Here is a 72089-nt window from a genome sequence, read left to right as displayed (position 1 = left end):
GAGGCTTGGCACAGACATTTTTCTGTTCTTTCTAACCATCTGTTGGGGCAAGCATTGAATGCACAGGCACAGTCAACTGTGGCAAGGCCTCAATCATCAAAGCCACTTCTGATTGACATGAGTGAGATGTTGAGTACAATTAAAGCTATAATGGGTGGAAAAGCTGCTAGGCCAGATGGCGTACCAGGTGATCTCTTTTTATCTGATATTGCAGGCTCGTCTGTCTATTTTAATAAACTGTCGAACTGTATTTTGGAAATGGCTAGTATTCCTTCTAGTTGAAAGGCTGCTGAAATCATCACCATCTACAAAAAGGGCTCGTGGGACTCTCCCCTAAATTACAGGGCAATCAACATTATTGATGTAGCCCAAAAGGTTTTGACCAGGCAGATATTGGGGAAAGTGGAGTGCTGGGTTGAGGACAACCAGGCACTTTACTATTTGCAAGTAGGGTTTACAAGAAGAATAAGTTCGACTGACCAGAATTTTAGGTTTTTATCCATCTACTGAAGACAGTTGTTCTTCAAAAGTCACATCTGTACTTCGTCATTGTGGATTTAAAGTCTGCATTTGAATTAGTCCCCAGAGGCAAGCTCTGGGAAGTGCTGAAGTAAAATGGAATCCAACTTGACATTCTGGACAGTCTGTTCCGCTTCCCCCAGGATACTTTTGCCCAAGTACGATGGTGCCAGGGAGGCGAGCTGACCGAACAGATAGGTGCCCAGAAAGGGGTCCACAAGGGGTGCATTCCTGCACCAACCTTACTCTTATACCATAATGATGTTGTTACTTATCTAGAGCATGGTGCAAGTAATGCCACCCTTTCGGCTGGCTACAAGATCCTCCTTTTATGTCTTGTTGGCTACACTCTTCTGGTGTCGAAGACTCCTAGTGGCCTGCAATAGTTGGTAGATAGGTTTGTGGAATTCTGCTCAGAACGAGGGCTGGTGATGAATCACTCCAAAACAAAGTTCATGACCATCAGCCCACATACATCGTTTAGGGGTACAATAAATCTAGAGGGTAACCCCTTAGACAAGGTCACCGAGTTCTACTACTTGGGTGTAAGCTAACTATGTCATGGCTTCCACATATCCATAAGAGTAGTCAGAATTTGACCCAACACTTGGCTGCCATTTTAAGACTTTATAAGTCTTCTCGAGTTAGGTGCATCGCACCCGCATTAAAGGTCTACAGGGTATGGCAGAGGGTAGTGCATTCTATGGGGCCAAAGTATGGAAAAATGTGGGTTTGGCCCCACTTGGAGTGGCTGACAATACCTTCTCGAGAAGCTTAGCAAGCGTACCCAAAAACGCTCAGCTAATACCTTTATGCCACATGGGTATTGATCCATTGATTTACAAGGCCTGAATCAGGCCGCTATTATACTGGCAGATGCTGAAATATACCACAGCCTTAGAGAATTTCTATAAAGCCCTACAAAAAGTAATTGCACTCGATAAAACAGGCAGGATCAAGTGGATAAGCTATGTTAGGTATTCTCTAATCCAGCTTGGTGTAGGTGGTTTTTGGTCTATTTCTCCCCTATGGCCAGCCTCAAGGATGCCTTTTGGGAACACACGCATGGTAATGAACTGAGGAGCGTATCACAGGGGTCTTAACACGTAATTTCTTAGATTTCCAGCCTCACTCTGCATTCGAACCCTTTCTTGATTACATTCATCCAGCAGCAGCAAGGCATGTGTTTCTCAAATTACGATATGGCTCACTAACCCTCTTGTCTTCGTTAACCAGACGGAACCCTCAAACTGTCCCGAGCACTATATGTCCAGGCTGATGAAACTCTGGTTCATTTTATTTTCTTCTGCCCTGGTTATGCCTGCCCCTGAAAATCTTGGATTATTCCTATTTGCAAACTTCTTGGCTGCAGACAGCTCCTTGCAGCCCTCAGGCTCCTTAGCACAAGCATCTGCAGTCAGTTCTTTGCGCAGTTTCCAAATGTTACACTGGAGCTGGGGTATCAGAGGTAAAGCATTGGTGTAAGCTTCCTCCAGTGGCGTGGCTAGACCATTGGCCGCCCGTGGCGGTCCCTGCGGCGGCGGCCCCACGGGCGGTGGCCGCACGCAAGGGGGGATGCTGGTGATTCCAGCCCCCCTTACTATGCCACTGGCTTCCTCCAGTGGCGTGGCTAGACCATTGGCCGCCCGTGGGGGTCCCTGCGGCGGCGGCCCTACGGGCGGTGGCCGCACGCAAGAGGGATGCTGGTGATTCCAGCCCCCCTTACTATGCCACTGGCTTCCTCCAGTGGCATGGCTAGACCATTGGCCGCCCGTGGGGGTCCCTGCGGCGGCGGCCCTATGGGTGGTGGCCGCACGCAAGGGGGGATGCTGGCCCCCCTTGATATGCCACTGGCTTCCTCAGTGCTTGGCAAGCCCTGGGTTTGGCAATTCTTTCAGTTACCATTAGATGCTCTTCTGGTCTCTCTGGATGGGCTCTCGTGGCGCCCCCTCTGTCCGATCCTAATGGTATCATCTTCTTAGCCCTGGTTATTGCTGGCCTTGCACTATTACTGCTGCTATAGTTTGTCACACACTTTCAGTGATCGCAGACACTTCTGCCCTAACTCTAGCTTTTAGCGTTTTCTGTATGGATATTGTTGGTCTTATGTTTTCTTGTAATTATTATCCGCAACTGCATTGGCCTTGACTAATAAAGCGGAGGTTATTTGGGTGAGCGCGAGATGTTTAGACTATCTCATGCACCGATAGGAGCACATAGCAGACCCGGAATTAGGCTCTTGTCCGCCTGTGTTTTGCTTCGTCTCATCTTATTTCTGAGCTCCGCTCTCGTAGATTATTTAACCCTAATATCTTTGCCTGATGTTTGTTTAACTACAATAGAACCTTCGCCCGTTTTTCGCTATTTTTAACATGATTTAATGTTTTTAGCTGTAATGTGCTTTTTCATTTGAATTGGTACCCCATGTATCACGTTTTTAGGCCACTAGCACTTTACTGCCTACGGGGCTATGTTGCACATGCTCATCTGAGCTTCTTTTTGCTCTTTTCAATGTATTATAATTTTTATGCAACTTGTGCCACCGCTAATGTGTAATAGCAAGACGCATCTTTGTTGTCAAACTGTGTATCTGTTTTTTACGTTGTGTACTTTTATGGCCCTTTGGCCGAACAAAATGTATTGATTAATTGAGTAAGATGACTTAATTAAGCAATTGGGAGTACAAATATCTTATTGAGACAGGTACTGTTACATGCCGTGCACATCCAGACATGTACAGTGCCTTTGCAGGGAGAAAGGAATAGTGGCTTCTATTCTAGTCCCCCCTAGAGCCCTCCTAAAAGATAGCGGTAGGGTGGAACATAACACATTCAATAGTGCTCCCCACGGTACCCACTCTTAGCATGGCACCTTGCATCATGTCGCTTTAGTCCCTGCAGGTCGATGCCTGCTGTTGCCAGCTGCAGGCTCACACCTCCTCCACATGATGTGTCGTCCTCATGGTTCGCCGAGTGTGAATGCATTGACTCTCTCCTGGCACAGCTGGCGCCTTTGCATTCCCTGGCGCATATGCACATGCTTTAGATGGAGAGAGGTGTGTCCAGGGGGCACATGGAAGTGAATGCTGCGCTCCATTAGATCAGGTTATGGTCAGGTGAATCCTCAATGTGCGATCTTCCTTTGGCCAAACAGAACTCTCAAGGGGAGATTTATAAAAAAAATCACGCAGCGCAGCCCCCCCCCCCTGCGAGGCTGCGCTGCGTTGCGCGACAGAGAGGGAGCAGGAGAGCATTGATGTGGCTGTCTCCTCCCCTTTCCCTTGCGCCGGCGCAGATTACAGCTGCTGTGCGCCACGCACACACCATAGCACCATAGCGCTAGGTTGTGTGCACTAGTCTAGCAGATGTTTTGCACAGGAAAGGTACCCTTCCTGTACAAAATACGATGCCCAGAGAAGATGCAAAGTTATTCCCGTTATGTGTGCGTGCTGCACAGTGCAGTATGCACGCAAAGTTGGAACAGGAAGGAGAAATGAAAGCATTTCTCCTTCCTTGCGCGTACTTGAAAAGGGCACAATTTTCTCATGCTAAACCCAATCTACTTTATTTAGTAAATTGGGTTTACCATGAAAAACCATTTGTGGTTGCATGGGAATGCCCATGCTCCACCCTTGGCACGTCCTCATGGCGCAAAGTACTGCGAAGCTTCGCATTTCTTTTCCGTTATTTCCAGTGCTAAACTAAGATTTTGCCCCGTGTTTGCATCACAAAAGTGATGCAAATCGGTGCAAAATATTTTTTTCCCTATTTACTTTCCAGCGCTAAACAGCGGTGGAAAGTAAACAGGGAAAAAAGTTTTTGCGCCGATTTGCATCACTTTTGTGACGCAAACACGGCGCAAAATCTTAGTAAATCGCCTCCCCAGTTTCTGTTCTTGGACCTGGCAAAGTGATTTGGCAGTCAGCGAACCCAACAGTGGAGCACAAAAGAGGTTTTAGATATACATTGATAAGGGACCGAAGAATCTAGTAGTAAAGAAATCTTGGCACCCTGGGCGGTGACTGTGCCTCACACTTATACCAACTTTGCACACAGAGCTTGAGGATTTCACGAATACAACTCTAGGAACTGTGCTCAGACAGTTCTCAAAATATGTGTATTCCTCCCAGACTGCTTCAGACATACTCTTTGGCATTCAGTGTCAGCAGGAAGGTGGGGTGGATTGGGAGTTTTGTGTCAGAAGACACCTGAAACAAAGGCAAAAAAAGAGAGAAACCCCCCTTTAATTTGTTGTGGATAAAACTTTAAGGGAAGAATGAAGCAGGGAGGGTGAAAGGCTTTTCCATAGACTAATAAGGGACAATTTGGGGCATATTTACAAGCCCCTTGCGCCACGGAGCGTAACTTTTTTTGATGCTCTGTTGGCGCAGTGTGCTGGTCCATATTTACAAGGCACGCAAAGCCACCCTGCGCGGCTTTTCATGGCCTTGTATATATGGCCCCCTTACACGCATTACTTTGTGTGAAAGGGGCGATCCATGGATGTTGCTGTGGGTGTTTCCATGTAACACCCAAGGATTCTGACGCATTTCCAGATTGACAAGGTTAATAAACCTGGGAATGCGCCAGATTCTAACGCTTTCCCAGGGGAGGCGGAAAAGTGGCACAACGAGGAGAAGTACCTTTACTTCTCCTTGTCTTTTCCTTTTTCTACGTGTGCTGCATTTTGCAGCACACATAGAAGGAGTAAAATGCCATATATTATTGTCTTTGTGCAGGAAGGTTTCCCTTTCTGCACAAAAACAATCATCCCTGTAACGCAGGCACCCTTGCACCATGGTGCAACGGTGCCTGCGTTGGTGCTAGGCAGCCTATTGTGCGCCAGCGCAGAAGAAAGCACAGGGATGCGCCGTACTATTGTAAATACGATGGATCCCTGCACTTTCCTAAGGACGCAGCTCGACGCAGCAAGACGGCTTGCAGCACCGTGCTGCATCATTATCTTGTACATACGCCCCCTGTCTCTTACCCTCTGTGCCCTGAGTACCACAAAGAGCCTCATGAATGCTTTGGACAAGGCTTGCAATTCACGTCGGGGGCTTTCTCCAAACTTCATCTTCTGTACCTCCCTTGTCAGGAAATCAAAAAGGATTCTGAGTGAACTGAAGTACATGTGCTCCACATACGATCTACTGCACATGTATAAACTACATACCTGGGTGTAATTCATAATTCGCATGAAGAGACTGAAAGGCCCGGTTGATAGGAGTGACAAACCAATTTAAAATAAAGAGGAGAGGCCAGCAGGTATTTCTTCCTGGCAGGCCACAGGTAAAACCACTGTAATTTGTCACTGCCACTAATGTTCGTCCTCTGGAGCCCAGTGAGAGGAGACTAGTCACCCTCAGTAAAGAAGGGTGCATGTGGTGTGCCCTACAGACCCCAGAGCTCAGTCCTGGACTGTATCTGTCGCCGAGAGCAGAGGAATGAGATACATACCTACTCTGCACAGAGCAATGGAACGCGAAATATACTTTGATACATTTAAGCCACTGACTAAAAAATGAATCCGGAACTTGAGATTTAACACTAAAAACCTTACTGGCATCAACTAAAAATTAAAACTCTGCTGAAAAGTAAATCCTCACCAGTTACACTTGAACGCTGGCATATGGTACAGTGAAACACACCCAGAAAAAAACCCACAAAATAAACTGGCATGTAGTTTAGGACAGTGGGAGGAGGATTGACACCATGGAGGATGCGGGGTGACCCAACAGAGAGTGGAGGAGGGCGGCGTGAAGGCGAGGAGCTGCAGAGGCATGCACTGCCTAAGAGTGTATGTTGAAAAGTAAACTAAAAAAAGTACATGAAGTCGCCTGCTGCCAGTGGAAGGACACTGGCCACAGGAAGTAGTACTTGGGCCATTGTCTATGGAAGGGACGAAGACTGAAGCCCAGGAGGAAGCCGGAGGCGAGGAGGAGGTTCCAACAAACAGGAAGCAAGGAAACGAGAGTAACATGGTAGCCAACCAATGGTAAGTAAAGTTATGTAATGAGGGGGGGCTCTAAACCCACTTTTAATATTTTTTTTCACAAGAGATTTCACAAGGTCTGTGCAGGCAAAACCTACATTATGTATATAAAGAATATCTTCCCCTTTTCAAAAATATTGTTATGAACCGGTATTCTAATATTTTTTTATATCATAATTGTGTCCCTAAATGCTACCCATATATGCATTTCTTAATCCACTTGACTGACTTCAGGTATGTAGCACACTACCCCTCTCATCTACAGATATGCTGCTTTGTCATGATGTCTCCTTTCTCTTTGTGATAGCACCTGAGACCTTCATAGCTGCACTATAAGTTTGAAGTTCCTCAAGAGTAGAGGTAACTTGAAGTAGGTCTTTGGATATGTAGAAGCACAGTGGGCATATTTCTGGCTGATTATTTACTATGCACCGACAAAGGTTTGCTGTAGCCCTAGACAATCACTCAACTGATGGTACCAAGGTTTGTACATGGGTGTCTATATGGCGTTGTTGTCTTCTTTGGAACTTAAGGGCATATGCACAAGGAAGTAGCGGAGAGCGGCGTTAGCCTTCATGGCTTAACGCCGCGCTCCGCCACTTCTGAAACGCAAGGCTGCACCGTATTTACAACAATACAGTGCAGCCCTGCGTTTCACCCTGTGCTGGCGCTAATTACAGCAGCCTAGCGCCAACACAGGCACCCTTGCACTATAGTTGTGGGAATGATTGTTTATGTGCAGGAAGGTGTCCCCTCCAGCACATAAACAATCAATAATGCCTTTTGTAACTTCTACAAGTGTTTCAGAAAGTAGCACACACAGAAGTTGCAACTCGTCATTTTTTAAAATGATTGTTTAGGTGCAGGAATGGACACCTTCCTGTACAAAAACAATCAATGGCGTTTTGCTGTTTCTATGTGTGCTGGACAACGCAGCACACACAGAAGCAGCAAAAACGAGGAGAAATGAAGCATTTCTCTCCGTTTCACCAGGGAAAGACCAGTTCTTCCCTGGTCCTAATTTTGGTGCTGCCCCATATTTATGCCACCCTTGTAAAGATGGGGCAGCGTCAAAATCCATGGGTGTTTCGGCGGGACGCCCACCGCAACACTCATTGCCCATTGCATTCATGCTAAGTATAGCTTGAAAAGGTGCCTTATTTGCAAAGCAGCTTTAAGGTAAGTTAAGTGGCTTAATGCTGCTTTGTAAATAAGGTGAAGCCTGTATCGCAACTACAACGTAAAAAAAAGTGATGTTATGGTGGCGATAGGGGCTTGTAAATATACCCCTTAATTTGTTCATGCTGAAAAAATGGCTGTAGCTGCCTGTGATATCTCACTAACTGTACATGTGATAAAGTCAAAGCTATCACTGATGAGTGCACAACTCTTTTGTTGCCCTCGTCTGTCTTTGTTGTACATTTTTTTCAATTTGTTCAAATTGGGATGCAGTTGCTATTCCACCTTCTGATTGTTGTAGCATCAGAGTAGTTGCCAAAGTAGATTTTCTGCTTCTTCCGAAAGTAGTACATTGCTGTCAGACAGTCGTAATAGGAGTAAGATTTGCTTGAGCCACTTAGATATTGATGACAATGATGTTGTATCTGTGGATGTGGTGGGTGATGTAACCATTGCAGCTAAACATATAGTAGTATAGTCCAAATTACTTAGCCCTGCCATATCTTCTACCTCTACTTCCATGTCTATATCTGCTGTCATGAGGCGAAGTTAAAGTGCGTTTACCTACAAGTAATCACCATCCTGGTCAGTCCTGCTGGTCTCAGGCTCTTTAGTAATTTAAAACGAACTGAAACACGAGTCCTTGCCAGGCTCTAAATTTGCATCCTTTACTTTTAAAAAAAAAATATTTTTTTCTTGATTTTAAAAGGTCAGGCATTAGACGGTACAAAAACACATAAGGACGCTTTTATCACTATATTAACCAGCAATAGTACGCCCATTTAAGACATCATTTTGCATTAAACATTAGTAATAAATGAAAAACCCAAGTTGCACGCCAGATCATTGTTCCATTTGTCCATAAGTTCAGTCCAGGCATCCATATCACAAAAGTCCTCTTCCAATGCGAACGCCGGGCTTTTCCATCATTATCGCGTCGATGGGTGGACTATTGGAACAACATACGATCCATAATGTCCAAAAAACCAAATCAGAACTTATAGCAAAAAAAAATATATATATATACCTCACCCCCCTCCTCAAACCCTCCCCGTGCTCAGATCCTATCCTATTTCAGTGTATCCTAACTCCTGTCATGTTCCAGTGTATGCACTGCGGCGGTAATGTACACCATTTCATTCTGGCCCGCCAGTGGTTATTGCCAGTACACCAATGCATGATACAGAGTCGGCGGCTTGTGCTACCGGCGCGAGCTTACTCAGTGTAACTCAGTCCCTAAGGTGGGGTGCGGTCATCAGTCATCAACATTCAGCACAGCAAAAACATTCAACAGTGCATGCCACTCCATTGAAATAGGTGTACGTCTTAGCCCCCTGTATTCCTCCCTGCTTAACTCTGTTCCCTCTGCTCCCCCCCATCGAAGTACCTTGGCATGCCTGTCCATTGGGGATGGGGGTCTGGTTGACTTCCAGCGGGTGGTCACCGTACATTTGGCCAGAAGAAGCGCAAGATGAACAAAACGTGAGGAGGGTTTCCTTTCTTGGTGCGGGGGCCCAATCCCAGGATGCAATATTCTAAGGAGTCATATGGGCGGACGGGACCACCGCCTCGAGACTGACACAAACCTTTTCCCTGTAATGACCCAGTTTGGGACATGACCATAGCATGTGTAGTAAGCCCGTCTGTGACGCTCGGCATCGCGGGCATTCATCCGTCGTGCCCGGAAACATAGCTTGTAGGCGCCGCGGGGTCAGGTACGCTCTATGGAGCAAAATTAGCTGTATGAATTTAAATTTAGGGTTCCTCAATACCTTTTTAGGGAATTCCAGGATCCTGCACCATTCTTTGTCCGAAAAGGGGCGACCGACATCCCCCTCCCATTAGTTTCGTGTTGTCAGTAAAGAGAGCTTTTTCTCGCTCCTGATCCCGTGGGTCAGCCACTTTACTAGCCGGGCACCATTGCCCATCATGTACTGCATTGTGAGCAGTGCGTTCGTGGGCGGCTCAGCCCCGTGGGTCTCCATGTGGTGCAAATGTAGTGGGTTACGTGAGTGTGCAGGAGAAACAATGTGGCAGACGTGCCATGCGTCTGCATGAATTCCGCATGTGACATTAAAATGCCATCCTGGAAAAAATCCCCCATCATTGTAACACTGGACTCTGACCATGCCTGAATCGCGCGGTTGGAGAGCGTGCCCGATCTAGTAGGTACACCAAGTAAAGGTATAGTAGGGGCGTACGGTGTTGTTTTGCTAATATGTCTCAGAGCGCTGCGCCAGGAACCGACCGCCAACCGAAGCAAGTGCGGTAAAGCTGGTGATATGGGAGCATGGGGCAATAGAAGCCTGTGAATAAGTCCTTTATTTTTGTCCCTGTCCGTCAATTTCAGCTCGTGTAGGTTCCGCCCCGCTAACCAGCATGCAAGCCACTGTAGGTGACATGCATAGCTATATGCCAATTCGCATCCTTTACTTTACAGGCAAAACACTGATCAATTCCTCAGCAGGTACTATGAAAACCCTTAAGGTAGTACTCATTGTGAAGTGAGTTGTCTCTAGGAGTCTGGTTGAGTTCAAGTTGTGGGTGAGTATGGATCACAGGGCACAATCAAGAGCTCTGGACTGTCAGAAACTGCTGGTGCTTCATTTGAGGCAACCAATCGTCCACACAAGATTAATTTTTCTGTACTTGCACTGTTTCCACAAATCAAGATATGGATACCAACTTAGGGCCTTATTAGAATGTCGGATGGACTGCCACCCACAGGCCGTCGATGGCTGTCCATCCGACATCCAAGGCATCGGTCCGACCGCCGGATTACGATGTAATCGGAGGAACCGACCGCTGCCTCCGACAGAATCAAGGATCCCGTCAGGGTGTCGGTCGGAGGCCTAATCCCTACAATTGAGCAGTGCCTACAGTGGCAGTGCCATTGGAATTCAGATGTCCCTTTCCGATAGCCTTTCAATGTCGGCCTTTCTGACATGAAAAGGCTGTCGTAAAGTGACTTTGGGGGCCCCTACCTGGGCCCCCGTCCCCTCTAAGCCTCTACTGTGTATCCTGGGGGGGCACATGTGGTGCTCTCCAAAACATCTATGCACCGTGTGCCAGGCACCACATGGTTACTGGCACACTGTGCATAGATATTTAGAAACATACCCTTAACCATTGCGGCTTGTGTTGCGCCCCGTTTCCGGGCCGCAGCACATGCCACAATGGCAAATGCTATGTTTCCAACCATCGTGCGGGCGTTCACATCATGATATTGGGAGTGAAACCGCTGACTAGTTGTCGGGCTGTTCCATTCCCGAAACGATGTCAGTCGGACCCTCATCTGACCGGCATCGTAATAAAGCCCTTAATTTTTATCCTTTAGTTTCAAATGCAGCTGTGCCCATGGAGGTAAGAGTGGTGGGGTGTTGTGACAGGGTGGGGGATTTTGACAGATGATCACAAGGGAAAATTCAATAATTAATAAATTTTCCCTCGTGGCTGTCTGTCAAAATCCCCCCAACCGGTCCCACCGCACCACCGCTCTTACCTGCACGGGCTGCGGCTGTTCAAATGTCTTCACAGTTAGTATTTTAAAAGTTTCTGTTTTGCTTTTCTATAGTTTCGTAATCTCCTAATACTATTTAATTTTCTAATAAGTTGCGGATCCCCTGAGTAAGTGACACAGATCCCCGGGGTCCGCAGAGCACTGGTTAAGAATTACTGCTCTCTGCTGTCTTAAAAAGCAGTCAACTTTTGAACAATAAAGTAAACCAGAAAAGCCCTGCTAACAAATTTCTTGTTGTTGTTCGTTTCATTGGACACAGTGTGTAAATATAATGCACACCTACCGCCACATCATAGGCTACTCTGCCCCTTGTGACTCATCTTGTTTCTCTCAATCCCCACAGAACACAATTTGTGGGTTCCCGGAATGTTTTTTTTGTTTCCTAGCGCTGTTTGCACTTATGCTTTGTTGTGAAATACCATGCTTGGCTTCACACCTGATGACCCACTAGGAATCATGCTGTACAGGTTAAAACAGGTAGGAAAGTCACAAACAAACCACTAGTGTGTCATTTCAATATCACTTAATCTTGGACAGTTTGTGTGAGCTTAGGTCGGTGTCTCTGGTTTCAAAGTGTTAGTCATCACACCGCAGTAGGAGTCATGCTTTGCAGGTTACAAGAGTCCGGACATCCAAAAGGAAACCAAAAGTGAGTCATTCAAAACCCACATCCACCTCTGTCTCGGTGTGTGAACTTAAGTTCAACTCGTAGCATGGCTACTCTTACCCTTCTTACCACTCTCCTCTCCTGCAGCCATCTCTATGTCTTAATGCTGCACACATGGGGAGAGGAGTTGGGCTAACGGCCAGGGGGCTCGACCTCGGACCTGGGTGTTACAGTTAGCGCTCTAGCGTTTCCGCTAGAGCGCTGTCAAACGCGCGCAGGCTGCGCTCAAGTCAAGGACGTGGGCGCGTAGCTATATATAATAAACGGGCGGACGAACGGCAGTTCGCGCCCAACTAGCAGACTGTGTGTGTGGTCCATCATTGCACTGCAAGCGAGCGAGGCCTCCCCTGGGCTCCCCAGGCTAGCAAGTGAACACCCTGGGCATTCCCCTTCCCAGGCAGAGGGCAGGGGTTAAATCACTACACTGGCGACGAGGGGTGACCTCTGAACCCCCTGAAATCCCTTGAAATTCCTGCTGCTAGGCAGACCAGCGTTACAACAAACAATTGATGGACGGAATGCTGACAATGCAGACATTCTCCCCCAGTCAAGAGATCTGGGTTAAATCCATCATTCTTTTGCCCACTACACCACCCCAGTTTAGACATGGCCATATGCAAATCAGTCTTGACCCTGTGCCTCATGGGAACAGTCCAGCCCGAACTGCCAAGCCATGTCTTCACTGGACCGGAATCAAGCACGGGTCCCACGTCACTCACTACGCCACTGGAGTCAAGCTATCCTGGCTGATGACGGCTGATAGCCAGAAACCGGTCCTAGGATGCTTGATTCCGGTCCAGGGAAGACATGGCTTGGCAGTTCGGGCTGGACTGTTCCCATGAGGCACAGGGTCAAGACTGATTTGCTTATGGCCATGTCTAAACTGGGGTGGTGTAGTGGGCAAAAGAACGATGGATTTGGCCCAGATCTCTTGACTGGGGGAGAATGTCTGCATTGTCAGCATTCCGTCCATCATTTGTTTGTTGTAACGCTTTTCGCCCTAAGTGGAATGGGTATTCCCAGACGTGGGACCCGTGCTCACTACGCCACTGGAGTCAAGCTATCCTGGCTGATGACGGCTGATAGCCAGAAACCGGTCCTAGGATGCTTGATTCCGGTCCAGGGAAGACATGGCTTGGCAGTTCGGGCTGGACTGTTCCCATGAGGCACAGGGTCAAGACTGATTTGCATATGGCCATGTCTGAACTGGGGTAGCGTAGTGGGCAAAAGAACGATGGATTTAACCCAGATCTCTTGACTGGGGGAGAATGTCTGCATTGTCAGCATTCCGTCCATCAATTGTTTGTTGTAACGCTTTTCGCCCTAAGTGGGATGGGTATTCCCAGACGTGGGACCCGTGCTCACTACGCCACTGGAGTCAAGCTATCCTGGCTGATGACGGCTGATAGCCAGAAACCGGTCCTAGGATGCTTGATTGCGGTCCAGGGAAGACATGGCTTGGCAGTTCGGGCTGGACTGTTCCCATGAGGCACAGGGTCAAGACTGATTTGCATATGGCCATGTCTAAACTGGGGTGGTGTAGTGGGCAAAAGAACGATGGATTTGGCCCAGATCTCTTGACTGGGGGAGAATGTCTGCATTGTCAGCATTCCGTCCATCAATTGTTTGTTGTAACGCTAGGCAGACCAGCTACAGAGGTCTCGCCTGACGGTGCAGCGCGCTACACCTGACCACGTGCAGCGACCGACCCACCACGTGAGTGAACGACGACTCCTGGTCACACACCAGGGACTTTGACGCCACGATGGGAGATGATGAGACGCCCGGCCCTGCAGGGACACTGCCCCATCACCGTGCGTCCGGAGTGCTACCTCCGTTTAGCGAGGTCGCAGACCCCACGACCGCTGCGCCGAGATGGCAGACATGGCTGGGGAGGCTGGAAAACTACTTCATCGGGTCCAGAGAGACGGATGGAACGGTGAAACGCTCTCTACTACTCCACTACGCGGGGGAAGAGATCTACCTCCTGTTCAAGCACCTGCCGGACACGGGTCCCCCGTCGGACTACGCAGCAGCGGTTGCAGCCTTGAACGCACACTTTGACCCCCAGGTCAACCCTGATTACGAGCACTTCAAGCTTCTCCAAGCGAAACAGCGTGAGGGGGAGTCGGTTGACGCGTTCGACGCGAGGCTGAGAGTCCTTGCGGACACGCACCTGGTCGGCGACCGGGCAAAAGAGGAAATCAGAGCGCAGCTTATCCTGGGGATCCGAAGTAAGACGCTACGAGGCATGATACTTCGCAAACCGAACATCACGATGAACGACATCCTCGTCCTGGCCCGGACTCACGACCTGTCAGCAGCACGTGCAGAGGAAATGGATCTAGCCCTAGTGAAAGGAGCGGCCAGCAAGGTGGAGGTCAAAGTGGAGAAAGCGGACGCAGTACGGAAGAAAGAACGACCACCTAAGCCCCACGACCGGCGAGCCCCCGATCCAGCCAGGTCATGTGGATACTGCGGGTACGATGAACACCCCCTCAAGGCGTGCCCAGCCCGTGGGAAAACATGCACCAACTGTGGTATTGACAACCACTTTGCGTCCGTCTGCCGCAGGAAGATGCAACGGAGCAGCCACAGGCGGGACAAGCCGATGAGGAAGCTAGTGCGGCAACTATCACACACATCCTTATCATCGCAGCCACGGCCCAAGAGAGAACCAGTCAGGGAGTACCCAGAATCAGACACTGAGTCAGACGATGAGGGAGAAACGTACCTCATATCGTTTACGAGAGCCCTCAAGAGCACCCGGCGACCTCAGCCGCGCTGCGACATTCTGATTGCCGGATCAGAGGTGAACGCTGTGATAGATACCGGAGCGTCAGTGACAGTTATGGGGGTGCAACAATACAATTGCCTCAAACCACGGCCGGAGCTCCGCCCGTCGAAGGCCAAGATATTCGCTTACGGAAGCGACACGCCGCTTCCGCTGAAGGGCAAGATGAGGGTTGCAGTGCAGTCAGAAAAGGTGGAAATCGTCATCGACATTCATGTCATCAACCAGGAAGTAGACACACTTCTCAGCGGCCATGCGGCCGAAGATCTAGGACTGATCTCGTTCCTCAGAGTAGTCCAAGACCGACAAGTCGACGACTTGCTGGGAAAATTTCAGGGCTTATTCTCGGGCCTAGGAAAAATCAAGAGGCCACCAGTACGACTCCACATAGACACCGCAGTGCAACCAACAGCCCTCCGGCACCGGCGCATCCCGTTTCACCTACGCCCATTAGTAGAAGAGGAACTCCGACGGCTGGAGGAACAAGGCCTTATAGAAAAGGTTACGGGGCCCACACCCTGGGTGTCACCAATGGTCATAACCGAGAAACCACGACAACCAGGGAAGATCCGGCTATGTATTGACATGCGCCTCCCGAACAAGGCCATCACAAGGGAGAGGCACATCACGCCGACCATGGATGACATTATCTCTGACCTAAACGGTGCCCGATGGTTCTCGAAACTGGACTTAAATGCGGGGTACCACCAACTCACCCTAGCCAATGACAGCTGGTACATCACCACCTTCAGCACGCATTTGGGTCTACGGCGATACAAGCGCCTTAACTTCGGGATCTCGTCGGCAGCTGAAATCTTTCAGAACACAATTAGAGACATCCTGGTCGGGCTGCCTGGTGTCCTGAACGTGAGTGATGACATCCTCATTTACTCCAAGACAGTCGAGGAGCACTACCGACACGTCAGGGCCACCCTCACGCGCCTCCAAGATCACGGAGTCACCCTACACCGGGAGAAGTGCCAGCTGTTCCAGCAGAAGATCGAGTTCTTCGGCTACGTTTTTACCAAGGAGGGCATCCAAGTAGACCCTCGAAAGTCGCTAGCCATCAAAACAGCCGCGGAACCCACGTCAGTGGCGGAGGTACGCAGTTTCCTAGGGTGGCCACATACTGCGGAAGGTTCGTCCCGAATCTGGCCACCCTAGCTGAGCCCCTGAGACGCCTCACCAAGACAGACGTGGCGTGGCAGTGGATGGATGCCGAAGAGCGAGCCTTCGAAGCGAACAAAGAAGCGCTTCTAGATCAGACAACACTGGTCTACTTTGACCCGACCAAGAAAAACGAAATCCTAGTGGATGCCAGCCCCGTAGGGCTAGGGGCAGTCCTGACACAAGAACAGGAACCGGGACAGTGGGCAACTCTGGCGTACGCTAGCAAGGCCCTCACCGACACGGAGAAGCGATACTCCCAGATCGAGCGGGAGGCACTGGCGATCCGGTGGGGCTGCCGCCATTTCCACCTTTACGTGTGCGGGCACCCATTCACAGTGGTGACGGACCACCAGCCACTCGTGCCATTGTTACGGGGAACAGCTCCACACCCGCCCCCACGCATAGAGCGGTGGGCCATCGGTCTGCAACAATATCACATGACTGTAGTGTACCGGCCAGGGGCCAAAAACCCGGCAGACTTCCTGTCCCGTCACCCAGAACACGACAGTGCACCCGAGTACAGGGACACGGAGGACGACGCCGAGGAACACCTCGACATGGTGGCGGCACTGACGTGCCCCAGGGCCATTACACTTGGAGAACTCCAAGAAGTAGCCGACCAAGACCCCGTGATATTCAAGGTCAAGAATACCATCCTCGAGGGAAACTGGCAATCGTTTCTACAAACAGCAAACTCGTGGGCCAGTGGAGACCGGGAGGATCTTAAACAAATGTGGAGGGTACGACACGAGCTGAGCGTGACCAGAGGGGGACTCTTTCTACGAGGGTCCCGAATCGTCATTCCTAGTGCACTCCGGACAAGAGCGACCCAGTTAGCACACAAGGGGCACCAAGGTACAGAGAAGATGAAGGCCCGGATGAGGGAGAAGGTCTGGTTCCCAGGCATGGACGACTACGTCACCGACACCGTCCGTAGCTGCCAGTCATGCCAGCTAACAGGAGAAGCCCAACCACCGGCGCCCATCATGACTGAAGAACACGGGCACGCCCCCTGGGTGAAGATCAGCGTGGACTTTGGGAGCCTACCTGATGGGCGAGTCACCCTCATCATCATGGACAGCTATTCAAAGTACCCTATTGCGGAAGCCCTACCGTCCACCGCATTTGTCCACATGAAACCTGCCCTGGAGAAGGTATTTGGGATGTTCGGGTACCCCGAAAAACTGCGGAGTGACAATGGACCCCCGTTCCAAGGGCACGAATTCGAAGAGCTCTTGAGGACACACGGCGTCAGACACAGGCGTATCACCCCGCAATGGCCCCAAGCCAACGGGGAAGTGGAGCGCTTTATGCGCACCATCAATAAGGTACTACGTATCGCAGTGTCCGAGCAACTAGACCCGGAACAAGAGCTACAGCGATTCCTAGGGGAATACCGCAGTACTCCCCACTGCTCCACCCGACAAGCCCCCTGGGCGCTGATGTTCCAAGGAGCTCGCAGAGATGGGCTACCAGTAGCCCCAGGCTGGGTGGCACCACCTTTCAGCGAAGAAGAAGCGTTCCGAAGGCGCCAAAGGCGAAACGACAGAGTCAGTGAGGCTCGGAGGGCCGTAACCCGAGACGTTCAAGCAGGTGACACAGTGGTCCTCAAAGAGCGCCGGCCAGGAGGAAAGTTTAAAACTCGATATGAAAAGGGATACTGGAGAGTGGTCGACCGGCGAGGGACCATGGTGACAGCGCGTCGAGGGAGAGACCTGCTCACCCGGAACATATCGTGGTTCAAGGTGGTGAGGAGGCCCGCAGATAACCATGAGACAGCAGACCTCGATGTGGGCCACGACGTGGGTGACGACGCAGGGGACACATCCTGCTCCGACCCACGGAGCAACACAGACTCTGAGCCAGGTGGCGCCGAAGGCACCGGAGGTGGACCAAGGCAAGAGATACCACCGGAAACCTCGGCCCCCGGCGCCCGAAGGGCCACCAGGTATGAGCTGAGGGAGACCCCCAGGCCCAGCAGTCGGCTGAGAGACTTTGCGTGCCAAGTAAGTGACGCAGCGAAGTAATAAAAGAACTGTCGTCAAGGACTGAGTTGAGAAGGGATGTTACAGTTAGCGCTCTAGCGTTTCCGCTAGAGCGCTGTCAAACGCGCGCAGGCTGCGCTCACGTCAAGGACGTGGGCGCGTAGCTATATATAATAAACGGGCGGACGAACGGCAGTTCGCGCCCAACTAGCAGACTGTGTGTGTGGTCCATCATTGCACTGCAAGCAAGCGAGGCCTCCCCTGGGCTCCCCAGGCTAGCAAGTGAACACCCTGGGCATTCCCCTTCCCAGGCAGAGGGCAGGGGTTAAATCACTACACTGGGGAACTGGGTTTGAGGCTCGGTAATGACGCTAAAACATCCTGTGATTCTGGGCAAATCACTTAATCTCCCTGTGCCAAAAAAAAATAAAAAATATGAATGTGTGTACTCATGTAACGTAACTGGTGCTATGTAAAGCGCTCTGATACCTGATTGGATTCGGGTCAAGTTCGCACTATATAAAACTGCAAAAAAAACAAAAACCACCAAGGACCACCTGATGACCCACTAGGAATCATGCTGTACAGGTTAAAACAGGTAGGAAAGTCACAAACAAACCACCAGTGTGTCATTTGAATATCACTTAATCTTTGACTGTTTGTGTGAGATTAGGACGGTGTCTCTGGTTTCAAAGTGTTAGTCATCACACCGCAGTAGGAGTCATGCCTTGCAGGTTACAAGAGTCCGGACATCCAAAAGGAAACCAAAAGTGAGTCATTCAAAACCCACATCCACCTCTGTCTCGGTGTGTGAACTTAGGTTCAACTCGTAGCATGGCTACTCTTGCCCTTCTTACCACTCTCCTCTCCTGCAGCCATCTCTATGTCTTAATGCTGCACACATGGGGAGAGGAGTTGGCCTAACGGCCAGGGGGCTCGACCTCGGACCTGGGGAACTGGGTTTGAGACTCGGTAATGACGCTAAAACATCCTGTGATTCTGGGCAAATCACTTAACCTCCCTGTGCCAAAAAAAAATAAAAAATGAACGTGTGTCCTCGTGTAACGTAACTGGTGCTATGTAAAACGCTCTTGTATCTGATTGGATTCGGGTCAAGTTTGCGCTATATAAAACTGCAAAAAAAACAAAAGCCACCAAGGACCCATTTTAGCAGGCCCACTCGAGTGCCAAAGGGAATGAGGAGTGTCTCAGATAGATTACTCCTACAAGCAGATGTATAAGTGGCGCGAGTCCTGCCAGTGCTCAGGAGCGGAGGGAACAAAATTGGAAATTGAAACTAGTCCCCTGTCGGACCCTACATTCTTATCCTTCTCTTGCCAAATATTGTTTACACTGTTGTGCACATATTGCAAACATGGCCGGACTGGGAACAGAAACCAGCCCTGGCACATTCTCTCGGCCGGCCCTGGGGGAGCAGGTGCTACTGAGAAGCACCGCTGCCACTTTGGTTACAGGAGGACGATTTTGCACTGCTGCAAAACTTGCACCCGTAACAAAACCAGCCCCCACAGGTCAAAAACCGGCCCCCACACTTCCGGCCCACAGGGAAAATGCCTGGTGCCAGTTTGGCCCTGGTTGCAAAGGAGCTTTCTGGATAGCTCAAAAGCATTTTTGTAAAAAGAAGAGTCCGAGCTGTGTCCCTATGTCACTATATCTAGGTTGACAATATGACCAACAAGAGTATCGCATCCACTGCATTATCTGCCATTACATTGTGAAAGTTAGCAAATATTTACTTTTCTTACCTCCACATCTACTCTCCTCGATTTAACCTTGCAATGTAGTGGTTAGGTCTATGTAGTGAATGCCATATTTTTGTCATGCATACAATGTAGTTAGGGGTATTTCCCAAGCAGTGTTTTTTTTTCACTGCTGACCTGTGGAAATGCAAGGGGTGATTAAATTATCATATTTTAGAAGCTAAAATTCCTGTTTCTGGGCAAATAGGAGAAAAAATCACTTCTCATAATTATTTATGCAGCCCCACCACCATCAAGAACATTTTTGCCCAAAGAACTTAGGACCAGATGTACAAACATTAGGAGTACTGATTTCCTAAATGTGGTTCTCTCCGAATACGCAACGCCGAAATTGGTATGCCTAATGTATGAAACCCTTCCGAGTTATATTGGCGATTCCTAGTGGGTTGCAAATAGATCTACCTCATGCATATTAAAAGGGATAAGAAACCGTAATACCAAAACACTCAGAAAGCAGTCCAAAAAAACTGTTGTAAACCTTCACAACAATTTGTATTCTAATTACAGTTGACTCTAAATTGAATACAAAAGCCGGATGGATGTAGACTGCAAACATGTATTAGAACCAAGAAAAACAGCTGATATGTGTTTCGTCACAAGGTGACTTCTTCAAGACTAAATTCATGGTTGATTGGTCAGAGGTTACGAAAATGGTTTAAGAAATAACATGTGTAGTTGAAGGGTCGTTAAGGGGAAAATTGTTCCACGTCCTTAAAATACTGATAGGATTGAATATGTCCAAACTAGTCCTACTTCAATTTTAAGTGGATGACCTCCCGTCCAGTAACAGGCCCCAAGAGTTCTGAAAATGTTGGATTTGCAGTCTATACAGTTGAACCTTCCCGACCACTCCAAGTGGTGAAACCTTGATAAGTTTCCTGTCGAGCTACTGTTTGCGAAGTATTAGTGTACCGGAAGTGTCACAGGGCTTTCCTTTGAACCTCTTTAGCTTGCTTCTTTTTCAGTGGCTTTCCTTCCTCTTCTTAGGTTTATCTTTCGCCCTAAGTAGAGCTTCTTTATCATCATTTTGATTGGATGATTTGTATCTTTCCATAGTGCACATTCAAGAAACATCTTATCTTTCAGCACTCATTTGGAGTGAGTGTTTTCTTACTCTCTCCCTTGTGTGCATCTTCCACCCTCAAATCGAATACCTTCCACCAAGCATGCTCCCCGTAGCTTTCCCTCAGCTTGTCTGTTGATTATCCCACTCATCTGTGCCTGGCTTTTTTTTTGCTTATTTGTTTTAGTTCCCCCAGCCCTGTGTTTCTCAGTTGCTCGCTATCCCCTCCCAACTCCCTGTTGTCGTCTCTACATTGACTGCTCCTTCAGCTGCTACTCTATTTCTCCTCAACCCTGCCATTACTGTCTTTAAAAAAAAAAAACATTTCTGGAGGGTCCAGCAGCTGCAATTTGCTGCCAAGCCATGCCTTTCATCAAATGTTCTTTTGCACAGGTTTGACTTTTTTATGTTTTTTTATTTGGTCACTGCCAAGTTGCAAAGTTAAAAAATAATGTAAAAAATAATTAAGAGGGCAACAGCATCATGCTGTATGTGTGTACATGTGTCATCATGCTGACCAGTCGTGGGTTCAAGACTTATGTGTTTGTACACGTCATCATGTGTTTTTAGGTCTCACCTAGGCAGCGCTAGCTCTGTCTCTTCGAGACATGCTGTATTTAGGATATGGGCCTGAAAAAACGCCCATCTTTTTCATTGATTCCTCTTGCTGTCCCTTTGAAATGCTGCCTTTTCTTGAGTGAATACACTTAGTAGTCCCTCCTTTTGCAATTATGTATCCTTCCATGAGGACAGGCCCTCTTACATGTGTTCTTACTGTTCAGGCTATCTATAGTTAGGGAGCACTCTTTTTTAGTTGTCCTGCCACTTTTCTCCTTAACTGTTCTGTTTACTTGTGCAGTGAAACTTTCGTCATTGCATTTGCTTGCTGTTCCTGCCCCTCACCCCTCCCACAACACTGCTTCACTCTCTTATCTCTGTGCTTCCCTTTTGCCCCTCCCACAACACTGCTGCAGGCCCCCACCGCCACTCTGAGGCCATTGCTGATTAGCTGATTTGGTTAATGTAAGCAGTGTACCCCCTCCATCTTGCACACACTGCTTGCTTGCCTCTGCTTGCCTGCCTCCCAGATTGAGATCACTGCTTTGAATTTTTTTTTAATTAGTCGCTTTTATTTATATATCTTATGTTATTTTAAATTAGTTGCTATTATATATAGAGTAGTTTGAATCCTTATCTTATTTATATTAATGGCTGGCTGAACCAGGTTCAAACACGGATCCCAAGTGTCCCAATCGGCAGCTCACAGCTGAACCATATCCTTTCCCTAGCCATGATGCAGGGTGAAGTACCAGATGTAGCCAACAGAGGTCCCAAGTAACACCTAGTTACAACCTCTGGTACTGCATCCTCACAACACTGCTTGTTTATTTTCTTGGGTTCGCAGCTCTAGTTTCTTAGTGAGGGTGGTGCTTGATTTAGTGTTATTTTATTATGTGAAACACTCTTTTCTTTAGCTTTATGCATGGTATTTTTTAATACAAATATGCCAGTGTTCTCATCCAAATGTCATTTGTTTGTGCATATTTTATTTTCCACTGTATATGCATATTGCCCTTCTCTTAAACAGCTTGTTTCGTCCACATTGGAAGAAACTCAGTGTACTTGGGGACCTTGGTGGGTGCTTGAGAAGAGCGTGTGGCTTCCGACACTGAGGAGCACTCTGCCTCGTCGTGGCCCCTAGGGTTTGAGTATGCCTTCCAGCGGCTTGCGCACTGTGGCTGCAGGTCCCTCTTCTTATTACTTAAAGGGTAGCCCTGGGCTACGCTGATATTATGCATAGAGAGGAAGAGGTGGGAACTCTCTTTCCGCATTCTGGGCTGGAGGCTACTTCTCGACAGGGATGTGAAATCTGCAGCTCTCCCCTCTATTCACTTTCTTCTCTCCTCCTCCTCGTCGTCATCTCTTTCAGATGACAGGAGAATCCGTGTTTGCCTTTGTTTGTTCGAAATCATATGTTTGTTCCAGTGGCGTGTGTCTGTGAGAAACTGGGCTTCAGGAGAGGGCGGGTAATGATGCTCTGTTTTATTTTTCTATCCCTGATGGGTCAGGCTGTATTTGTGATGCTCTGGCCTGCCTCCATTTAACTCTTAAACTTTTTAACATTACCCAATCCAACTCATTTGTGAAGTGGTTGTAGAAAAAAGTGCAGTCTGTGGCATGGGAAAGAGACATTGTATACTGTATGTTGCGATGTGATGGTCTCTTTTATGTATCCTCATTTGGGAATTTTCTCTTGCCTTTGTGGTGCACATGAATCACAGAACTTTAGTTCAGAGGCGGAAGTGGTGTCTGCCATCTCAACACTGTAGTATGGGTGGGCACTTATTATTATAACAGGGACGTAGCACTTCGAAAATGATAGCACTGCCCCGGGAAAGCATCCAGACTCGAGTTTTGCTTTGTACAGCTTCACAACGCTCGAATACACTCAAAAACTATACTGCCCTCAACAATTTGCTGCTATCAACGCTACAATCTTCAACTAAACAGCACCACACTCCATTTATTACAAAACACAACATGCAAATCCATAACACACTGTACCACTCATCTCAAACCATTACCACAATACTACACACCACTCCATAACACTACAAACCACTCATATGTAGACAATTACACTCAACACCCCTGTACAACAAATTGGTATAAACATAACACATAGCAACCACACAAATATACAACAAAGCAAAAACATATAGGCAAAGCTACCTACACAGTTTCACGCAACACAATTCAACTTCTCCTCACACTTCCAATCCACATCGCATAATTCAACACCAAACCGCATAATTCAATTCAATTCAAAGAAACTTTATTCGGTCAATAGACCATTAAAGTGCATATGCATAATGACATTTCATTAAATCAATAAAAAAGTCCTTGGGAGCACGGGATCAAACCCCCAGACCAAATATATAAATATAGTTGTTTGGAACCTGTGCCCCTTATATTATATAACAATGAATGCAAATCTAAAATGTTAATAAAAATAGATATGTGGCATAATGCAAACATTAAACAAGCACTGGCATAGCCAATAGGTCTCGCTTTTGGGACCTTATAAGTGTTTAGCCATGCAACAGTTGATGTTGTTGCACCAAGGATATTGTGCTGCATAACTAAATACTTATAAGGTCCCAGAAGCGAGACCTATTGGCTATGGGTGGGGAGGAATTTTAATTTTGTATTATTCATGGTAATTTCCCTTTGCATTTCGCCGCTCCCAAGACTTTACCATATTTGATATTCGTCAGTGTGATGTAATTAAAAGGAAGAATTGAGAGTTTTACAGCTCTGGGTGTAAAGGTGACAGTCACAGGTCGTCACTTGAACATTAAGGGGAGCCCTGCAAAATAAATGTGCGTTAGTTCACATTGCTGCTAAAAGTTGCAGTTCGAAACATGGCAAAGCCAGGCCCCCATCAATCCGTGTATTCACGGGTATGAGATGTTTTAACAGCAGCCATTACCCTGTATTGACCTGAAATGTATCCCCTATTAATTGAAAATCCCCTGTCTAGGTTGCTGTTTCCACGGTGCGTGCATTGGTGCCGAGTAGATCTTGCTCGACGGTGCTGTCTGCCTCTCCTGAGTGCTGCTGTGTCAGCTGCCCTCTGTCAAACAGTAGATGTCAGGTTTCGCGTATCCATGATGGAAGAGGGAAAGTGTGTAAAGTCCCTCCCGCACATTAACCCTGCAGACTCGGATTCATTTATTTTCTTTGTAATCCGAGTGAACGATTTCTTGCGCAGTAATATACTAAGTGTTTTAGTTGTTAAAATGTTTCCTTAGACGTGAATGTCACCCGATTAGATCAGAGCGAAAAACTGTAAAGTACTAACAGCAATTATATAAAGATCAATTTACAGAAAATATATGAAACATCACGCATGCTAATTGTAGAAACATCTCGAGTATGTGCATCCTCGTTAATTAAATTCTAAATTGCAGTTTATTTAGCGCATAAGGGAGGTACTCGAAAAGCACTTTTTTAGTTCAAATTTGCGGTGAAAGTGAAAGAAGCGCGAATTAATGCGAGATGCGGTGGGGGAGGGGCGGAAGAGCGTTCAGAGAGCAAGCGAGAGGAAAGACTGATGGCGCCTGATCAGAAGCTGAAAGCTGGCGGTTGCGCGCATGCACGCTCGCGTGAACGCAAGCGCTAGGCAAGCCAAAGCGTGGGGTAGCACTTTGAAAACCCACCTACTAAATGTCTCGCGTGAGACAGCGCATGCGCTGGCTCAGGAGAGACGTAAAAAGGACTTTAAAAACCTCAGAAGATGGAGATAGGTAAAATTAAACAAATCCAGTTAAAACGTGGTGGTATTAGCGTCTTTGACCTACATATTGGCAATTAGAAACATTTTGCGTAGACACCTCCTGGAAAATAAAAAACGCGACACCGCAAATACAATAGGCATAATTCAACTCAACAACAAAATTGCACAACACACTTCATGCATCTAATTGAAACCACAGAATTCCACATCATGCCACAAAATTCAACAGCACATCTTATAATTAAACTCCACTACATACCAATCCACAACACAAAATAATATTCCACATAATTACACTCCATAACACACAATCTCACTCTGCACTATTCCAGTACACTCAATGCCACATAATTACTATCCACATAATTCCACTGCACACCATGCCACATAATTCCACTACACTAATCCACTCCACTCCACACAATTCAAAACCACACAATTCCACAACAATTCCAATCCAACCCACATAATTGCACAACACGTACATACATACACTTTATAACACATAGGTAAAAGACATTGCCATTTACACTGCCAATAGCTCTCACTCAAACAAATGCAAGACATACTGCATTTCCAATGCTTGTTCTTTTTTTGTTGATTTCTGTGCAGCAATAGGAATAAGCAGTTCCTTTTTGCTAATGCTGACCAGCATCAGCAAAGGGCATTGGCAAAACTCTGGCAGCCAAATCGTAAAACATACTGCCTTTGCCAGTGCTTATTTTGGTAAGACGTCACTGTCTCTGCCACACTTTGCCAGACTCTGGCAACATTCATCACCGCAGGTGGTGGAGGTGGTCATGGGGGCTAACGGAAGAGTGATGGGAGAGGGGAAGGGCAAACAGCCTAATCAGGGGGGAAGCACAACAGGGAGAGGACACCATGGGCAACAGAGAGACATCAACATGGAGTGTGGGGTGGGAGAGACAAATGCACGGATGAGATAGAGCAGCGTGTAGGGGTGGGACAGAAGCACATGAACAAAAGAAAGCAACACAGAATGCATGAGGGGGAGAAGCACACCAGGGATACAGCTGAAAATACATTCATCAATAAACTGCTTACAAAATACAAATGATAGGTCAGAGCGGCAAGGGGGAAAAGCACATGAATGAGAGAGTGCAACATGGAGTGGGAAAAGGGAAGAGGAGCACATCAGGGAGGTAGCTGGAAAACACACGCACGTTTGTGGATTGCTTAAGCAAAATGAAAAAAGTATTTTCCTAAAAGGGAGCATTGGAAAGACACAGGTAAAGAGGCTATGCTCCAGGGAACGAGCAGACACAAAAAGGACAAGAAAGCCACCAAATACGAAGAAAGCAAATGAGAGTGACAATAATACAGTGTACTGTAAGATCTGGTAAGCTGACAATAGGTATTTTCCCACCAGATCGATTGCAGTCTGGTAAGCACGAACTAAAAATAAACAAACTTGTCTGTTTATTTTGTCTTCTTGTCAAAGGTTGTTAGGGCTCATGTTTCCTCAAGGTGAAGGTGGGGGGAGAGCAAGCAGGGCTTGGCAGAAAGAATGACTTCTGATCAGCAGCTCGTCAGAGCTCTACAGTGCCTTGAGACCCTGGAGTAGACGCGCTATATAAACTCCTGATTAATTGATTGATTGAGAGTTCCCTCTTTTCTGTTTGTAGAGGTTTTGCCTGATTCAAATAATTAAGGGGCATATCTACAAGACGGCGATAGAAAATTATCGCCGCCTTTGCGGCCGTTTTCGGCCGAAAAGCGGCGATAATTTTATCGCCTAATTAGCAAGGTCACGTTAACGCGTGAAACCTTGCATTAGCGCACAAATTCTTAACGCCCAGCTTTGCATCTCTAATGAGATGCAAAGTGGGCGTTCCTGACCTGACAGGAGAAATGTCGCTAAGCGACATTTCTCCTATCATCAAGCCCCACGCTATGAAGCATAGCGGCAAGAAAAGTAGCGATAACCCCTGTTACCGCTACTTTCCTTATGCCTGCTTCAGGACTGATTTAGCCATGATATCCTATGGAAGGTGGATATCATGGCTACGTTTGTGAGGCCCTATCAACAAGCTAACATCCCATTTTGTGAGATTATCGCTGGGTTTCCAGCGATAATCTCACGTTAGGCAGTTAGCGCTAGGATTTTTATCGCTTTTGAGATAAGCGTTGCTAATAGTACGCTATCTCAGCGATAAAAATCCATGTTAGCCGCGATAATTATCCTAGCGCTAAGTGCGCTTAGCGATAATTATCGTCGGTTGTTGCTGATATGCCCCCAAGATTATGCAGTGGAGTGATGAGGAAAAAAACATACTCACCTGGGTAGGGAATGTTGTAGGGCAGCAAGCTGGCAACCCCAGAATGCTCTCTGTGAGATCCACACCAAAAGCTCCAACCCACAAAGGGAGCTTTCTGATTGCTGCCCATCGCCAAACATTCAGAAGAGAATATTTAATGGAAAGTGTTACAATGGGATTTTTCTAAAAGAGCCATTTAAATGGAAAGATTTCAAGGCAGCAGAAATCAGGTTCACACGACCTCTTCTCAAATATCTCTTTTCTCGTGCACCTCAATTAACAGAGGATTTACCATAAGAAAGCATCAACTTCATAATGGTGAGGAGGCCTCTTTGGTACATCTAGGTCACCTTCGAGAGTTGTATCCTCCATTCGGCTACGCAGGACCCCAAGAGAATCAAAGACAACACGGAAAACAACATTTTCACACAGGTGTAAAATTGAAAGTGATTATGCTTGATTACAAAACTCATAACCATCACGTTTTCTGTTCACACTAACACTGCTCATCAGATGTGCAAGTCTGAGAGTGGTAAAACCTGCAGAACGGCTCGCTCAGCCAAAACTCTTTAGATTGTTATTCCTAAGGAAATTTACTAGCTGTCTCGTGAGCTCTGCGTGCAGCTGCTTGTATTCTTGGGGTGAATTCAGTCATGTGATTGATTCGACGGGTGAATATTGGCATTCTGCCTTCCCTTGGGGAGCTTGCTTGCACTGCAGGTGCAGGGTATTCCCTTGTTGGAAGGTTTTGTGAGTCCCAAACTACTAATTTTTCCAAATAAGCAATTTTCAGACACGCACCCACACGGGAGATGGAATTTCTACAGCACTAAGAACAACCATGCAATGCGGCGGAGGTATACAAACTGAATGAAGGTGAACGGGATAATTGTGAATCAGTAAAGGTCAAGTGGGATAAAAATGCTGAATCCATTGTATGCATTACAGAGGAACACGGCACTATGCACATAAGGGTTCATAATGATACATGAGGCAAAAGATCAATATCATATATGGAGTTACATGAGATGATGTGTGCTTACTAAAAGCATTTTAAGACATTTTTTTACGGAGCTACTTAAAGGACTACCTAAGTGTGAATTGGTGAATATTCAATGACTTCATGGCCACTACGCCTACTAGAATGTTATGATATCTTTCTTATGGTTCACTTTGGCATCCATCCTGAATGTACTTGTTTTGTTTCGTTTTTAGGTCTCGCCTACGCAGCGCGCATGCGGTGCATAGGAGGAGACCTCTTGAAACAGACACGGTTTTTCTGCCAAAAACATGCACGCATTTCATTACTTTCAATGGCAACGTGTGCACGTTTGGGGATTCCCTTGCGGGAGCGAGCTTTGAAACCATCTGTTTGTAATTAACTTTCAAACAGATGGTGCTCCTGCTCGTTCCCGCAAGGGAAATGCTGTGTGTGGCTTTCCGCATCCAGAACTAGGGATTTGCTGCCACCGTGTGGCCATTAACAGCAACATGCCAAAACCACAAAGGTCTGTGATAACCAGCCTGAATGAACTAATTACCTCTTCCTTGTTAAGCTCGTGTGACCTTACTGTTTACATTTCACCCGGCCTGTGGTGAATTCGTTTTGGATGGTCTCGGGTTTGTGTTGTATGTGCGCGTGAAATTCATGCTATTCCACAAGCAAGCAATCGAAAATAAAAACCGAGGCGGTATCCTGCAGAATTCAGACTCTGATATGTTTCCAGATGTATACTTGTATAGCCAGTAACTGCTGAGCCCTGAGGTCGATTCAACACTTTTTTTAATTGTCCTTATTTTATCTAGAAATGACCCTGAAGACATGCACCAGCAATGATTGTTTTTTTTTCTGGTTGGCGCAGTGAGAACTTAAATTCTGAAAATCACCATTCACTGAGCCTTGTGTCTATTATGTGATTTTTTTTTTTAGATTTTTTTTTAGCTTCATTAATCCAAATTGATACTTCTGAAGGTCTAGTTGCTGATAATGTGAAGACAAAAAAAGGCTTGATCATGACAATGAAATGGCAGTTCTGCACAAACGCATACACAGAAAATGCACCATCATATAAACTTTAATCTACATAGAATCCTAAATGTCAGAATTGGCTTCAATTGTTCACTCTGTGAGCACCAGCGCCCAGTCATTGGCCTACTTGCTAGACGCATGTGCGTTCTTGGCATTCATTGTTGCATGCCAGTGGCATGCATGGAAGGAGTGATCAATGTATCCCCGAGTGTGAACAAATGCCTCGGCCGACCCCCACCCCCTGCACCATTAAACTAACCCATCTGTTCTCCCAACACATCATTGATTAGAAGAGGGACTGGCCGCATTGTCCTGTGCAGGAAAGGGAAATAATGAACCCAGTCAGAAATGGCTCTCGACGCTAACGAGGCCTATGCGCGGCGTGTTTCCTCAGCCCTCCAGATTGACCTGGCATGAGAAGAGAAACACAGGAACGCCATTAAATCATACTGTAGTGCATTTATTCAGCTCTCCATACTCCCAGGTGAGGCACATTTGAGAATGGGAAACAGGCCTCCCTGTAGATCTGCATTGATGGAAGAGAGTGAGGGTCTGTGGTGTGGTCTGTGTGGTTAGTGCTTCAATTTCGTTGATGGAGACCGCTGTTGTGCTCTTATCATGGGTTTCTCGCGACTCCTAAGTGGTTATTGCAGCAAAAGCGCTGACTGCTGAGAGGCTGCCGAGGCTTAAAAGGTGTAAGGTTGGAGGAAGATGTGTGAAGCCATTGAGGCCTATGTGGTAAGCGTTATGTTAAAGCAACTTGTAGACCATGCAACCACCACAGGTTTTTGGCTCTAGCCCCTCATGAGCGCAGAGAGTTTAGCTAGGACTCCTCTAAAGTATGTGTCCTTGTCTGTTTCCTCTGCATCATTTGTTGAGCAAAGTACTGGATAATAATTTTGTCAATGTGCCTGCCTTTTAACCTGCTGTCATGAGTCTGCTGTTGATTGGTTTTCACTGAACTGGGCATTTCTATTTCTCTGTAGTAGTTAAGGGTGGCTATGTGGTGAAGTTCATCAGGGATCGTGTTCAATAGTGTGGCCGAGTGCACCGAAAAGCTACCGCCACTTATTCTGTTGGCTCATATTGTGTTGCCACGAACATGTAACTGCATTTATGCTTGGAGTTGAGCGAATGACTGACGGCTACACTCGAGGGTATGCCTTCCACCATTGGGTGATTTGTTCCAGTTTCTATTAGGTATGAGACTGAGTTCTGTCCATCGTGCTTCGTGATGGGAAGCTGTGGCATCAATCATGGTTATTTATAGGAGCCCATGGCTGATAAATATACACACTGGTTAAAGATGCCCTTCAAGGTGCTTTTGAAACAGTATCTGATCCTCATAAATGCTGTACAATTTGAATGGGGCTCTGTCTTGATGGTTGTCATATGTTCGTTGTGGTCAGGGCCCTGTACCAAAAGCTGCTGCAGTGTTTTCCAGGGACCACTTCCCCCTCCGCCGCCGGTCGGCTCAATTGCCAGGGCCGGATTGCGCTCCCAGTCCGGCCCTGGTTGTGGTGTGAGTTATTTTAAAAAGTATATGTATTTAACCAGTGAGTGTTACGTTCGCTTTTTCCTCTATGCTGGAATCATGAATACGGTAATGCTGGGACTGAGATCCCAGACTACACACTGGCAGCCTGGTGGAAACTCATTGGATTCTTTCATTGCTCTTTGCTAGATTTGGCTTTATTCTGACCATCAGCTGCGGGGCGACTTTATTCTGTAAAGCATAAGGCAAGAAAAGAAGGATGGAATCCATACATTCTAAGATACAGCTTTCTACCAAGGCTTAAAAAATACTTACATTTACTACCATGAACTCCAAGCCAAAGAAGACACATGGTCAAAAACATGCGGCAGCTGTGTCAGGCAGATTGGAAGATGGCCTTGTACAAGACTGCTCCTGGAACCATAGAATAGCATACCAGATTTGTGTAGCCAAGTTTGAATTTAGTGGTGTATTCTTGCACCATATACTGCTTTATGTAACTCTGAGCTGCTCCCACATTCCACGATGCACTAATCCGCTGGCCGATTAAGGACACCCAGGTATGCTGTAATTAACGCGTCTGCCTCTCCTCATTTACAAACACTGATTAGCAAAGCATACATCATAATTCAGCATTACGCACACATAATACTTCAGTCCAGATTGTCTGCATTGCCCATTGGCTCTCCTCAGCTGACCCGGGACACACACTGCATATGATGTCAGCCTGAAGATTGTTGGGAGTGAGGAACTTCTCTTCAGGGAGGTATCATGCTTCCAAACCAGTGGGGAGCAGGTTGTTTTCCATTCCTTACTGTTCCATCATATTTAGCCCACTGCCAATTATATTTGGATGTGGATATTGGAGAAAAAACTGGTCCATGAACAGGGTCAGAAGCAGTGGGGGTGATCAGCTGGCGAGTAGTGGGCATTGAATCCGGCTCAGCTCTTCCACATAGGGTACCAAGCTCAGCTCTTCAACATAGGGTACCAAGGCGCGGGAAAGAATCCTCATTGGGTAGGAAAGAGGAACACCTGCTACAGTGAGTTATTGGATTAGATGGCACCGCAACATTGCTGAAACCTTAATGTATTTCGCATCGGCTATGCCCCAGTTCGCCTTAAGTTGACCAGACACTTTACTATAGGGCCTAGCTGGTGGAAACCTTAGTAAATAATAAAGTGCTTTGAAGAAGAGAACGTGTTTTTGGCACACACATCTTAGATGTCAAGAGATAGTATGCCCTAGAGGCTAGCGATTTCAAGAACTCACTTCCGGTCGGAGGCTGACCTTTTACCATTAGAATAAATGGGCAGATTAATTACATTTGTGTTTTACAACGATACAGAATTCTTACATGACCTGATTTCAGGAGCACAGTCCACCCTTACTGGAAACATGTTTCTGGAAAACTAGATACTGAAAACAAAAGAGCAAGGCCAGAGAAAGGGCTTGAAGGGTAATTGGCAAGAGAGAGGGAGATCGACAAGCTAAAATCCTAATCCTAATCCGTCTAGCAACTTTGATATTTTATAGGATGAAGTTCTATGCTGGAGAAATCATTCAAACAGATCTTGAAAAAGCAATCACGTTGATGAGATGGTCTTGTTCCACCACATCTAAAAAGCAGGTGCGGTCCAGGCTCTCTTGGAGGTTACCTTTAATCTAGTGCAGTATGTTTCCTTGGACAGTACTCTGGGATCCAGGTTTCAGACTCTTGTGAGCGCCAACAAAATTAGATCACTTCAATGAGACCCACCATTATTTTGAGACATCTATAAGAACAGAAGCTCCACAGGCTTCGATGATCTGAATAAGCTTCTCAGTTTTCTTTCATAGCGCCTCTGTCTGTGGCGCTATGTTAGACAGGAGGCGTTCAACAGGGCATCAGACCCAGTAAGGAATACTTTAGGCATAGATGTCCTTCTCACCTACATGGGTAATCCAGATGGCAAGCATTGCTGATGTTTCTGGATTTTACATACTTGCAGTCCGCATGGAATAAGCACATTTATTAGACATGCCCATATGAATGGGGGTTTGTGTGTACAATACGCACTCACCATTATAAACGACATGAAAACCTGTACAAATGAAAATAGAGTTTATTTAAAACAGGGGTCTCCAACCTTTTCTGCAGTATGAGCTACTTAAGTTCAATGAAAATCATCCCAAGCTACTAATATTATTTGGGTTTTAATCCTGACCACATCAGACAAGTATACATTAGTGGCAACCATGTGCAAGATTACTAGCAATGTGAGTGCACCAGGCACGGGTTCCCAGCAGTAATGTAAACAAGCATTGGCATAGCCAATAGGTCTCGCCTTATAAGTGTTTAGTTATCCAGCACAATATCCTTGGTGTAACAACATTAAGTGCTGCATGGCTAAACACTTATAAGGTCCCAAAGGCGAGACCTATTGGCTATGTCAATGCTTTTTTATGCTAGAGATTATAACAGTAAATAAGAAATCCATTATAGAGACCTAGTGTTTCTAATAGAACATAAACTTCTTGTCATGTTAGTGAGGGACATCCTGCTTTGTTTAGGCTGGCCTCTAACTGGACTGCAGGAATAAAGGTGGTTGTTGATGAAGAATATCAGACAGGAGTCTACTTTTTTTATTTATTTACTTGTAAAGCGCCTGAATCACCCCCAAAGGGATATCTCCACGCTAGGGAGATGCAGCAGTCAGAGCAGACGAGATACAGGCAATCTAGAAAAGCTCGGTTTTAAGAAGCTTTCCTAATAAAAGATAATCTGGGTATTTCCGGAGATGAATTGGGAGCTGATTACAGTAATAGGGGACTGAGTAAAAGAAAGCCTTCCCACCCATATGGGATTTCTTGAAACGAGGGATGAGGAGCAGGGATTTTGCTCCTGAACGGAGGGGTCTGTGTGGCTGATACTGAATGAGTGTATCTGATAGATAACCAGGGCCTTTACCTTTTAGTGCTTTGTGCACAATTCAACATATCTTAAATCTGACCCGCTTTCGTATTGGTAGGCAATGTAGGTGTTGTACAGAGGTCTTATACATTTCTTGGTCATTTAAATCATGGGAGTGATGCCACCGTCTCTCCAACGTTTTACAGAGACATTTCTCCTCACTCAGGTCCTGAGAATACCAAACTGCATGTATCGTCTGGGCGAATTAGAGTATGGTTTCAGTGGGGCCAGCTGATCTATGGCTGTTTTAACTGTGGTATGGTAGCTGGCTAAACAATCCTCGACATTCCTTAATTCCTGGTTAATAATTACCTGAAATATATTCATAAAAAGGTCAGGTGTAATTTTATGCCACTGTCTTCTAAAGCTATTAGGAACCGCGGAGAAAGCAGGGTTGGCCTTAGGCCCACAAATTTGGAAGCCAATTAGGGAGTGGTCTGACCATATAAGAGGACATGGAGCTTCACAAAGAATGTTTGGGGAGTTGGTTCGGATGAGATCTAACGTATGTCCTGCTAAGCGAGTAGGGCCCTCGTTGATCTTTCCTAATCCTAAAGTGGCAAAGTCTGTGAGGAACGTAGAGGCATCCAAATTAGACTCAATCTTACTGTGTATATTGAAGTCCCCTAATAAGAGGAAATATTTAGTGGAGATAATGTAGGGGGCAATTAGTTCCATCAATTGGAGCAAATAATCTTCAGGGGGACCCGGGGGCCAGTATACAAGGGCACCTTTCCAGCAATAATGGGGCAGAAAGTCAATTCTAAACACAAAAACTTCTATTTTATCATTACAACCAATGTTCCAGCATCAATACCTTAAAAGTATCTTTATGGATAATGGCCTATGCCTCCCTCAACCTTAGCCCCTATATCCAGCCTTTGAATACGGTAGCCGTCAGGGAGTGCCAACACAATAGAGGGGGTGGAGATAGATTTGAGCCAGGTTTCAATAAGAAACCCCAGATCAGGATTTCCAGAGAAAAGTATATTACAAATTTTCATTGGCGTGCTTGTGCAATGATCTGACATTGCTCAGAAAGCAATTCCTACCCTGACCGGATCTGTTAGTCTCCCTCCCTCCCTAGATTCCTTGACTATCTGAATTATAATTCCGCGTTGCTTGATCAGATGGAAGATGATCCACAGACTTCTGCCTCAACTCCAAACTTTGGAATTGGCAATGTCTCCAAGAGAAGGGTCCCTCCATATCAGGAAAGGCCCCAGATATGCTGTGTGGGCTGTTAATACATTTGGTTGCACATAAGCGTCTAACTTCAGGGAGCTCCAGTGTCGAGCATGTATGTTTCTGCCTATATCCCATGTCAAGCTTAATGCAGGGTTCCAGGCTCCTGGTGATGGCTGGACCCGGACGGGCGCAGACGAGCTTGCCTTTGGCGCGCCTTCGGCGCACCAGCTGTGTCACTGCATGTATCAGCTGCCCGCGTCCGCTGTGCGTTGGGGCATGCATGGGTTTAAATAGCGTAGGGTAGCAGCTAGACTGCTAATCCCGTAGCTTCTCCCCAGCTCGGAAGTAAGGTAAAGGGTCCGCTCGCTCCCTCCACACAATCGGGAAAACCATCGGTGGACCAGGGAGCAGGCGTGGCACAGATACAGCACACAGTCTAGCTTGTGTCCCATTTTACTCTTTGCATCAATCTGAGCCCACTTTATCCAAACCTACAGTGTTATTATTTCAGTAACAGGTGATGCAAAGCACTTTATAGAATTGCTAAATAAAATAATCTGCATTCGTTTCAATTCTGACTCATCGTTCAGCTCCTGAACACTATGGCAGGAGCGCACAATCCTGACACGACTGTGGTGATTCTCCCTCCATCTTGGTGGCCAGCACTACCGCGCCTCCCTCATTACCTCATTCGAAGCCCAAATAGGACAATACTTGTCTGCCATTTGAGACTAAATGGTCGACACATATCTGGTTCTCAGATACGTTTTACGAACTAGGAGTAGAAATCTGAGCGATTTATGGGTAAAGATTTGGATATTGTAAATGAGTTGTGTTGATATATCTGTGCTAATTATTACATGCGAAGCTCACTTATATTTGTATTTTTCAACTTCATTTTTCCTTAAAATAATGACAAAGAAAAAAATATCAGTGCTCATCGTGCTAAGACCATATAAAAAAAATTCTATCCCACTTCTGCTGCGCCTCGAAGTAGCTGTCTTCCCATTTTATCTTCATTTCAAGAGATTTCAATTTTGTGCTAGACAATTTTGCAGTGACATAGAATAATATTAGTACTGATTTATCCGTGCAACAATGAAATGCAGTAACAGTCAGCTCCAGACTGTGTGAACTTCCTGGCACCACAGCACGACTGAGTCACAACAGTGGAAAACTGCCCAACACGGGTGGACTTCAGATGTTCTGTATCGTAATTTAGAAGTTCTGGACTATGAAGGGGTCAGCCAGACAGGGTGTCCTTTTCAGTCCACACCTATCTCTCCGTCTGTTTGAGAATGGCAATTAATGTTGAAAAGCGTTGCCTATCTCTTGTGAACTCTGTTTTACCCTGGTGATATCTCGTTTCACACCAGATGGTAAACACACTTAGCCATCCTTTGTTTGCTCAATCTGGTTGTTTTTCAAATATAGGATAGCCCCAGCTCTGGTGTTTGTTTTGTGCTCAGGGTTTGAGTTTCAGGGTTTGTTAGCACATGTCGCTGTCTTCCACTCATATGCCCATGGAACAGAAATAGGTTTGACTCTTGGCAGTAAGGCCAGTGATTCTCCAGTGGATTTTACTGATGCGCTTACAAGCAGTTGATAGCTCATTTAGATGGGTTGCAACCAGCTTGAAAAAGTGACGGGCGGGGGAGGATTCTAGAGACCAGCTTTATTTTCCCTACTTCCGTGTTATTTCCTCTGGGATGGGTGAAAGGGATTTTGGAGTGAAGATACATTTTCCTTGGAAATATGTTCTTTCTGCTCCAGTAGAAAGTTTAATATTATGAGATATGAGGGGTAGAATAGAGCTTCTGTGTTCATTCAGAGCGCTGCAATTTGTAGCCTCCCAAGGAAGAAGACATGAGTTTTGTCTGTTGTATCCCAGCGACTGCCAGGTTCCCAGTATTCCCGCCTCCCTTCCAATGTACACCTACCCCAGCACCATCTTCAATCTGTGCAAAGGATGCTTCCTCAATGTCATTATGGTGTCTGAACCCTGGTGAACTATTTTGGAAGTGACAACAAAACCTATTATGAGATCCACAGGTGGATTTGGATGATTTCACAGGCGGATGTGGATGGTTTCACAGGTGGCTGTGGATGATTTCACAGGTAGCTGTGGATGGTTTCACAGGTAGGTGTGGATGGTTTCACCGGTGGATGTGGATGGTTTCACAGGTGGATGTGAATGGTTTCACTGGTGGATTTGGATGGTTTCACAGGTGGCCGTGGATGGTTTCACAGGTGGATATGGATGGTTTCACAAATGACTGTGGATGGTTTCACAGGTGGCTGTGGATGGTTTCACATGTGGATGTGGATGGCTTCACAGGTGGATTTGGATATGGATGCTTTCTCAGGTGGATGTGAATGGTTTCACAGGTGCATGTGGATGGTTTCACAGGTGGATGTGGAGTGTTTCACAGGTGGATGTGGATGGTTTCACAGGTGGATGTGGAGTGTTTCACAGGTGGATATGGATGGTTTCACAAATGGCTGTGGATGGTTTCACAGGTGGCTGTGGATGGTTTCACATGTGGATGTGGATGGCTTCACAGGTGGATTTGGATATGGATGCTTTCTCAGGTGGATGTGAATGGTTTCACAGGTGGATGTGGATGGTTTCACAGGTGGATGTGGAGTGTTTCACAGGTGGATGTGGATGGTTTCACAGGTGGATGTGGAGTGTTTCACAGGTGGATGTGAATGGTTTCACAGGCGGATGTGGATGGTTTCACAGGTGGATGTGGAGTGTTTCACAGGTGGATGTGAATGGTTTCACAAGTGGATGTGAATGGTTTCACTGGTGGCAGTAGATGGTTTCACAGGTGGATGTGAATAGTTTCACAGGTGGATGTGGATTGTTTCGCAGGTGGATGCGGAGTGTTTCACAGGTTGATGTGAATGGTTTCACAGGTGGATGTGGATGGTTTTTACATGGATGTGGTTGGTATCACAGGTGGATGTGGATGGTTTTACAGGTGGAGTGTTTTACAAGTGGTTGTGGATGGTTTCACAAGTGGAGGTGGATGGTCTCACAGGTGGTTGTGGACGGTTTTAAAGGTGGATGTGGACGGTTTCACAGGTGGATGTGAACGGTTTCACAGGTAGCTGTGGATGGTTTCACAGGTGGATGTGGATGATTTCTCAGGTAGGTGTGGCTGGTTTCACCGGTGGATGTGAATGGTTTCACAGGTGGAGTGTTTTACAAGTGGTTGTGGATGGTTTCACAAGTGGAGGTGGATGGTCTCACAGGTGGTTGTGGACGGTTTTAAAGGTGGATGTGGACGGTTTCACAGGTGGATGTGAACGGTTTCACAGGTGGATGTGGATAGTTTTACATGTGGATGGTTGCACATGTGGCCATGGATGGTTTCTCAGGTGGATGTGGATGTGGATGATTTCTCAGGTAGGTGTGGCTGGTTTCACCGGTGGATGTGAATGGTTTCACAGGTGGATGTGAATGGTTTCACAAGTGGATGTGGATGGTTTCACAGGTGGATGTGGATGGTTTCACAGGTTGTTAGACGGCGACCTCAGAGGAGCCCGGAAAGGGGGTCCTGACTACCCTGAGACCCACCCTCAAAGTATCGTAGCCGGGCACTGGCGGGAGACTCCTCAGGAGGAGAAATCTCGTATCGAGGATCGTACTTCTGGCACCCCACGACACAGAAACACCACACCGTGTGTCCTTAGGAATCAATCTTTATCAAACAGGTTAGCACTGCAAATATGTACAAGGAGAGCACGGGCTCAATGAGTCTCGGAAGGGATAGGGGGTAGCGGGACAGTCTCTGGTAAAAAGGTTCAAGGCAAGGACGTACCCGGCGCACAGCTCACAATCCTCGAGCTGGGGGGTAGGCTGGTTGTCGTGGGGTCCGGCGGGACCGGTGGAGTCTGTGGAAGCCGCGAGTCACTCAGCGGGCTCAGGTACTAGTTCGGAGGTCTTACGATCTTCAGGGAGCCGCGAGTCACTCAGCAGGGCTCAAGCACAAGTTCGGAGGTCTTACGATCTTCGGGGAGCCGCGAGTCACTCAGCAGGGCTCAGGTACAAGTTCGGAGGTCTTACGATCTTCAGGGAGCCGCGAGTCACTCAGCAGGGCTCAGGTACGAGTTCGGAGGTCTTACGATCTTCAGGGAGCCGCGAGTCACTCAGCAGGGCTCAGGTACAGTTCGGAGGTCTTACGATCTTCAGGGAGCCGCGAGTCACTCAGCAGGGCTCAGGTGGTTCTAAGTTCCAGGAGCCGCGACCGCGTCAGCAGGCTCTCGTTGTTCCAGCGTCGAATCTGCCGGACAGTCCCAGAGCACCCCTTGTTATAGGTCGACCCCTCTTTGATGTCCGGAGTCTGTGCAGGCAGGGGTCTTGTCACCTGGGGGTCGCTTGTCGGGGTTTCCTGCCATTGTCTTGTGATCTTTTCAGGGCCGGGTCGGGAGGAGTCCCAGACACCCAGCAGGCGTGGAGCCAGCTCTCAGGGAGGCCGGAGGGCCGATCGAAACCCATCGTCCCAGGGGAGTTCAGAGGTGCGACAGAAACTGCTCCTCCCTCTCTCATCCTCTGGAAGCGTGATGTCCTCCAGCCGGAGTGGCGCCTCTAGGCCCGGGTCGCTCTGGGGCCGGGCGGCCATCTTGGTGCATGAAGTGGGCACGCGGGCCCAGGGTGGCCGAAGGGGGAGAGGCCATGGACGAGGATGTCCGGGTCGGGTGCGTGTGTTCTGGTGGAAAGGATCGGTTAGGCCGTGAGCTCGGGGCTGCAGGTACCAGGTGAGGTGGTGCGGGGACCAGTAGAGCCATGCTACGAGGCCGGGTCCAACACGCATCCCCCCCAGCTGAAAGCCGGAGAGAACTGCCCATCATCTTGGGGGGTTCTCTTCGCTGAGGCGGAAGAACCGGGAGAGGCCGTCAGCGTTGGCGTGGTCCGTACCAGGGCGATGTTCTACGGTGAAATCCATCCCCTGGAGGGAGATTGACCACCGCAGTAGCTTGGGGTTTTCTCCCCGCATCTGCATGAGCCATCGCAATGGCCGATGGTCGGTTTGGACTTTGAAATGGGTGGCGAACAGGTAGGGGCGTAGTTTCTTGAGTGCCCAGACCACGGCAAAGGCTTCGCGCTCAATGGTGCTCCATCGCTGTTCTCTGGGCAACAGCCGCCGGCTGAGGAAGGCGACGGGCTGGTCTAGGCCTTGGTCATTCACCTGGGACAGGACGGCCCCAATGCCATGCTCGGAGGCATCGGTTTGGACTACAAACTCCCTGGAGTAGTCGGGAGCCTGGAGGACGGGGGCCGTGCACATGGCCTTCTTTAGGGCATCGAACGCCTCCTGGCAGGCGGTCGTCCACTGCACCTTCTTTGGCTGTTTTTTGGATGTGAGTTCTGTGAGGGGGCCGACAAGGCTGCCATACCCCTTGATGAATCTTCGGTAGTAGCCAGTGAGGCCCAGAAAGGCTCGGACCTCCGTTTGGGTGGTGGGGGGTTCCCAGGCCACGATGGCGTCGATCTTCGGCTGTAGAGGGGCGACCTGGCCACTCCCGACCTGGTGCCCCAGGTAGACTACTGATCCTTGCCCAATTTGGCACTTGCTGGCTTTTATGGTGAGGCCTGCCTGGCGCAGGGCGGTTAGCACCCTCCGGAGGTGCTGGAGGTGCTCACTCCATTCGGAACTGAAAACGGCGATGTCGTCTAGATAGGCCGCGCTGAACTGTTCCAGCCCGGCCAGGACTCTATTCACCAGTCGCTGGAAGGTGGCCAGGGCATATTTCATTCCGAAGGGCATTACGCGGAAGCGGTAATGCCCATCTGGGGTGGAGAAGGCGGACCACTCCTTGGCTCCCTCGGTGAGCGCAATCTGCCAGTATCCGCAGGTGAGGTCGAAGGTGCTGAGGAACCGGGCTGCCCCGAGTCGGTCAATGAGCTCGTCGGCTCGTGGAATGGGGTGGGCATCGGCTCGAGTGACGACATTGAGCCCCCGGTAGTCCACACAGAACCGGAGCTCGGGGGCGACACCGGGGGCCGCTGCCTTCGGGACCAGGACCACGGGGCTGGCCCAGGGACTGTCAGATGGCTCGATCACCCCCATGGTCAACATCTTTGAGACTTCAGCTTGAATGCAGGACCGGACCTGGTCTGGGACCTGGTATGCTCGGTGTCTCACCGGCGGGCTGTCCCCGGTGTCCACGTCATGGACACACCAGTCGGTGACTCGGGGGATCAGGGAGAAGAGGTCGGCAAATTGTCCTAGTAGCTGGTGGCAGTCCTCTTGTTGCTGGGCAGTGAGAGCTGGGGAGAGGTTCACTCCCTCCACGGAGCCATCCTGCTCCTTGACACACAGGAGGTCCGGGAGGGGATCGGACTCATCTTCGGCCCCGTCATCGGTGGCCAGCAGGAGGCTTAGTTCTGTCCGCACAAAGTGAGGCTTGAGGCGGTTCACGTGAAGGACCCGAAGGGGATCCCGAGGCGACTGGACGTCCACCAAGTATGTGACTTGACTCTTCCGCTCAATCACTTTGTAGGGCCCGGTCCACCTGTCCTGGAGGGCGCCTGGCTTCACCGGGGCCATGACCCATACTTGTTGGCCCGGCTGGAACTCGACCAGAGTGGCATTCTGGTCGTACCAGCGCTTCATCTCTTCTTGGCTTGTCTCTAGGTTGGCCTCGGCCAGTGCTCGGAACTTCCTGGTCTGGTTCCGGAGGGTCAGAACATAGTGGAACACATCTCGTGGGGTGGTCTGGGGTGCCGCCTCCCACCCTTCCTTAACCAAGCTGATGGGACCTCGGACGGGGTGTCCATAGAGCAACTCAAACGGGCTGAACCCTAGGGACTTCTGGGGGACCTCTCGGTAAGCGAACAAGAGGCAGGGGAGCAGGACGTCCCACTTACGCCGGAGGGGCTCTTCTAGGCCGGTGATCATCCCTTTCAGAGTCCTGTTAAACCTCTCTACTAGGCCGTTCCCTTGGGGATGGTACGGGGTGGTGAACTTGTAGGACACTCCACATTGTTGCCACAGGGACGTCATGTACTTCGAGATAAAATTAGTGCCGCGATCGCTCACGACCTCGCGGGGAAAACCTACCTGGGAAAAGATCCCCATCAGGGCCCGGCCCACTACGGGGGCCGTGACGGTGCGTAGGGGGATCGCCTCAGGGTATCGGGTGGCGTGATCCACCAGGACCAGGATGAAACGGTGACCTTGGGAGGTGGGGGGGTCCAGTGGCCCCACGATGTCGATCCCGACTCGTTCGAAGGGGGTACTGACGACCGGGAAGGGTTGGAGGGGAGCCTTGCGCTTCCCCCCACTCTTCCCACTAGCTTGGCATGTGGGACAGGACTTGCAGTGGGCCTCTACAGCTGCTCTCATTCTAGGCCAGTAAAAATGGGTCACGAGACGGCTGTAGGTCTTGTCTTGACCCAGCTGGCCGGCGAGGGGGACGTCGTGGGCTAAGCCCAGGAGGAAGTCTCGGAAGCGGAGGGGTACCACCAGCACCCGTCCGGATCCCAGCTCCACCGACTTCTGCTCACTGTATAAAATGTTATTCTCCCAATAAATTCGGTGCGTTCCAGTTTGGTCGCCTGCGGCTTGGCCCTCGGCCTGGCGCCGTAGTCCGACCAGGGAAGGACAAGTGGCTTGCTCCCGGCAAAACTCCTCCCGGGTGGGCCCGCCCTCGTGGCCCATTGGGCTAACTCGGGTAGATCGCCAACTCGGGGACCGGGGCGGTGTCGGACAGGGAGGGTTCGTCGCTAGCGACGGGCCCTTCCGATGGGGGGACGGGAGGACCCTCGGTGGTTACTGCTCTGACTTCTTCGGTCGGGGCGTCTTCGACTTCTCCCAGGGGGGGAAGTCGAGCTGACATAGATCGGGTGGTGGCGCACACCCACTCGGGGAGCCCCATCATCTCTAGGTGGGCCTTGCGCTCGACGTGCTTCCAGGGAGAACTCTCCAGGTCGTTCCCTAAGAGGCAGTCGACCGGCTGGGAGGTTCTTACGGCCACCCTCAGTTTACCTATCACTCCACCCCACTCAAACGGCACCAGAGCTACCTGACACATACTCTCTCTATTATCTGCGGAAATTACCGGGCAAAAGACGTTGGGGAGGATCTGCTCCTCGGGGACTAAGTGCCTGAGGACACCGGTGATGCTGGCCCCGGTGTCCCGCAGGGCCTCTATTTGGTGGCCATTGATCTTGACAAGCTGCCCGTATTTCTTCGTGTTGGAGGGCAGGAGGCTACCAGGGACCATCTCCCTATCTCCCAGGGATACTAGGGCCATGGCTGCGGGTTCCCACTCCCCGGTTTCCTCAACCTCCTCCCCCAGAGCTATGTTGGCTATCTGTCTTGCAGGGGTGTTTTGGGTGGCCATGGGACATTCTGGGTCATTGGCGTAGTGCCCGGGCTTCTGGCAACGGAAACAAGTGACGGTTACCCTGTGTCCCCATCTCCCGGGGGGTCCGGTTACTGGTGGGGGGGCGCTGGGAAAGGTGGAGGTTGGGTCTTTGGGGGGCTAGGCTGGGACTCTCTCTGGCCCCCCTGGTTCCCCCCTCCTCTCTGGCGGGGTGGTCCCTGACTGGCTCGGGGGTATTCTCCTACCATGCCCCGGGTGACCCGGGTGTTGGTCCAGCGGTCTGCTTCCACCGCCAGCTTCCTGGGATCGGTGAGTTTGCTGTCAAGCAGATGCTGGCGTAGTTCCACAAAGCAGTTCGCAGCCAGGTGTTCCCACAACAGGAGGTCGGTGAGTTCCTCAAGGGTGGTGACTTTGCTGCCCTTGACCCACCCATCGAAGGCCCGACTAAAAAAGTTTACATATTCCACCCAGGTGGTGCCCGGGATTTTCCTGCAGTCCCGGAATCGCTGACGGTACATCTCGGGGGTGAGACCGTACCTTGTGAGTAGAGCCTCTTTCATGTGGCTGTAGGAGGTCTGCAGAGAGAGGGGTAGGTTGAGCAGGGTGTCTCTTCCTTCGCTCAGAAACCGTCCCCACAACCCTGCCCCCCAGTCCTTCTGCGGGACCCGATGGGAGGTCATGGCGACCTCGTAGGCCCTGAACCATTGTTGAATGTCATCGTTTTTATAATATTCCTTGACCACGTCCTTGGGGATGTGGACCTTCTGCTCCGCTGGGGAGGTCGCCTCTCGGTTTCCCGGGGGCCTCCCTTCCTCGCTTCTGGCCTTGAGCTCGATTTCTTTCAAGCTGCGTTCGTGCTCTAGTTGGAGCTTCCTTCCTTCGTGTTCCCGTTGGAGCTTCTTCTCTTCTAGCTCGCCTTGCACGCGCATTTGCTCTACTGCTAGCTTTTTCTCCGCTAACTTTAATTCGCCTTCAATTTTGAGTTTAGCTAACTCGAGTTCGTGATTGCGGCTTCTCTCTCTGTCCGCGAGTTCTTCCGGGGATAGGCCCCCGTCTGGTACGATGCCTCGCACATGATTGCTGCTGCTTTCGCCTTGGGGGGGTTCGGCCTCGTCGGGGCGCCCCCCGTGTCTTCCGGGCGGGAGGCCCCGGCATCCACCCAGGCTTTCAGTGCTTTCTGCAAATCTTCCTTGGTGTTGAGACCGGTGGTAGCGATTCTAAGTTCTTTGCAGAATTGCTTTAGTTCTTTGTGTGTGTATTCTTCTAGTTGTTCCACCTGGAACACCCTGCTGGCGTTGGTTTCTGCGGGGATCATGGCGTTTCCTTCTGCCATCTTTGTCGGTAGTGCGTCCGTCGTTCACGGTACGATCTCTCGGTGATGGGCCCGAATCCCATCGCTTGCCACCAATGTTAGACGGCGACCTCAGAGGAGCCCGGAAAGGGGGTCCTGACTACCCTGAGACCCACCCTCAAAGTATCGTAGCCGGGCACTGGCGGGAGACTCCTCAGGAGGAGAAATCTCGTATCGAGGATCGTACTTCTGGCACCCCACGACACAGAAACACCACACCGTGTGTCCTTAGGAATCAATCTTTATCAAACAGGTTAGCGCTGCAAATATGTACAAGGAGAGCACGGGCTCAATGAGTCTCGGAAGGGATAGGGGGTAGCGGGACAGTCTCTGGTAAAAAGGTTTAAGGCAAGGACGTACCCGGCGCACAGCTCCCAATCCTCGAGCTGGGGGGTAGGCTGGTTGTCGTGGGGTCCGGCGGGACCGGTGGAGTCTGTGGAAGCCGTGAGTCACTCAGCGGGCTCAGGTACTAGTTCGGAGGTCTTACGATCTTCAGGGAGCCGCGAGTCACTCAGCAGGGCTCAAGCACAAGTTCGGAGGTCTTACGATCTTCGGGGAGCCGCGAGTCACTCAGCAGGGCTCAGGTACAAGTTCGGAGGTCTTACGATCTTCAGGGAGCCGCGAGTCACTCAGCAGGGCTCAGGTACGAGTTCGGAGGTCTTACGATCTTCAGGGAGCCGCGAGTCACTCAGCAGGGCTCAGGTACAGTTCGGAGGTCTTACGATCTTCAGGGAGCCGCGAGTCACTCAGCAGGGCTCAGGTGGTTCTAAGTTCCAGGAGCCGCGACCGCGTCAGCAGGCTCTCGTTGTTCCAGCGTCGAATCTGCCGGACAGTCCCAGAGCACCCCTTGTTATAGGTCGACCCCTCTTTGATGTCCGGAGTCTGTGCAGGCAGGGGTCTTGTCACCTGGGGGTCGCTTGTCGGGGTTTCCTGCCATTGTCTTGTGATCTTTTCAGGGCCGGGTCGGGAGGAGTCCCAGACACCCAGCAGGCGTGGAGCCAGCTCTCAGGGAGGCCGGAGGGCCGATCGAAACCCATCGTCCCAGGGGAGTTCAGAGGTGCGACAGAAACTGCTCCTCCCTCTCTCATCCTCTGGAAGCGTGATGTCCTCCAGCCGGAGTGGCGCCTCTAGGCCCGGGTCGCTCTGGGGCCGGGCGGCCATCTTGGTGCATGAAGTGGGCACGCGGGCCCGGGGTGGCCGAAGGGGGAGAGGCCATGGATGAGGATGTCCGGGTCGGGTGCGTGTGTTCTGGTGGAAAGGATCGGTTAGGCCGTGAGCTCGGGGCTGCAGGTACCAGGTGAGGTGGTGCGGGGACCAGTAGAGCCATGCTACGAGGCCGGGTCCAACACAGGTGGATTTGGATGGTTTCACAGGTGGATGTGGATGGTTTCACAGGTGGCTGTGGATGGTTTCACAGGTGGATGTGGATGGTTTCACAGGTGGATGTGAATGGGTTCACAGGTGGATGTGGATGGTTTCACAGGTGGATTTGAATGGTTTCACAGGTGGATGTGGATGGTTTCACATGTGGATGTGAATGGTTTCACAGGTGACTGTGGATGGTTTCACATGTGGATGGTTTCACATGTGGATGGTTTCACATGTGGATGTGGATGGTTTCACAGGTGGATATGGATGGTTTCACAGGTGGATGTGAAAGGGTCACAGGTGGATGTGGATGATTTTACAGGTGGATTTGGATGGTTTTACATAGCGATGGTTTCCCAGGTGGATGTGGATGGTTTCACAGGTGGATGTGGATGGTTTCACAGGTGATTGTGAATGGATTCACAGGTGGATTGTTTCAGAGGTGGATTTGGATGGTTTCACAGGCACCTGTGAGCTCTTCCAGTGCATTCAGAGACCACAGAAACTTGTGGGGTTATCTATTCGCCAAATTTCTTTTGAAAGTTTGTCTGTTTATGAATATTCGCTAGCACTGGAACACAGGGCTTAAAATGGAAATACAGAAATGTAGGTTATCGCTATCGCAGACTATTTACTACTTAGAAGACACCTCGCAACTTTCTGCTTCCTCTGTGGTTTGGTTGTAGAAAGATATGAGTTCAGCATCTGGTTTGGCATGTCTTCATTCCTCATCCATTTTCCCTTATCCATCATCTCAAGAATATTGGATGAGGAGTAGCTGATGAGGTATGCAAATCTCTATTATATTCTGTTGTGTAATGAATGTTATGTTTTTTTATGAAGTGATGCTGCTGACAGTTACTCTCAGCAGCTGAAAAAATATCAATATTTGTAAAGCAACCATTGAGGCCGTTTAACAGGGGCTTGTTGCTACCCAACTCAATGATATTAAAGTAATCAACCTCGGAAGAATGAAAAACTGAATAGGCCCATCAATAATGAAACCTATGACCATGAGGTCAAGCACAGCTTTGAATGGATGCAGTAGCCCACTGTGTCACCAGACCCAGCTCTCAAAGCGCTTGTTTCTAGCACATATTCACAAAATATACCATTCTCAGATCTAGAGCTCTTACGCCCAGCCACAGATTATAGCAAAAACATTTATAGGACCATTGGAGGAGGGGGGTTGGGCACATCACAATTTCAGTGTGTCCCGTGAGTCTGGTACTTGAGGTTGGGGCACCTGCCAGTGGCGTGGCAAGGGTGCCCTGGGCCCTAATGCAATCATAGAATTTCTGCCCTCTGTCCTCTAGTTTGGAAGTAAAAAAACAGACAATAATTGGAATAAAGTGGGCTCCTCGCAGCTTTGTGGCCTGGTGCCACTACAACTGCTGCACTGTTGACAGCTTCGCTCCTGGCTCCTGCTCTGTACAGTACCGACAAACCAGGTTAGAGGCCGTGACGTGCCCAAGCTGTGTGTGTGACCCACATGCCTCGCCGTCACCTCCTAGATACGTCTGACTGCAGCGCCTTACGACAGCTCGCGCTCGGAATACACACCGGAGGCTCAGATTACAACGCATTGTGTGCAAAGGGCGACGTGGCACACCCCTTCCATGTGAGAAGACACCGGAAAGGACTCCAAAGAGTGCAACACAAAGAGGCATATCACTGATATCGTAACCACATTAAACTCTCCAGGTTGAGCTGTAACTTTCAATTGCCTGCACGCCCGGGTGATGTTTACACAGGTAACCAAGAATGGCCCTTCCGGCGGCCTTGCAGAAAGAGCAGAGGCTCTCGTGCGAGAAGCGTGGGCTGCCCGAGTTGTGCATTGGAATGTCAGTAATTGCTACAATAGATTGCGCGGCGGGCGGTGATTGTATGTGCTATGAAGCAGCCGGGCTGGGAATGCACCCTGCCCCTCCCAAGGAGCTATTTATAAACTGGGACAGCCACTTCTCAAAGCCAGCTGAAAGTGTCACTGAATCACGCTGCTTTTCTTGTCCTGCAGTTTCCACGATCATGGGTCATCACCTTGGCTGTGTCATCACACATTGTCTAGTGTGGCTTCAGATGACATCCAAGCTTTCGACTGAGGCCCAGAAGAGGGACTAGGGTGTGCCAAAGCATAACACGGGAAGGGAGTAAAACAGGCAGGAAAATGTCCATAGTCAAGGGAGGGAAATGTACAGTGCAAGCAGCCTGCTAATGAGGGGGCCAGACTCCAACAGGTACATTCAAAGGGGTGCTGTACAAAGGCCCAATAAAGGCATATTTTTCCAAGAAGTTGCACTGACTAACTACTGGAGTACTACTGGCTCACTGCTAAAGTTCAGGAGTGAGCCAAGAATACTCCTGACATACTCTAGGAATTCAGGAGTAAGGCAGGAGTACTACATAAGTAAGTCACATCTGCTCTCAGCAAAATTTCTGTGACTGGGGCCCCATGACTCCAGTAACGCAGAACACCTAATGCACCAAAGGCACTTCATATTCCATGGGTTTCGGCTCTGCATCGGGGCACCGCCCTGCTGGTCTCTCTTGCCGGGACCTGTCTACCTCTTATATGTTGACTGGGGACCATGACTACATGAGGCTGGGGCACTGCATTTGCGGATCTGCATTCTTCTAACACCTAACAATGACATGATGTCCTGAGTGCATACACACAACCTGTGCATCTGATGGCGAGCAAAGAGCACGCCAACAGATCAACAGATATGTCTGCTGCTATGTCATGGTCTGCTAAGTAGTTGTTGGACCTGGCAATCTCTTTAGGCCACCCCCATCCAACATTTTGCCTTTCCCCCCTCCTGTTTTGCAAAATTAATTTTTGTTGCCTTTAGTACTCTGTGCACTTTACCACTGCTAACCGGTGCTAAAGTGTGTGTGCACTCTCCCTAAAACATGATAAGATTGGCTTACACTGGATGGGCACATTTTGTTTACTTATAACTCCCTAGTATCGCCCCACAGAACAAGATCTCACCAGTGCTCGCACAAACAAAGTTTTGGCTGCTTCACAAGGGTTTTTGGAGCCCTGCATGCTTATTCTCATTAGGCCTCAGGGAGGACGCACTATGCTGAAACTGTAACAAGGGGCAGGGGGACCTAGCACATCTTATCTTCCATTGTCCAACACTCACAGTATTCTGGGAAAAAATCTTTGTTTTCATAAATGATTTGTTTGACTGTACACAAGCAAAATAATTCTCCACCCTCACTTTGGCATTTTTGAGATTGTATGACATTACTACGCATTCCGTTGCAACGCATGCCTTTACAACGCATGCGTTACAACGCAAATGCCTTCTTCACGCATATCCTTTACCACGAAAATGCCTTTAACACGCACACTTTTACAGCGATTTTCGTTGTTAAACTATGCATGTTTATGGCATTTTCATGTTAAAGGATATCTAAGATCACTACTAATTTACCCTAAAAATTAATCCTTATAATTTACCCCTGTGCGACACCACCCCTCTCATTCCCCCTTACCTCTCCACGTCCTCTCCACTCCAATCATTTCCGATTTGCGTTTCACGTCATAAAGAGGAAGCGGAAGTGTCTTCAGAGTCTGAAAACAACGAAATCAGGTGAGTTTCTTTTTTTGGGGGGGGGGAGACCACCCCAAGCCCCCCTTTTTTTACCTTTAGCACACATGCCTTTACTACGTATATCGTAGTAAAGGTATGAGTGGTAAAGGCTATTCGTTGTAACGACGCATGCGTTGTAATGCATGCGTGGTTATGGGTATGTGTGGAAACAGCTGTGTTGTAGTGGCCATTTCCCCATTTTTGAGCACAGAATTGAGAACGGAACAAGATCAGGACCTACTAGACCTATTACTGACAGCAGCTGTGAAAATGGTCCTAGCCAACTGGAAGGACACAAGCAAAACAACTTACAAAGGCTGGATCAACTGGATCACACATCTTAGAGGAGCGGACAATATTGCTCTACAGAACTCACCCTGGAAACTGTCCACCAAATGGATGTGGAGATACCTGGACACTTACCTAGACTCTTATGAACCCCTGTGAATATGCTAGTTTCTCACTCTGGTACTCCCCATGATCGGTCCACCAAGACAACTGTTTCTAACTGGACCCAAATGGCCGCATCCAATTATAGGCCAGCACGCGAGCCCAAATACCTTCACAGAATGATGTATCTTTCTTATTGCCTGTTCATATCTCTCTTTTCCGCCTTGCTTTCCTGCTCCTTTCTGTCTGCTTCTCTCTCTTCCTCAATAAATAATGCCACGTTGGGTTAGTTTTATAAACACCGATGTATAAACGGCAATTGCTTCAACCAATACTAACCCTGTAACAGCTGTTTGCGAATGCTTTCTTGTATAAAAAAATAACTCCTGAGTATTACTACATGTACCCAGGGCATGTAAATTAAATGCTACTAGTGGGCGGGCAGCACTCATTGTGACATCCACTAAAGTAGTACTGTAAAATATTTCTCAGTCCTGCCATTGCAGCCTTTAGTGCAGTTTTTAACTGCTGTGTTCACCTAGCAAAATCAACCTTTTGCCAGGCATAAACTTTCCCTCTTAATGTATATAGGTCAACCCTAAGGTCCACCCTAAAAGCTTGTAGGGCAGGGTGCATTGTATTTAAAAAGTAGTACATGTTAAGTTGTACATGTCCTGGTAGTGAAAAACTGTCGGAGTCCTTTTTAGGTCTCGTCTGGCGTTAGCAGCACGCATGCGCTGCACTCGCTATGCAAGGGCTTCTTGGAATCAATACGGTTTCAGAAGCTTTCAGAAACCCCACCCATCTTTTTCATTCGCTGGCATCATCCTCCATGCTAAACGCTGGCTCAGGATTGAAAAGGAGGCTTCTTAGTCCCTCCTGGTTACCGCCTTGTCCACTTTTGGCCCCGCCCACCGGGATTGGATCTTTTACTCCGTGGCGTGACACAGTGTCTTCTAATTACTCGGTGAGCACTTTCTTTTTCATTCCCACAATGGGGTGGCATGGCGTGGTGGCAGCTTTTTAGGTCTCACTGAGGACCTCGCTTGTTTATTTAATTATGATTCGCTGCGCGATTTACTTTCACCACGCTTGTTCTGCCTGCCGTGGCTTGTTTATTTAATTATTTAGCCTCGTGAATTGCTGCGCGATTTGCTTTCACTGCGCTTGTTTTTCTTGTTCATCCAGGGCGGCGCGACAATATAACCTCTACCGCATCTCCTCTATAAAAAGTTCAGAGTGACACCGCTGACCTCTAACCTCCTGCTTTCCATTTCGAGTGGGGGGAGGCGGGGTCTTTAGCGTATTGTGACGTAAGGCTATCATCGAGAAACAAATGCATTACTACTCTTTGTTACGTGTGGTTTGAGAGGTGCATTAATTTTTCATCACTGAATTCATGTACTGGACTATTTGCTTTTTACTCTCGAAAGGTTATTTGCAAGTTTCGGAAGGTAAAGGCTTTTGGGCCTGAATGAGCAACTGGCAGCTGACTCGGGGTTAACAATGAGCATTGGCCACTCGGTGATCTGCTTCCCCCCCTCCCACTTTAGCCCCCCCACTCCTAAATCCATTACTGGGTCCCTCGTCTAGTTCAGGTTTTGCTATGCATGCTGGGATTTGTAGACTTCTGGATCCGATATCCCATGGTCAAAGAAGAAGGAAAACTCGACTGGGTGAGGTTCTCGCACATGTAGATGGGAAACGCGAGGGCTGTGTATGGGCTCTGTGTATGGGCTCTGTGTTCGAACTTGCAATTTCAGCCTTAGGATGTCGTCAGCTTCCTGGCCAAGCCCTCCTATGACTTGCTTGCGAGTGACTGTCTGCAATGCACACATGGTTGCATTACTTGTGAAACAGCCAATATTTCCTTGCCGCAGTCTAGTAGTGGAAGCACCGCCAGTCGACCTTAAGGATTACAGTCTTCCTAAATAAATATTTTCCTTGCCCCAAGGAAATTACACCACCGCTAGAGTGAAATCATTATTGTGCAATAAGTAGGCTCAGCCACCACTGTAGAGCAATACTTTTTTCTGCAATAAGAAAACCGCACCAGCATTGCGCTACAATGATGTACTGTTAATAGCAGAGCCCCGCCGTAAGTACACGATGCCTTGTATGTCCTAGTTCTACGCCAAACCCCCATTATGGATTTAGGTACAATATCGTTACAACGCAAGGAGAGTTGAAAAGGCAAGACACAGGCATTTTTATCTGGCGGTGGCGGCAGTAGTTACTAATTGGAATGGATGCCCGCCTGCCGCCCCCGCCCCCTTCATTTGAGCTTTGGTATTTCTTGAATGTACCCTATGAGGCCACTCGGGCTCTCACCTGTCCTATTGTAATGTAACTGGTGCTCATGTAGTCGCGCTATATAAATCTGCCAAAAATAAATGCAGATTTATACCTAAATTACATACTTAAGAATAGGAGGCTTAATTCTAATCCCAGCTTTTCATTTGACCAGAGTGTGATCTTGGAACAATCACCACCTCTCTCTGAGGCTGAGTCTTGCTTTCTTTCCTCTGCTGTCTGAATGAAGGGTGCTTAAAAGAAACAAAGCAGAGGAGTAGCCAGGATATCATGATCCTTAAAGCAATCTAGGAAAATGATTCGGCCGGCATATTTAAATTTTCCATGCCATCTTCAAATACTTCAAACGACTTTCAGCATTCACAACGGGCATTTAGGAGTAGTAAAGTTAGGTTTCCTAACTTTACTACTCCTAAATGCTGTCTGTGAATACCAAAAGTCGTAAAGTTAGGATTTTGTCTCAGATTACTTTTGTGAATCAGGCCCAATGACACAAAAGGGGACCAGGAGTGGCCAGGATGGCTGGGGGTGGAGCTGTGTCCTACCCGGCTTGCACTTCAAAAAGCTTGCTTCCAGCACACACAAAGAATATGGCCCCAGTCTTTTGTTATGGGCTTGAGGGCTGACTTTTACCTTACCTGCAACTTTGCTTGTGTTTCGCTGGCTTTGCCGCGATTTATAGAATTGTGATGTTCGTTAGACTGTAATTCATTTTAATAGCGTTTTTGCACACTTTTTAAATTAACTTTTATCTGCAACTTTGCACTTGTGTTTTCGCTGGTTCCACCGTTACTTACAGTGTTAAGGTGATGCTTTATTGTATATCCTTTTAATAGCGCTGTTTGCACACTCCTTAACGAAATTGAATTGGGGAAAATCTTTTACTTCCTTCATTGCGCAGTGAGAGCACTCCCTCACTTCCAGCGGCACAGAGCTAGGCGCCATTTTGTTTTGTAGGCGCTCTAGACTCCAGCCCACCGCCACTATATCAATGCACGCTGCGCGTTCGCGCGTGCTTGAGGGCTGACTTTTACCTTACCTGCAACTTTGCTTGTGTTTCGCTGGCTTTGCCGCGATTTATAGAATTGTGATGTTCGTTAGACTGTAATTCATTTTAATAGCGTTTTTGCACACTTTTTAAATTAACTTTTATCTGCAACTTTGCACTTGTGTTTTCGCTGGTTCCACCGTTACTCACAGTATTATGGTGATGCTTTATTGTAAATCCTTTTAATAGCGCTGTTTGCACACTCCTTAACGAAATTGAATTGGGGAAAATCTTTTACTTCCTTCTTGCGCAGTGAGAGCACTCCCTCACTTCCTGCGGCACAGAGCTAGGCGCCATTATGTTTTGTAGGCGCTCTAGACTCCAGGCCACCGCCACTATATCAATGCACGCTGCGCGTTCGCGCCGCTGGCGCGCCGAAGGCGTGCCTAAGGCAAGCCCGTCTGCGCCCGTCAGCGGCGCGTCTGGGGCCGGGGCCAGTCATGCTGCCCAATTTGGGGTCAGGGTCTCTCGTCTCCCGTCTTACTCTAGTAAGTGTCTCAAACAGCTCCGTGGTTCGTGCTGTAACTCTCCGACCTCTCCCAACCTCCACGGGTTCCGTGACTTTGTCTGTGGGTCTTGTGGTTTTCGGCTGGAATTGGGTTCTACGGATGTCTTTAAAACGGCCAGTGCCTCCGTTTTTTCGGCGGTGTTGCTGAACGTTCGCTCTTTGAAAAAGCATCACACTGAGGTGTTCGAGCTCCTCGACGACAAATCTCTGGACTTTCTCTTCGTAACGGAGACATGGCTCGACATCTCCTCAGATTCAATCGTCTCCATGGCTATCCCGTCGGGGTATAAAATCAGAAGGTTAGACCGGATAACAGGGAGAGGAGGGGGGCTGGCTGTTATCTTCAAAGAGAGGTGGGAGCTGGCCAAGTGCTCTCTTAGCACGTGGGGCGGCTGTGAAGTCTTGGATTTCACTATTCACTGCTCTGCCCACTTTTCTCTGGGCGGATCTCTGATCTATCGACCGCCGGAAGCGGCTCACACCTTCCTTCAGGCCTGTGTGGAGGCGGTCTCTTCGAGAGCCTTGCAGTTTTCTCACTATCTGCAGTTAGGCGACCTCAATATCCATCTCGACCTGAAGAATTCAAGGGAGCTCCTGGATATTTGCCAGTCAGCACTTCTCTCACAATGGGTCGATCAGCCGACTCACCTTGGGGGTCACACTCTCGATCCTATTTTTTCCAACTTCCCTCTCTCCATTAAAGTTCCGCTTCCGGTCCCTTGGTCTGATCATTATTTAATTGGTTTCTCTTGGGTAGTATCCTCTCCCAGCACCAGACCCGTCGTCGGCCACAAACCGGCGTTCAAGAAGGTTGACCCTATCCTCTACGCGAGGACGCTGGAGGATAATAGGCCAACCTTGCCGCAAGACCTGGATCGGTGTCTTGTTGCCTTCTCTAACTGGCTCCAGGACTCTTTGGCATCAATCGCCACACAGACCTCGGCTAGACAGACTAGGGACTCGCCCTCCAAACCATGGTTTACGGAGGACCTCCGTCTGCTCAAACAGGGCTGCAAGAAATTGGAGCGCTCTTGGCGTCCCAGCAACTATTGCCCGGTAGCTAAGGCTAAGCTCAGGCTGGGCCAGAAAAATTACTATAAAGCTATCTCATTGGCAAAAAAGGCCTTCTTTACCATCCGGATTGACCAGGCCCAGAACAACTCCAAGGAGATTTTTGCTATCGTCCAGAGCTTTATGTCCCCTGTAGCACAGAGCAGCATTCTACCGGTGACAGTCGATTGGTGCAAGACACTTTCCACATTCTTCCAAGATAAGATTCTAAAGATACAGGGCAGCTTCTTCCGCCCGGCTGTTGCTGATGGGCCCTCAGTCTCTCTGGACTCATCGGCCACCGCTCTCGGTGTATTGCCTTCCAAGTATTCCCTGTCTAATATTTCCCCGGTGGATCTGTCCTGCACTCTAAAAATCCTGCAAGGCCTGAAGTCCGGTTCTCCGGACGATCCGTGCGCGGCAAGACTTTTGGCCTCTGTGGCAGAGACGGTGAATGGGGAAGTCAACTACATCATTAATCTGTCCTTGCAGGAAGCCAGGGTCCCTTGTTGTTGGAAGCAGGCCAAAGTCCTCCCTCTGCTGAAGAAACCTACCCTTGACCCCTCGACTCCGGGGAACTACAGGCCTATCTCTCTTCTCCCTAGCCCAGTGGTTCCCAAACTTTTTCAACCCACGGCTCTCTTGACCTATTGGCCGCTTGCCGTGGCTCCCCATTATGTTACTTTTTTTGGGCGGCTCGAGGGATGCAAGAGCTGCCTCAGGCCGATGAAGGTATTATAATCATAGATGTAACAAAATAAAAATATAACTGTTGTTTAATAAAAAAACTTTAATTGGTTAGTTAAGTCAGAAACAATAGTATTTAGCACTGGAGCATCCATATGGAATTTTTTCACTATGTTTGTTTTAAAAAATAGCCTCTAGCATGTTGTTGGAGAAGACACTTTTTCTCTCTTGTTGGTAATTAGAGTGAAGATAGAGGGTGTGTTACATTTTCCAGAGATGCCCAGTCCTATTGGTATTACTATGTGTAAATGTATTGATTTTGCCAATCTTATAACAGAAGAATTGTGAGTCACCTTCTGAGGATTCAAACGTATAATGCGGCAAACCAAGTCCTGTAGTAGGCACACTAGTAGATAAGATATTAAGGCATCTTGCCTTTGAAAGTTAACATAGTACTTGAATCCTTGGTCACAAGTGCTTAGTTAGTATGCTTTTCTTTGCTCCAAGCCACTAGGACCGGAGAAATCATAGATATGGTAACTTTATGTAATTTCCAGGATACAGTGGTGACAATTAACCTAATTCTAAGATGCATATATGGCAGATAGCGGCAGCCATAGTAGAGTGGTATCTCCAACTTTATTTACCACAAGAAATTTGCACTAAATCACAGAGACCTAATTTGTGCACACACCTAATATTGTCAATGGCATAAGTAGAGGGACAAGAGATGAGATATCACGCACACCAGTTGTTTATCTGAGTGTTGTTAGATCTTAACAGGTGATGGCGTGCTGCTAGAGGAGCGACCCCTGAACCAAGGTCGGTAGATAATGTTAGTTGCACTGCCCCATCCGGGGTGGTGTCCCTCTATGCGCACAGCGCTGTAGGGTAACCCTACAGCGCTGTGCGCATAGAGGGACACCACCCCGGATGGGGCAGTGCAACTAACATGAGTAGAGGGACACCACTCCATAATGGACAAAGGAAAAATCTGAAGATCCTAGACTTACCTGTGGCATTTAGAAAAGGATTGAATATAAATGTGTGTGCATATGCTGCTGCGAATCAAAATATAATATATAAATCATAAATAGTATATTTAGGATTTTTATGGACCCAGATGCTTTGTTAGCACCAAGCCACGTGCTAAAAAGTCACGGTTGACAAAAATAAAGTTTTAAACAATGTTAGGCAATGCAAGAAAAAATATACACACTCCCCCTCCATAAAAAGCCAATAGTAGTGGCTGTATGCAGCCAATTTATGGTGTCCTGTTTCTTAATATGGGCAGGACAACGCTAACCAGTGTTACATTGTATGAGAAGTGAATGCTATTTTAAAATGAGCATACAGGGGCTAAGGCCTGTTCAGTAGGTGCCAATAACTGATAGAGGTAAAAAATTTAGGACGTCCAAAAGTAAAAATTATGGGGTACATCTTGGGCAGAAGGGATTGTAGAGAGCACATCTATATAACAAAATATGTTAAGTCAGTATTTCATGCCTCTTTAAGAATTACACACCCTCAGTAGATCATGCCTCATTAATAAGACATATTAATAAAAACGATCTGCTTTCTGCAGCAAACCTGTAATTCGAAATGCTAGAAGACATTACTCTGTTTTATGTTTCTACCAGTCTGCATACACCATCCTCATATTTTACTGAAGTTATCCTCTTTCGCTGCGCACTGCTACAAATAAACATACTCAAAAGTGAAAGTGGAGATAGCCGATTGTGAGAAAGTAGTTCAAAAAGGCATTTGCAACTTTAGGATTCCTCGTGTCTTCGAAACAGACGAGGCTGCGTAGGAGTAATTTCCGGACCCAGGGAGAAAGAGTCCCACGTTTAATAGATGCAAAGTAGCAGCATTTTCTGAGGCTAGGATTCGACACTGCTGAAATTTTCGTGTGTGTGCCCAGTGACAGCAACAGCTGTAACTCTTTCAGTGCTAGAGTTATCCGACATCACGGGAGCGTTTACCTACCAGTGGTTCCCAAACTGTGTGATGGCGCGCATCTGTTCAGGGCGCCCCTGACTAGTTTTGACGGCGCACTGGGGTGCCACGGCGCACAGATTGGGAGCCTGTCGAAGGTATGTGAGAAAATAGTGAATAGGCAGTTGTCGGAGTTTGTTGAGAGGGCGGGACTTCTTCACCCAGCTCAATCTGGCTTCCGCTCTTCCTTTAGCACGGAAGGTGCTCTGGTTGAAGTCTCGGAGGCAATTCGGGAGTGTCTCGACGCCGGCGGGAAGGCAGCCCTTGTGTTGCTCGACCTGTCGGCGGCCTTTGACACTGTCCCTCACTCACTGCTGTTGCGTAGACTGTCTGAGATCGGGGTGTCCAGCCTCGCTTGGGGTTGGATTAAGTCCTTTTTGGATGGCCGGCTCCAGCAAGTCTGGATACCTCCGCTGGTCTCGTCACCCCTTCAAGTGAGCACGGGGGTTCCTCAGGAGTCCTCCCTTAGCCCCCTTTTGTTTAATAGCTACCTCACTCCCCTGGTGGCGCTAGCGGAGGGGTTGGGGGCTAAGGTCATTGCCTATGCAGATGACACACAACTTCTGTTTACCTGGGAGAAGCAGGGGGCCTCGGTTGACCTTGTGCAAAGGTGTCTTTCCTCGGTTTTCAAGTGGCTGGCAGCTGCCCAATTAAAGTGTAACGAGGATAAATCCGAGGTTTTAATGTTTGGCGACTTCCCCCTAGGGTTCAGAAAATCTATCTGGCCTCCAGAATTCCCTCTGCCTGCCTCCACTAGTCAGACCGTGAAGAACCAATGGGTCTACTTTCACTGTAATCTCTCTTTTGTTAGTCAAGTCAAGCGTCTGACAGGTTGCTGTTTCGGTCTCCTTAGAATGCTGAGAAGATTTCTTCCGCTTCTCCCTCAAGCAGCTAGGGAATCGGTGGTTCGGGCATTGATCCTGTCCCGACTTGACTATGCCAATGCTCTCTATGCCGGGATTCCAGCTTATGCCTTTAAAAAGCTTCAGGTGACCCAGAATGCGGCGGTCCACATGTTGGGTTGCCTGGCTACCAGGCAGAGCGTCCACGATTACCGCCGCTCCCTTCATTGGTTACTGGTCAAGGCACGTGTGACATTTAAAGCTCTCACTATAGCCCATCGCGCTCTGCATGGGCAAGGCCCAGGCTATCTGCAGAAACGTTTCTCGTCTTACGTGCCGGGGAGATCATTACGCTCCTCATCCCTCAGGCTGATGAAGATTCCTGGATTCCAGCGACACCGGCTAGGGGGCGCCTCTCTGGTGGTGTTCGCAGGACGCGCTTGGAATGCGCTCCCCCTGTCTCTTCGTATGGTTGAAGACCTTGGCGCCTTTAAGAAATTGCTAAAGACACATCTCTTTTCTTAAGGTCTGATTATAGTTTGTCTCCTCTTGGGCCGCGCCGGGACACTCCTCGGAGTAGCTGCGCACGTAATAAATGCAGATAACATAACATAACATAACTTCTTGGAGTCTTGACAGGGGAAGGGAAGAACTTAACAGAAACAGATGTGGGGGCAGGACAGGGTGTTCCCCTACACACAAAGCCTGGCACCAGGTAAACATATTGGATACTCATAACACTTCTTTAGTACATTCCTAGACCCGTTCAAGATTCAGAAGGACTAACCTGCTGCTTGAAAGACTGTCTTGTTGATTGAAGAAGAACTAGGCCAGCCAGTTGAACCCAGGACCACTAGAACTGACTCCAAGAGCTAGTTGGCTGGCCTCCTGTGTGAGCACTTATAAAGATATTTAATTGACAACATCACAACAATACATAAAAAATATACAATCAAACAATTTTTAAAAAAGGCATCCAAAATATATTAAAACGAATATCTATCACAATTGTACAAATTCATTAACCTACCAACTTTCTGGAAAGAAATATAATGAGACTGTTATATTTTTCTTGTCACTGTTAATTTGAAAATAATAGACAGCATCCTGCAGGGGAATTATTTTCCTGTCTTTGTGTTGCTACTGTCTTTTGTCAAATTTAACAAAACTCTAAGCGTCAACGTGTTTCGGTGGAGTAACCTCTATCAAGCCACCTTCTTCAGGACAAAAAGTTGGATTCACTCCTTTCCGTGATTACAAATATCGCATACAATTGATTCTTTATGCACCGGTGCAAGAGCACTCAGTTGTAGATTGCTTCATTAAAAGCTCATTTAGCCCGATGATGACCTCTTAAAAAGAGTTGCTACATACCCCTATACCATATGAGTTGGAAACACGTTGGCATGTTCTAATGGGGACCCATCGGAAGTACCATCTCAACCACATCATTTCTGGCTATGATTCTCAAAAGAATCCTTCAACTTGAAAAGGAATCAAATAAATGTTTCACTTGGTCGGACGGTGATGAGTGTGGGAACATACAATTGGATGTATAACCCCATTTTTATTTAAGGAACAGGATAATTTACTAGAGTGAGTTAGTCTGGACTCATTGGCAACAGCTCACTAAGGTTCACCAAAAAGTCTTCTTTGAATTCCCACGGTTGTATTTTATTTTGTGCTGTGACCTGTATTGATTAAGTTTTCTGTTGTCTATTTGTATTTTTTTATATTTTGATTTTACCAGATGGACTTGATTGATATTAAGAAAATGACAAATAAGTATGAAAAATATTGGAGATAAATTCTTAAGCACAAAAGATTTATGTGTATGTTGTGCTTCTTTTCAGATCAAACATTGATTACTGGCCAAGTGGGGGCTCTGAGTATTTTTGTGTTATGAAATTGATCCCTCCCCACTAATAGGCCTTATTGGATCAAACCATGTTACGTTGCTTGATTCCGTATGAAGCACAGCACCAAAACCGCACTGACTGCAGCCGCAGATGACATCAGAACCCTCCTAGACCAGGGAGAAATGGCTGCCCTGATCCTCCTCGACCTCTCAGCAGTCTTCGGCACAGTGTCCCACCACACCCTGATCAAGAGGCTTCACCATATTTGGAATCCAAGAGGACGCCCTCAAATGGGTCACATCCTTCCTCACTGGAAAGAACCCAGACAATCCGTTTACTACCTTTCATCACAGAACTCAAGAACATCATCTCCGGCGTCCCTCAAGGTACATCCCTCAGCCCTACTCAGTTCAACCCTCTCATGACCATCTGGCCAACATCGTCTGAATCCATGGACTGAACATTAGATCCTGCGCAGATTACACCCAACTCATCCTCTCTCTTTCGGAAGAACCATCCACCACGAGGGCCAACTACCACTTGTGCAGGACCACCATCACTGACTGGATGCAAAACAACTTCCTTAAACTCAACATAGACAAAACAGAAGTATTGATCGTCGGGAACAACTAGTTCATATGAGGGGAGGGCGGCGTTGTTCAGATTTATATTCATGCAATATTATATCATTTATTTTATTTGCCAAGTGTCATTAACTGTTTCAAATAGTGATACTGGCACTGTAATACTTTTAATGAAAATAAATAAAAGATGTATTAAAAAAAGATGTGTCAGCTCTCTTGGCACACTTCAGTCCTGACATATAGTAGTTCCTGAGAATTCTCAACTAAGATCCATACACAGCTCAGGAAAAGCACATCAATCTAGTTTCTACATATAATAGTTAGATATATCAAGATCATTGAATGAAAAAATAATATTTACTGTTTTGAGTTAATAAGAGATATGTTACCCTTGGTCTGCCACCAAAGTATTCATGCAAATATTCCCTCTTCCCACACTCTCCAGCTCTGTCCTTTCCCAGCAGTTCTGGGCCTGCATACTGTTTCTTCAGTATGAGTGCAACACAGCTCAAAATGTTTGTGCTTTTCAAATTAGAAAATAATAAGATGCTGTCATATTTGAGAAGAAGATTGTACCAAGGAATTTCTAAGTTTCAGTAGCTTCAGAAGAGAAAAAAGTATTTTACATGTTTCACATTGTTGAGCTGCAGAATGCCATATCCAGTCAGACACAGAGCTCCCTCGCTGCAGGAACCTCCTCTATGCTTCCACACTCAGAGTGATGCAGAGGGGTTTCCCCTGGGCTGCAGGTGGTGTGGAGCATTAATCACAAAAGCAGAGTTTCACAATGCTGCAGGGTGCACTGGACTTCAAACACAGGCTACCTTGACGTGGAATGAACTGATGTGTGTGGCATAGCTTTTCTGGTAATACATGCATGTTACATACAAATCAGGTCTAATTGTATGAAGAGCAGCAACTCTTTTGAGTGTAAGTATGAGACTGGGCCTAGAGAACTAATATTCTGAATGGTGATGTTGGTTAATGTCTGTGTGGAAGTGCACCATGTTGTTTTAGCAGCAGGTTGACATTAGTCGTGGCAACAAAAATAATGGAAACCCACAATAGCGAAATCTTCCATTCTGCTGTTTGGAGGCCTATGTGTAGTCATTAGCACTTGCACTTCATTTGTGTTTGTGTACACTTAGAGTAGCACCTACAAACAGTTCTAGCATCTAGTAGTAGTTATGGATACCTAGGAGTAGTGCATGGTTAGTTCAATTTCCTAAACTCAGGTGTTGTAACTTGTCTTAAAGATGTCTCCCTTGGGTATTGCTTGATAAACATTTTCTTTGGAGACAGGGCCTCTCAAATATCAGCTCTCACTGGCACAGTGGGGTGCTGTAATCTCTTATGAATCGCTTCAAACAACATTTTCCAGCCATGTAACAGGGTTTCCAGTTAGATCACCCCATGTGATGTCTGGGTGGTTTATCTGAGAGAATTTCACAAGACCGTGGCCATCTTCGTTGGAGTCAAGCCACGCCCCTTGTGTTACATATTAATAACAGAATAGCCGGGGTGTTAAACATCGGGAATACGGTGCATTTGACATACTACATAAACCACGGTCATAAGACACTAGCTTTTCAACAGCTGAACTTTTCTTTTGCAAATCATTATATCGATGTGTCCTAGTCGGATGGAATCTGTGGTAAATGAAAGCCTGTAACTAGAATCAAGGAGTCCTCATGACTTGTTTCATACTGTAACCCTAGAATCTCGCTTTAAGAGTTGCGTACTACTAAGGCTTAGAAAGCTCTCATGTTGCTGACCAGAAATAAAAGGCATCATCAGTGCTGTGTGTCTGCATAGAATCCAGTAGCAACTCCCTTTCTTAACAAGTGGTGGGGTGGGGGGAAGGTGGGGATAAGGGGAATATAATAAATACAAATAAAATACTTACCTGCTGCTGCGCTGCCGGCCGCTGTATCGGGATTCTTCAGCTCGGGGTCCCTGCACACTGCGCATGCTCCTAGACGCCAACCAATATGCTGCTCCCGTGAGAGCAGCGCCATGAATGGCCTGAGCAGGCTTGTTTAAGGCTCGCTCAGGTCTCAGGAGCCTTGGCCTCTACTCCACCCAGTTGTAAAACACGACTCGGGTGGAGAGGGATCAAAGTGTGCATGACGGTTTGGATGGCATCAGACAACCGGCCAAATCGTCATGCGCACTTTACAGTGTGCACTACTCCTCCCCCTGCGCTCCTCATGGCTCCGCCCAGACTTGGCTGCCTGCAACAGAAAGAAAAATAAAATTATATTAAAATGGTTTTATTATCATTTTATTTTTCCAGCTTCTGTGTGCTGCCTGGCGCTCAGCGGGGGGGGGGGGAGGGGGGACGAGGAGCCTCCACTGAATCACAAGACATGATGTAGGTCTGCATTGGCTGCATTATCGGGCTGTGCATCTGCCCATGCTGGGTCTTTTCTCCATGATCTGGGGCATTCAGTGGTTATTGGGCAGCTCTCTCTTGAGAAACTATTGTTTGCCCTTATTGCACTGTTTGAGTGGCAACTGCTACTGTTTGGCTCCCCACAGTGAAGTGTGGTCGATCTTCACAAATAAATCAGATTCATTAAAGGCCGCTCTCCATTCATTGCCATATTTTGTAAAGTGTGTAGGTCTTCATGTAGCATAGTGAACATATGGAAACAACATTCAAGTTTTGCCATTTTTAAATTTGTTTTTGTTAATTAAAATTCAATACTAAGTGAAGACACAGCACAACTTGTTTAGTTGCAGTAAACGGTAGAAGAGAATATAGATGCTCTGCAGTGCACTTATTATGCATCAAATCGATGTTTGATGATATTGATTTTTATCATATCAAAAAAGCATTGACTACCTACACATCTATACTTCAGCTTTTTCTGAAGATCAATAGTGGGTTCGGTGCTTCGCAAAATTGATTGAATCAGTTTACAGTGTACAAGGACCTACGAGCATGTCATTTAACCTTGCGTGAGTTGATACAAGCACTTAGGGTCCTATTTATTGGGTTGTTTAAGTCGCTCTTGCATCATACAACGTGGTTCAGGAGCGTGGCTCTGAGTGGCCGAAAAAATCTGAAGTAACTCAACTCAGTGCAAATCATTGCATTGCATTATTCTGCCCTGGGAAACATTCCTTGAGCATTATGTGGGTGTTCCCACACAACTCTAATGGATTTTGATGCATCCCAAGATTTAGAAGAGCATGTAAACCTGGGGTCGCGCCAAAATCTTACACCTTCCCATGGGAGGCGTAACGAGGAGAAATGTCTCAATTTTTCATAGTTTTTTCCTCTTTCTATGTGTGGTACATTCTGCAGCACACATAGAAACAGGAACATCCCCCAGGGGATTGGTTTTGTGCAGGAAGGTTTCAGGAATTGCTTTGATATGATTAGGTGTCTGTTCTGATATTTATTATTAAGAAACAAATTAAACTGAAATAGCGACATTTCTGCACACTTTTAATCCAGAAGTAAATGTAATCTATTGTTATATAAAGTGAAACACTAATAGCGTAACAGCCAGACAAAAAGGCAAGAATTCATAGTAATAATAAGTAGGTCTCACTTGAAAAGAAAACCCAGTGATTGTTCAAATTAAACATTGCAGCATCTGAGTTATAAAGATATATGAGGAAATATATATAAAAAATTAATTATGATGCCATCATAAAATGTAATGCATAGCTTCAGTAGGAACCACGCTATATGCCTCTGTTTTATAAATGTTAAAGGTTTGCTTTTGTCTTTTTTTTTATTAAGCATGGTATGAATGGACATCCTAATTCTTTCATGGGAACACCTCTGTGCTCTATTTTATGCTGTAAAACTGTGCTAATAAACCTGATATGCTTAAAAAAGTCATTAAATACTAGAAGAGTAGATTCAGCCGGCTCCCCTCCCATTTCTGACGCTGCAGTCAGCTGAAATCTAATAGGTGAGTCAGGTATGGGGAATGTACTTCCTGATCTCCAGGGTTCCACTGCTCTGAAGGTTGATATAGGATACTCACTTTCTGGGTCTGAGTCATCATCAGGGCTGGGTGAGTGTGCACAGCTAAGGAGCCTCTGCGTGCTGCCTGTCACAGAGCTCTTCCACAAGTATGTCCGCATAAATAACTTCCTTGGAGTGCTCCACTCTGCTCTTGGGGGCACCGAGAGCACAGAGGCACACTCCCCACAGCAAAGTTTAGAGCAGAGCTGGTGGAATTTTATGGCAAGACCGGAGGCTCCTATTATGCTATCTTATCTTGCTTTATTTTTCCATGGCAGCCAAGATAAGTGAAAACTACAATTCCCAGAGGACCAAGAAGACCAACTGGCCAATGGGAACACAAAAGAACAAAATCTTATCACCAGTCATGGAATACCAGCATGGATAATGTCACAACTGACAGCGAACATTCCTCTTTTCTTGCTGCTCGCAGTCAGATAAGTGACTTATCCTCGTTGCTCCTTTTCATTATGTGTTTTTGTTATTAATGGTGTCTAATTTTGCTATATTCTGCAGCGTATTTGATTAATATTCACATATTAACGTGTCTTTCCTTTTCAGCGTTGCACGCTCTTCCATTTTTTCCCGCTCCGTTGCCCCCCCCCACGAGTGCAGAGGCCGTTTGGTTTTGGTCATTGCGCAGCTTCTGTTCGCCGCTTTGCCCTCGCGGAGTGCGCTCGCTTATTGAATCTTCCCCCTACCTTCACAGAACATCTGCCCGGTTCGAGAGACTCCTCGCGTCCTTAGGGGAGTGTTCCGTTTACTTTCTCCCGCTTTTCCCAGCGCACTTGATGACTCCTTTCCCGGCTGCACCACGGTGCCTCTGGAGGTGCGCTACGTTATTTTACGCCCCCAAGGGAGTGTCCTTATTTTCTGTTCCTCCCTTCTGCCTCCAGTTAACCCCTTCCTTCCTCTTGGTTTCTTTTTCCTCACAGGCAATGGAGATTGATAGTTCTCCCAATTCTGACAGGCAGCATGAGGAAGGCGAAGCCTTCAGGGATGACTTAAACAGGTTTATCAATAATAATGTGGAAAATGCCGTTGAAATGTCCATGAAGCGCTTATCTAAAGGCATGGAAAATTCTATGTTGAGTCTGTTGTCAAAAGCACTGCCCAATCTGCGGGGGATAGCAGAACAAGAAAGGTGGTTTCCTCTGCTCCTATTCATGCTTCTAATGCTGCGTCACGTTTGACTAGCGAGGCTTCCTCGCATTTGATTGAGGACCAAGTGCCTCCCAGGCCTCCTTCCAAGGAGGGGTTGTTAGGTTCAGAGGGCAAACGCAAAAATAAAACGAAGCATTCAGAGGTCCCCAAAAAATTGGTTATTTCCACAATTATGGACACAGACGATGACATGGCTAAAGATTATTTATTTGATCTTTATTATCTGTCTGACCCTTCCTCTCCTCCTTCCAAAAAATCCAAGTTGGATTCCTTTACTTTTGAACCTGTCATGGACTTGGAAGGGGTGCCTATGTTTGACCCTTCCTTCATTCGCCACCCAAATTCCACCAAATGGTTTCCTGCCCCTCATGTTGGATACTTCTGCTAGATCAAGGTTAAAGTCGGAGTGTCCTAAGCCCTCTTTAGCTGAGATAGTAACTATGGTTCCTTTCATTGATCAACCTTTGCTCACTTTTTTCTCCAAATTTGGTAAAGACCCGCACAAAGGGGTGTACAAGGCTTGGTCCACCTGTCAGGATAAATAGCTGGATGTCGTGGGTCCTTTGGTGTGTATCTTTGACTTCGCAGAATCTGCTTGTCTTGAAGGCACTGATTTGTCGGCTGAAGACATCTCCTTGTGGGTTCAGCGAGCCTTTTGCCTTCTGGGGAACGCCAATGCCGCTATTTTTCACGAACGCCGCAAGGGGCTTCTTATTAAACTCGACCCGAAGTTGGCTAATTTAGCCCCCCAGGACCCAGGCATTAAGGCTAATGGACTTCACTTTGGTGATTCTTTGGTCAAAGATCTCAGCAGGTTTGTTTCTACATTCGCCTCCTTGGATAAGGCGCAACAGTCAATTAAAAAAGTGTTTTCCCCTCTGGTTTTTGGACGGGCCGGCAGAGGCAGGGGTCGTTCTTCTGGCCGTTCCTATCCCAACCAAGACTCCAGAGGTTCCTTCAATTCTGGGTCCCAAGACTACAAGCCTCAATTCTACCCACAAAGAGGTCGCGGATTCAGAGGTCGTGGTCAAAGGAATTACCGCAACAACAACAACCATCAAGGTATGTCTTTCACCTCCGGTGGGAGGGCGTCTAAAAATTTTTCTTCCAAAGTGGCGAACTATCAGCGCAGACCCTTGGGTTCTAAATACGGTTCAAGGTTATCTTATAGAGCTTTATGCGCCGCCTTCCCAAACTGTGTTCCCTCCTCCTTTGGTGTTCTCAGACGAAATGTCTCAACTAATCTCGCTGGAAGCTCAAACCCTTCTTCAAAAACAGGCCATCCAACTCGCTCCTTTGGATCCCACAGGGTTTCTCAGTTCCATTTTCTTAGTTCAGAAAAAGAACAAAAAGATGCGTTCTGTTATAAATCTAACATGGGTCAACCAGTTCGTGGTGTATCGCCACTTCAAAATGGAGACTATAATTCACCTAAGAGAGACCCTTCGTCCAAACGATTGGATGATCAGACTGGATTTACAGGACTCATACCTTACCATTCCAATTCATCCTTCTCATACCAAGTTTCTTCAATTCCAATGGTTAGGCATCACTTATCGTCACTGTTCCTTACGGTCTGTCTTCAGCACCATTGTGCTTTACAAAAATCTTAAAACCAGTGGTGGAATTCCTGCGTTCCCTCGGGATCAGACTTATAATATATTTAGACGACATCTTGATCATGAACACAGACAAACAGCTTCTTCTGTCCGACCTCAACATCACTCAGTCCCTGCTCCAGGATCTGGGTTTTCTTCTCAATCACAAAAAATCGATGCTTTCTCCTTCCCAGCGCATCGAGTTCTTGGGCTTCCTTGTGGATTCCTCCACGGCGACCCTCCTGCTTCCCCAATCCAAGGTCTTGATCATCAAATCAGAGATTTCTCACGTTCCTTGAACCTCTCTCATATACGACAGATCTCTTGCAAGGATAGTCGTCTTCTCTCTGCTTCCATTCAGGCCATCTTTCCCATCTTTCCAGGCCCCCTCCATTATCGGGCCCTTCAGCGTCTAAAAATCAGACACTTACGTCAAGGGTTGGCATACGCAGACCTTATCGCCCTGGATCAAGAGTTTCGCGTCGAACTTCAATGGTGGATAGACCATTTAGATGTGTGGAACGGGCGAACTATTTTCGCTTCTGTCCCAGATCTTGTATTAGAATCCGATGCAAGCCTGTCGGGTTGGGGCGCCCGTTGTGGACCAATATCGACTGGCGGTACATGGTCGCGCGAGGAGTCAACATTGCACATCAAGTGTTTAGAGATGCTTGCAGGTTCCTTTGCGATTCAAAGCCTCACAAGGAACAGAGTTCGATGTTCGATTCTTCTTCTTAGTATGGACAATGTTTCTGTGGTCCGCTATATCAATCATCTCGGTGGCACCAAATCCAGGCTCCTGGCAGAGTTGGCGAAGAGCCTTTGGGAATATTCTTTAGTTGGCACCCAGATCCGTCAGCCCTGGCAACGGACGCGTTCCTTCAGGATTGGTCACTACACCTCAACTATGCTTTTCCTCCTTTTCTTATGATCAACAGGGTACTTTCCCAGGTACGTCGTCAATCGACGTCATTGGTCATAGTGGTCCTCTTTTGGCAATCTCAGATTTGATTTCCGTTTCTTTTGGAGATGGTGGTGGACTTCCTGTGCTCCTCCCGTCCAACAAGGACTTGCTTCTGAACCCCCTGGGCCTTCCTCACAGCCTTGTTCTGGACAATTCTCTGGTTCTGTCGGCTTGGAAAGTTTCCAGCCTATCCCTCCTAACTTCCTCGTTTCGCAAGAGGCTTCTCTCTTCATCAGCAAAGTCTGGGCCTACAATCCGCTTGGTCATTATGGACAAGCTGGTGTATGGAGAGACATATCGATCCCTTTTCAGCCCCTCTGAATTTTGTGATCAATTTCTTAGCTTCAGAAGCCAGTGCAGGTAAGTCCTACTTCTGCCATTTCTCTTAACCATTCCCCAATTGACGGCAAACCTGTGGGCGCTCATCCTTTGATCTGCCGCCTTATGCGAGGAGTTCGTTTTTCCAAACCTCCGTTGGCTAAGTATTCAAATTTATGGGATGTTAATGTAGTTCTCAAATTGTTTTCTGATTGGCCAGATAATTCTGCTCTTTCTCTAAAACTTTTATCAGCTAAGCTTACCATGTTACTTTGCCTTGTTTCGATAAAACGTGTTTCAGATGTTAAAGCTTTGGATATTTCCTCACGGCAATTTTCCCCTACAGGTGTTTTGTTCCACATCAATAGAAGGACCAAGACAAATCTGAATTCTGTTTTTTATCCTTATTTCCCTTCCCATCCTAAATTATGCGTAGGTCAATGTCTCAAAGTGTATGAACAAAGAACTTCTGATCTCAGAACGTCCTCTCACTCCCAACTTCTCATTTCCTTTCGTAAACTCCATCTTCCCGTTTCCTCTGCTACTTTGGCCCGCTGGGTCCGTTTGGTCATGTCCCTTGCGGGCATCGATGGCTCCTTTTTCGGAGCTCATTCCACCAGGGGAGCCATGGCTCCCGAAGCTTTTTGGGCAGGCTCTCGCTTGGAGGACATTCTGACAGATTGGTCTAATGACAATGTTTTTCGGATGTTTTATTGCAAGCCTGTTGTTTCTGTCGCTTCTTTGGTGGTTGATATGCTTTAAACAAGCAGAATAGGAGCCTCCGGTCTTGCCATAAAATGTAGATTTTCCTAATACATTATGACGGAAAGTCTTAATTTTATTAAAGACGCGGAGGCGAGTATTATCCCACCACAACACTGTTAACTTGTGTTTCTCCCTCCCTTAGCGACTCCAGAGTTGCCCCCTGAATCTTCATGATGAGACGGATTTCCAACAACGTCTTCCAATTCGCCTGGACAACTCTTCTTCTGGTTTTGACTCTGCTTCAGTGAATCCTATAGTTCGCCGCTCCTGGTTGGATGTTGGTCAAACCTTTTGTTCCTGGACTTTAGCCCTTTCTATTGTTTTTTCAATTGTTCCACTGTTTATTGACTCTGTCTGAGCTGCTCGCCAGCGAAAAGAGGAATGTTCGCAGTCAGTTGTGACGTTATCCATGCTGGTATTCCATGATTGGTGATAAGATTTTGGTCTTTTGCGTTCCCATTGGCCAGTTGTTCTGCTTGGCCCTCTGGGAACTGTAGTTTTCACTTATCTTGGCTGCTATGGAAAAATAAAGCAAGATAAGATAGCATAATACTCGCCCACGTGTCTTAATAAAATTAAGACTTTCCATCATAATGTATTAGGAAAATCTACATTGCATTCGGGAGTTTATCGCCTCGCGCCTGTGACTGATTGCTGCAGAAATGGCTCTTCTCTGCTGCATGTCACAGAGTGTGGTATATCTCGCTTTGACAATCACTATAATAATAACAGTGTTTTCTGTGGTTCCAGTCATATTTGAGGTAACAACCTCAAATTTGCGACGTTGAGGGTTTATACCCATGTACAAGTTTTATTTATTTTACTTTTCCCTTTTTAGTGTCTTCATTTCTAAGCATAAGCTCTCCGTGAAACGAAATGCAAGAAAGTGGCACTTATGTTTTTTCAACTGGTGAAATACTGCAGAGGCAGTAGTAACTCTGACAGGAGTGATCAGCCCATTACTAAAGTGCTTTTGTACTGATTACATCTTTGGATCTATTTGATTAGAGCTTGCCCATAGAAGTATGCATGCGCTCAGGACTCATTCTGCAATGTTCTGGTCAAGAAGTGTGCGGGGTCTATTGAGGGCCTATTGAATCTAATACATTTATTTACACTTGGTTCTTGAGATAACCAGTGAAGAAAGTTTACCAAATGTCATGGCTCCTTACTGCACAGTGTAGTACAACTTATGACGTTTTAAACATTGATCCTTTCAACAGAAAGGAAGACATTGACATCTTCAGACTATATACTTCTGATGTGCAAAATATTCTGATTCACAAGCCATTTGCAGACCCAGCAAAAAAGGGATATGTGCAGATCAAAAATTATGATTCTGCTGAAATTGCATAGCATACCAAATGAGTATGGACTCTGTAAGGTTTGCGAATGCGGAGGAGTGCACTCCATCTTTTAAAGTTAGACGTCACGTATGCCATGGACGTGTACTCACCTTCATTCTCTTTCTGCTTTATACAAATGGCCTGGAAAATGTGTTGGTCAACTCTGGGGTTAATGTGCCATGTGTCAGGACAATGGATGTGCCCGCGGCCAGTATGACTCACGGGTGGGGGGTAGGGGGTCGCGCAGGGGTGTTAATTTAATTGTAAAAAATAAATTAAAAAGAACTTACCTTCGTCTCCGGTTCTGGACTCCCGCATCTCCTGCTCAGTGCTCACAGGAAGCAGAAGCAGGCAGCCTCCCTTTCCTCCCCTAAGCCAATCACAATGCTGCAATGGCAGCATTGTGGTTGGCTAGGACGCCGTCCGTACAGGCTTCTATGGGGAGGTCGTTTCCTCCATGCAGGCTGCTGCTGCAGGCTGCGCAGCAGCCTGCATGGAGAAAACGTAGAGTGCTATGACTGGTTTGGTCAGCCCTGGGGCCGACCAAACAGTCATCGCCCATAACAGTGAGCTAGCCACTCCTCCCCGACCCACCCACCAGATGTCTGAAGGGGCTGCTCATTATTGATCTTTTGTACAGAATGTTTACAAACGTATAATGTTGACCATATTTAGATTGGGCTTAATATGCTGGTTACTTTTTTTCCTGCTAGGGCAATATTCCTCCTCAGATATATGTTCTTGCCCATGTGATGAGAACTCACCCCAGTCTTTAATGCACTTTGTCTTTTTCAGCAGATTTACTTTCCATATACCAGGATGTTTGTTTTGCCTTTATTATGTAGGTTTAGATTTCTAAATGCAAAGCTGCCCTCTCTTTTTTACAGCAACTTAAAGACGTGGATACTTGTTTTTGGGTCGGATGCTTCTTGAAAGGCATCCTGGCTCAGAGGAAAAGAATGTTATTTTAAGGTTGCTATGCTATGAATGTAATGTATACGATACTAACTACCTGGCTGATTTGTATCTAATATGCACTTGTTCTGCCCAATGGTAGTGCTGGCCATCTTAGTTCTTGTTATGCTG

Source organism: Triturus cristatus, chromosome 2_1 (assembly GCF_964204655.1).
Source record: "Triturus cristatus chromosome 2_1, aTriCri1.1, whole genome shotgun sequence".
Classification (NCBI taxonomy): domain Eukaryota; kingdom Metazoa; phylum Chordata; class Amphibia; order Caudata; family Salamandridae; genus Triturus; species Triturus cristatus.
The sequence above is the reverse complement of the archived record's forward strand: the minus strand, read 5'-3'. Positions refer to the sequence as shown.